At 38.9% G+C, this 61201-nt stretch overlaps 1 protein-coding gene across 6 annotated transcripts; it reads left to right on the top strand.

Moving 5' to 3' along the window:
- The first annotated feature begins 851 nt into the window (after window positions 1–851).
- On the top strand, window positions 852–57412 carry sfxn1 (sideroflexin 1). Of its 6 annotated transcripts, XM_043703832.1 has the most exons (12): window positions 996–1018; window positions 14704–14775; window positions 23967–24140; window positions 28804–28974; window positions 35995–36093; window positions 36385–36460; window positions 38757–38842; window positions 40113–40240; window positions 41989–42038; window positions 44012–44061; window positions 50839–50886; window positions 56427–57412. In XM_043703832.1, exons 3-12 carry the CDS (start codon window positions 23977–23979, stop codon window positions 56521–56523), a joined length of 969 nt encoding a protein of 322 aa, XP_043559767.1. In that variant the 5' UTR covers window positions 996–1018; window positions 14704–14775; window positions 23967–23976; the 3' UTR covers window positions 56524–57412. The 6 variants fall into 6 exon arrangements, with proteins under 6 accessions (XP_043559766.1, XP_043559770.1, XP_043559771.1 ...); XM_043703831.1 differs by lacking the exons at window positions 996–1018; window positions 14704–14775 and adding an exon at window positions 852–939; XM_043703833.1 differs by lacking the exon at window positions 14704–14775 and having other exon boundaries at window positions 948–1018.
- Window positions 57413–61201: the final 3789 nt, after the last annotated feature.

Genomic DNA, 61201 nt, shown 5'->3' with positions numbered 1-61201 from the left:
CTATCACCTTCATCTCCTCCCCCACTGACCTATTGTACTCTATGCTACTCTATCCCCATCCCCACCCTCCTCTAGCTTATCTCTCCATGCTTCAGGCTCTCTGCCTTTATTCCTGATGAAGGGCTTTTGCCCGAAACGTCGATTTGGCCTGTCCTCGGATGCTGCCTGAATTGCTGTGCTCTTCCAGCACCACTGATCCAGAATCTGGTTTCCAGCATCTGCAGTCATTGTTTTTACCATCTGATCAAGATCCTGTTGTACTGTGAGGTAACCTTCTTCGCTGAGGCCCAGGTTCAAGTCCCACCGATTCCAGAGAAATGCTATAACAAGTTCGAACGGATTCACGTTTTTTAACTAAAGCTGGAAAGGAGAGTTGGCGACGGTACTCAACCGAAACATTAGCTGTGTGTGGTTTAACTCACAAGGCATACAACATGGGCTCAACTCCCATCTATTCTAGGGAAGTGTTCTGACATGCTTGAGCTGGTTGGCGCATTTTTTAAAAAAGCTGTACTGGTGGCTCACTCCTTAATCAGCAGTGATTGATCCCACACAAGATATAGTGTACAAGAATATTTCTGATGTGGAAAATCCAACGTGGTCTAAGCCACAGCAAAAACATCCCGACTTTAAAGCTCTATTCCTCTTTGCAGCAGATGACAAAATTGCATCCTCCTTCCCAAACACTGATTCCCTCAGGTTCCCCTACTGCCGTTCGTCAAACCTGGAAAATTATCCTTTGGCCGTGCAGCCCCATCCCCCTCTGACGCCATCAGAGCTTTCATCATCAGGGATGGGGGCCGGGGGGAGGCGGCAGCAGCCGTTGGTGTCACGTGTGTTTGAGGGGGATGGGGCGCCGCGCGCTCGGGATCGCGCGCTGTCAGCTGCAACACTTCCGGGTGAAGCGCGTTCTCGAGCTGGAGCAGGGTGACGGACGGAGTAAGTGAGTGAGTGAGAGTGAGAGAGAGAGAGAGAGAGCGGGGTTTCCCCTGGCCGCGGAGAGAAGGAGTCGGTGAGGGTAGGATGAGCAAATGTTCCCGAGGAGGATTCGGTGAAGGGGAGGTGGTAGAAGAAAAGGGCGGGGGGGTTCGCTCTCGCTTGGTGGATGATTGATTGATTGATGGATGGATGGATTGGGGTGCGGGGGGAGAGATGAAAGCTCAGCGTCTCCTGGTGAACAGGTTCCTTCAGGATGTCTCTTTTTTTTCCCCCTCCCCAACCCCGAGTGTGGACCCGGTCTCTGTCCGGGTCTGAAGGGGATCTGAGTTGGGGATTGATTGTCACTGAAGCCGATCTCTAACGGTGCAGTCAATAAATCAAACAAGCCATTTCCCCTGGGTTTCCCGCTGCTTTGATTTCTCTGGTTGCAGAGTTAATGCAGCTTTCTCTCTGTGTCTGTGCGGTAAAGATTAACTGTATGGCTTCGGGGTTTGATTTGCAAGTTCAAAGCTGGGAAAGGCACCATCTGATAGCCTCGGCATTGGCACTTGTGATAAAACGTGTGACTGACAGAAACCATTCAAGCAATTTAACTTTAACGCGTGTCACCAATATTCGCATGGAGATTGCATACGTGTCGCAGAAATACTTGCTGACTATAGAATTTCCCCGGCGTTCCGGCAAACGGGTAGAGGTGCACACCGTTTATTTTGAGTACCTCTGGTGAGAAGATTCCTTGACTTGCACCAAAGATGGTTGCATTTGAGGGGAACATTAATCCTTGAAGTTTGTAATTATATTGGGAAGGTTTCAATTTTAAAGGCACAATTGGCGTGGGCTTTATGTTTACAGCAGTTGGTGTCATTTTGATATATTTATTTTCAATCTGTATTCCTGGAGGCAGCACTGCGTTTGCGTTTCAAATTAAATTCTCACGCAGTTTCTGTTTAAAAATGAGGGATTTATCCGATAGCTGTGAACACCTCTAGTACTATTACACTACTTATAGTGTACTGACGAACAGATTGTTGACTGTACAAGTTTGGCTCTCCTATAGTCAGTGTTAAATTAAACATTAACCAGGAGCTCGTGAATTACGGTCTGCAGTACTCCTGTATGCCGTATTTAACAGAAATACATTGTAAAATACACTGAAAAAATCCAATACATTAAATCAAGTAAGCAAATCAACAGTGTAAAATTGAAATATGGTGCTTAAACAGTAATTTAAATTAAGTAACTTTAAATTAAGAAAAATGTCTGTAATTATACATTGAATCAAGAATAAAAATGAATGGGGAAAGGCAGTTTCTAGCCAATCGTGTATGTTCTCTCCACAATATATAATTTTCACTTTTTAAATATTCCCCAATTTTAAGATGTAGCTTCTGTATTTCATTGTGACAATGTCCATGTTGAAGGGATTTGCATTAATGTGATTATAATATGTTGCCTCAAATCTGCCTTTTTTATTCACTCGTTGGATGTAGGCATTGCTGGCTGGCCAGCATTTATTGCCCATCTTTAGTTGTCCTTGAGAAAGTGATGGTGAGTTCCCTTCTTTAACTGCTACAGTCCCTGTGTTGTATGTTGCCCCACAATGCCCTTAAGGGGGGTGGGGGTGGGGGAGCTCCAGGATTTTGATCCAACACCAGAGAAGGAACAAGGGTATATTTCCAAGTCAGGATGGTGACTGGCTTGGAGGGCAACTTGCTGATGATGGTGTTCCCATATACCTGCTGCCCTTCTTCTAGATGGAAATTGAGTTTGGAAGGTGCTGTGTAAGGAGTCTTTGTGAATTTCTGCAGTGCATCTTGGAGATGGTAGACACTGCTGCTAGTGAGGGAGTGGATGTTTGTGGATGTGGTACAAATCAAACAGGTTGTTTTGTCCGAATGGTGTCAAGCTTCCTGAGTGCTATTGGCGCTGTACCAATCCAGGCAAGTGAAGAGTATTCCATCATACTCATGATTGTGCCTTGTAAATGGAGGGCAGATTTTGGGGAGTCGAGGTGAGTTACTCGTTGCAGTATTCCTAGTGCCTGACATGTTGTAGCCTATGTTTATGTGGTGAGTCCTGTTGAGTTTCTAGTTAATGGTAACCCCATTGGATGTTGATTCGTTGGGGATTCAGTGATGGTAATACCGTTGGATGTCAAGAGCAGTAGTTAAACTGTCTTTTATTGAAGATGGTCATTGCCTGACATTTGTGAGATGCAAATGTTACTTGCCACTTGCCAACCCAAGCACGGATATTTTCAAATACTGTTGCCTTTGAACGTAAACTGCATCAGTATCTGAGCAGTCATGAATGGTACTGAACATTTGAATGAATATGTAAGTTAGCTCGCTGAGCTTGAAGGTTTGTTTTTAGACATTTCGTCACCATACTAGGTAACATCATCAGTGAGAGTCTCCAGTGAAGTGCTGGTGCTTTGTCTTACTCCTCTATTTATAAGTCTTGATTTCTTCAGGTGGGTGATGTCCTTTCCAGTTCTTTTTTCAAGGGGAGGTAGATAGGATCTAAGTCAATGTGTTTACTGATGGAGTTCTGGTTAGAGTGCTGCGCCTCTAGGAATTCTTGTGCGTGTCTTTGTTTTGTCTGTCCTAGGATGTGTGTGGTATCCTTCTTTGTCTGCATGTATAGAAACTAGTGATAGTGGGTTGTGTCTTTTGGTGACCAATTGGTGTTCATGTATCCTGGTGGCAAGCTTCCTGCTAGCTTGTCCAATGGAGTGTTTTTTACAGTTCTTGCATGTGTCTTGTAAATTACATTAATTTTGCTGGTAGTATCTAATGGATCCTTTAGGTTTTTTAGTCACTGTTTAAGTGTGTTCGTAAGTTTGTGGGCTACTATGATGCCAAGGGGTTTGAGTAGTCTGGAAGTCATTTCTGATATGTCTTTGATGTAAGGTAATGTAGCTATAGTTTTTGGTTGCATTTTGTCTGCTTGTTTGGGTTTGAATAAATCTGTATCATGATCGTGGTTCATATTGTAGCTATAATCCTGAGGTAGTTCTTTACACTGATCAAGAATTTTTCAACACATGAAAGTGAAACTGACCATGAAGCAAGAAAGCCTAAAACTAGTGTTATTAAGTCACAAAGTTTGGTTAACAGTATTTTTACCTGTTGGATAATTATCTTTATCAGTTCACTTTCTATTTGCAGACCAAATTTAAATGATACACCTGGTGTCTTATCAAGATCTGTAATAAAAGTTCAATGTGAACTGCTTGTCTATAATCTTAAATGTATGATACTTTAATGCATTTTTATTGCAAATTTAATATTAGTGGGAGTTGTTTCCAGTCTATACATGTACTAAGTTTGCAGTCTAAATCTACAGCCATCTGATTCTGCATCAAAATAAATGAGTTTCGTTGATGGGTTTACTAATTACAATTATATAAATCTACAACAAAGTATGTAACATTCAGAATATTGGTTCAACTGGTATGAATACCACTATTTCTACGGCCTATAAATATCCTCCCATTCTTATGATCTGTTTCCTACCTCGCTCTTGTGCACCCTCCTCCCTCAATTCTGAATCAACCTGCCACTGAAACACTATCTATTTCAACCAGACCATGTGGCAGCAACTTTCACTTTCTTACTATTTTCCATCTGTGCAAACCACAATTCAGTTTCCAACCTTTTCTTCCTTGTGCTAATTCTGAAAGATGGTGTTGTCTCTCTTTACTTTGACTCAATGCCTGAACTTGTTCCATCCATAACTTAGCACAGAAAGACTAATCAAGAGCATAATTGTGGCACAAAGTAATGCCTCATTTTTCTGATCTCTGAGACAGCCTTTGACAAAGTCAATCACATCATTAAATGCCATTCCTCTGTTATCTAGTACATTGGTCTGCTTTGTTTGGTTCTATTTTTATTAATCAACTTTAATCAGTTAATCTCCTAGCTTCTCTTCCTCCAAAATATTATCTCCAGAATTTTTCAAGGGTTTTTATGGTCCACCTATTTCTAATCTATAAGCTGTTTCTCAGCTGCATTATGTGAAGACACAACATCACATATGCATTGAAGACGCTCAACTCCACCTTACCTCTTGGCTCCTCTGCTATCTTTCATTGTCGACCTGCTTGTCAAAGTTCCAGTCCTGAATGAATTGCAACTATTTCCAATTAATTCCAATTAATTATTGGGAGGACCAAAGCCACTTTCATTGGCCTAATTTCCACCACAAACTTTGTTCCCTGGCCGCTCATTAATCTTTGGATTGGAGATAATAAAACCAGACACAATAGTGCAGATAAAATAAAATTGGTTTTTCCAGAACTATTGCTGATTTCATCTCTTCCCATCAAGCATCCAAACTGATAATCCTTCAACTCTGAGCAGTCTGCTTTAACCTCCCAAGACTGCTTGTGAGACTCATTTTTTTTCAGTGTGCTCCTGCTTTACTTGTGTTCTTCCTATCATGACTATATTTCCTTTCCTTGTCCAGTCTCATTCCCACTTAACTCTGTGACTCTTCTGATGTTCTAGAAGTTCCCTCTTCACCAGGAACATCCAATTTCTCTATGCTCCATCCACCACCAAGATTGCCTGAAGTATTTCCACTTCTTCTTGAATGGAGATCCAATCACTTTTCATTCATTACCACTTTCTTCCACTATGCTGAACTTGTTCTTCCATTGAACAATTTTGCTTAAGTCATCTCACTTGTACCCATGTGAATCCTAGCTATGTCAACCCATTTGGGCAGTATATGGAAAATCCCTTGTTCTGTTCTACTTAGTTGGAGAACTGGACTCAGTTCTCAGCTCCACACTTTAGAAAAGATATAAACATATTAGAGAGGATACAGAAATGATTCATGAGAATAGTTCCGTGAATGAAGAGTTCGGTTATATGGTAAGATTGGAGCCATTAGCATGTTTTCCTTGAAGAATAGGTTAAGAAGAGATTTGATAGAAGTATTCAATATTAAGAGGTTTGGACACAATAAGCAGGAATAAACTGTTGCAATTGAGAGAAGAATCAATACACAGGCACAGAAATAAAGTAATTAATAGAAGAAGCAATGGGATTGAGAGGAAAGACTTGATCATGCTGTAATTGGATTTGGAATGCACTACCTGAGAATAGGATGGAGGCACATTCTGTAGTAGTTTTCAAGAGGGAATTGGATTATCTGAAAAGGAAGAATGTTACAGGGAATAGCTGAGGAAGTGATTCTAAGTGAATTTCCCTTCAAGAAGGCCAGCACGTACAGTAGGCCAAACAATCATCGTCTGTATGGTAACCATTCTGTAGTGTATGATGAAAGGTCATAACCTGAAACATTAATTCAATTTCTTTCTCCACAGGTATTAAGCATTTTCTGTTTTAATTAAGAAAATTAATTCTGGATCCATCACGTAAGGTAGTGGCCAAGTCACTGAATATATTCAGAAAAACATTGACTTTTAGACATTAGAGGCATAAGGATATTTTATTTTTGGTGGAATCTAAATATATTGGCTTTGTTTTTATAATCATTTAATTTGAATAAAAATTGATGTTTTTGGTGGAATCTAAATATATTGGCTTTGTTTTTATAATCATTTAATTTGACTAAAAATTGATATTGAACAAACAAAGATAGCTATTGGGGTGAGCAGAACCAAGGTTACAAGGGGTTGTGGTGTTTTGAAGGACAGCACTTATGAACTTGTAGCTACAAGGTGGGAAAGGAGGAGAGTGTATTGTTCTCCCAGCTTGCATTGAGATTTACTGAAACACTGCAGCAGGTCCTAGTACTGAAATGTTGACATGGGAACAAGATGGTTTGCTAAATGGCAAATGATTCCAACCTTCTATTTGCTTGCCATTTCATTTACCTCCTCCATCTGGTCCACTCGGTGTCCGTTTAAAAAGTGGAAGGTGGAACGCTGGCCAGGACAGCACTGGAATAGTTGACTCTGGAGGCAACATGGGTACAGTTTTAGTAACAGATCGACTATGTCTCAGATGGAGACAGGTATTGGGAGAAATTGAAATACACAGTCTTTGAAATTCAAAACATTTATGGTTAGAATTTAGCTCAGGTAGGATACCTAGATTGTGAGCATCTGTTTCAGCCTGGAACACTGGCCTCATGCAAACATTTCAGTTCAGCTACCTAATCACTTCCCAGATTTTAGGATTTCTATCCTTAGAATCATAGAATCCTTACAATGTGGAAGCAGGCCATTCGGTCTATTGAGTCCACACTGCCTCTCTGAAGAATATTCCACCTCAATCCACCCACTTACCCTATCCCTGGAGCCCTGCATTTCTCATGGCAAATCCACCTAACCGGCACAACCCTGGACACTGTGGGGCAATTTAGTAAGGCAAATCCGTCTAACCTGCACATCTTTGGACTGTGGGAGGAAACGGGAAACCCACGCAGCAACGGGGAGCACTTGCAATCTCCACAGAGACAGTTGCCCAAAGTTAGATTCAATATGGGTCTCTGGCACTGTGAGACAGCAGTGCTAGCAATGATGCAACCCCTGCCCTATTCTGTTATCATCTCTCAAATTACATTTGCAAGCTTCTCTATATCAAGCTATCAGATAGTTGATAACATGATGAAAATGGGAAAACAATCCAATAGGGATCAAAATAAATAAAATAATGAAAATACCTATGACAGAAGTTTAGGGATTTATGGCTTCCTACGTAATAAGCATCCTTCTCTATTAGTTTTATTTAGCTTGTAATGAAGGCTTATGTGAATGAGAACTTTCATTTTGAATGACCTCTGATCCAGATGGTGTCACATGTGATAGTCACAAATGAATTTAGTTTTTATTCATGACATTCTACCACAAGCTTAAGGGATAATGTGTGACATTATAGCTTCATCTTGGATAGTCAAATAGGTCATAAAGCTGCTATATATTTGTATGTTTTGTTGAATACAGAGGAAGGCTGAGTCAACCAATGAACCTGCTGCATTTAGCTTAATATTCTCATGCTGCTGCATTGAATAGCATTATGTAATGTAGATATTCTTTGAGTCAATTCTGTGCAGATCCTGGTCTTTAATATATCACATCAATTTATCAAGTATCAATATATTGTCAACTGTCAGCCTTTACTCAGACTTTTTATTCTGAGTATATAAATTCATTGCTTTTCAAAAATGCATGTTTAGATTTTGCAGCTTGAAGCTGAAGATTAAGTAAAATAACTGCACATCATATAGTGACTAATTACATATCCTGGAAATTTTCCAAAGCACGCACAGGCAACAAAATAATCTGAAGTATAACCAGTGAAATGAAGATATTTAAGATAAGTAAGAACAAACTTGACTCTGTTTATGAGTGCTTTGAAGATATGAATTCTGCTCTGCTAGAATGAAGATTTCATCCAATTTTGTTTTTTTAATAATCAATCTGTTCAGAAATATTGTGACACACTTCTGGAGCAGATGGGATTTGAATCCAAGTCTTAGGGTCCAGAAGTAATAGTACCAAATCAAAGCTACCTTTTGGATTCAAAATCTTTTAAATTCTCCAACTATATTTATTCTACTGAGATTCTTTGGAATCTGATATTTTATAATATGTAAGTTTTTATATTTTTTAAAATGTTGGCTGCTAAATAAGAAGTCTAAATTGAAAATGTTTTTATATTATAATAATAAAGGCTATTTTCTGATGAAGTTAACAACCTTTCTTTGCTGGAGCCACTGTAAATGTAAACTGTGTATTCTAAAATCGGGAAATCGGAGTTTGGCAGGGGTAGAGAAATATCACTGAACGATTTTAAAATTTCATAGCATGTAACAATGCTATGTAGTAGACATTCACTGAGTATTTAAAACAGACAAAGCAAATAATTATTTTTCACAGTAGAAAACTGGAACTCTGTGGTTTAGCAAATAAAGCAGCTCTAATTGAGAGGGGAAAGATATAAAAAAGACCTAAGGGGCAACTTCTTCATGCAGAGGGTGATACATGTATGGAATGAGCTGCCAGAGGAAGTGGTGGAGACTGGTACAATTGCAAGATTTAAAAGGCATCTGAATTGGTATATGAATAGGAAGGATATGGGCTGGATTTGGAGGGATATGGGCCGGATGCTGGCAAGTGGGACTAGATTAGGTTGGGATATCTGGTCGGCATGGATGAATTGGAATGAAGGGTCTGTTTCCGTGTTGTACATCTTTATGACTCTGTGACTCTAATGTTGTGAGATGCACCTAGGGTAAAATGCAATCTCCTTATTCCCTTAAAAGAAGGAACATTAAAACTCAGGAAGGGAAAAATATTTATTTAGCTTGCATTTCAAAGTTATTGGAGCTCTACTACTACTATATATCTACAGTCTTTTGGCATTTCAGCTAAAGATCCAAAGTCATAGCAATTAATGTTTATTAGCTCATAATGTCAGTCTCAAATTTCAAAGTTATTAATCTATATTTCACCTTGGCCCTTTAGGTCTGCCTATGATGGATATTGGGTGATTTGGCAGAGAGGGTGAGGGCAAAGGGCTATGGTTGGAGAGATGTATGTTAACGTAGTTGGTATCAGAGCTAGAAAAGGCCAAGGAGATAAGTGGGGTGTTGTGCATTGGCATAGGGGTTATGAGATGTGGTAGATGCAGGATATAAGGGGCAATGGAGGACAGGTTATTCGAAGGAATGACCTGAGGTGTGTGACAGGTCAAGAAATAGATGACTTTTGTGTTTATTATACCAGCACAAAATCCCAGATCTCTGAGGCAAGCTCTTTAACTAGCCCCCCTCCACACTTGGCAACCTCTGTTTCCTACTATTTCCAAAGACAATTGCCCCAGATCCTTTTAGCCCTCATCCTCCATTTGGGAGACAAAATTCAGTTCTGAATCACTCGTGGAAAGTTATTACTGAAAACAGCACCATGTCTGCAAATGTTTAATGCTGTACCTAATTCTTTAGCTTATTCACTAATGAACATTTACAAGTTAGAATTAGAGATGGACAATAAATGCTGTCCACATTCTACAAACCAATAAAAATTAAGAACTGCAACTTTGAGACAACAATTTGGGTGATAACATTTTCACACCTGTTCAGCTTGTTTGAACACTAGGAATCTGATGGGTGATGTAAGTAAGGCAGACTGCAAGTATGATATCTAGACTTTGCAGTTATTAAAAGTGCAGTCTTCATTAAATTATAAAATCTGCTCCTCTATTCATCTCAGATCCTAGGTGAGTATCACCTTGACTGTTTCCTTTCCTAAGCCTTACTTAGTCTTCCTGCGAGCAAGTATTAAAAAGTCCGTGTTGAAAAGTTCAAAATCCCACTAGAATGTTTGAGTATTTCAGAAATGTTTTGACCGTTAAGCATTTGTTTCGTTTGATTTTATTAGTGTAACTAATTGAATGCTTTAAAGTATTTGCTTGAGGCTCTTGATTTTCTGTTATTTGTTATGAACAGACACTGTAATCTAGTGTTTGTTGATCTGTGCGAAGTACAAATAGTTTGCTGTATACATTATGGGTGGTAGCAATATTGCTTTGGGGAACAAGGAAACAAGAAACCCATATGTAACAAATGTTGAATTTTTAAGTATAATTATTAACACTTGGATTGCTGAAACAGTACAAAGTTAGCTATCTAAATAATCACTTTCTCTTTTGCTTAATTTTAATGTATATTTCGTATCTTTAGTTCTTATCATGCTATTTTTCTATTGTTTTTTTCTTCCAAGTTATTTTTATCTGGAGTGTGATCATTTAAATGCATTTTCTTTTTAGTTTATTATTTGCTACAGGTCACCTTTGGACTGTAACACCAAAACCTCTCCAGGATTTATGGGAAAATTCTAGTCAATAATTTGCAGGAGATCTTGACTAATATTTTTACTTCAAATGCCTAGCTGTCCAACAGTAAAACAACAAAACACTAAGATAAAATTATCTGTGAATTCTATTTTTAAAAAGGTAGACATATGTTTCCAAATGTCCAGTAGACTCTAATCAGGAGTATTAGTATATATTTTGATTTTTCATGTCATTCTCCCACTTATCTTAAAACTGTTAAATATTCAAACTGGTACATATTCTAAATGGTCTTCTGTCCTTGGGTATTCTTCCCATGAGGTACATTCCCAGTTATACAAATAAACTTTACCTTCAAACTGTGACCCTATCTTTAAGCTCCCATTCCTCAAAAAGGTAATTGTACAGTCACCTTTCAAAGTCCATATCCATCTTCCTTCAACAAAATTTTTGAGTTTCGCCAATTAGTTTTCCACTCCTTTGTGGCAGAAGCACATCCCTGAACAAAGTCACAAATGCCATTCTTTTGCTGTGGTGTACTAATGCTTATGTCTCTTGATATTTGATAGTTGACAACATAACCATCTTCCAGTGCCTTTTTATGTTGCTCAACAAATGATGAGGAGGGATCTCATTGAAACTTATAGAGAGGTCTGAACAGAGTGAATGTGAGGATGTTGTTTCCACTAGTTGGAGAGGCTAGGACCCAAGGGGACAGCCTCCAAGTAAAGGGATGACTCTTTAAAATTGAGATAAGAAGGAATTTCTTCACCTAGAGGATGGTGAATCTGTGGAACTCATTGCCACAGAAGCCTATGGAAGCCAAGTCATTGAGCGTATTAAGACAGAAGTAGTTAGGTTCTTGATTAGTAAGGGGTTCAAGAGTTATTGTGAGAAGGCAGGAGAATGGGTTGAGAAACATATCAGCCATGATGGGGTGGTGGAGCAGACTAGAATGGGCTGAAAGACCTAATTTGCTCCTACATTTTATGATCTAAAGTGAGACTGACTTGATTTATTCAATGTTTCCATTTTTGACTGTAGGAACAACATCTTCTCTTCACAGCATCTTACTATGTCAGAGGCTATAGTCAGAAGTGGGAAAGAGATGTTTTAAACCTAAAATTTGTACAATTTACAATATATTGTTTGTAATTTGAAGATAAAATGGGAATAAGAATTGCCATATTCCACAATAAAAATTCAACATGTAAGTTTACAGAGCCAAAATTCCCTCTTACTTTGTGAAGAAAGTAATTAAGAATTGCTCCTAGTAAGTAATTCCTTACATCTTATTAAAAGCTAATTAAGTCAAAACTGCAAACTTTGATACTAGCTTTTTAATTTGCCATAGTTGTCATTGGGCAGATAAAATATTTGTCAACTGCTCCTTCAATGCTTTTTCTGAATGAAGGAAGTATGTTAACCTCTCCAAGTCTATTGTATCGTTTTAAACATTGGTTTAAGTTTCTGGTTCTTCTAGTTTGCCCTTTTTTAACAGATTGACTTGGATTTGTTTTGCCAGTAGTGACCTTTTTATTTATGTAATGGTTTGGTTACAATGTGAGAAATTGCTTGCTGTTTTAAAAATACATTGCAACTTGACAAGAGGCAACTGTTTATTTAATCAATATGTGCACAATTTTAAGTACAACATTTGTGCAGATAACTCTGGAAATATTAAATATATTCTTTAGAAATCAATGAAGGAAAGTTTTAGAATTTAACTCCTATTGATTAAATTATTATTGCAACCTGCAACCATTACGTTTCCTTCAACTATCATGCAGCTATTTTGAGTGAAGCATGTTGACATTATGCGTTTGCTGTGACTAAGCATCAAGAATGCAGTAATGTTTTGTCACTTGAAGTTTGGTTGACAGAAAACTAATATGTTTATAAAGTAATTTGAATTGCTGCTACATAATTATTTTAAAATTCTTTTTTTTGTGGAATCTGTGATTTTAAACTCCAGTGTAAGTGTATCTTTTAGATATTTTTGTTAAACTTCTACGCTCCAAAAAAACTACTGTGGAAATAAGGTGGCAGTACTTTTTGTTTTCAATGGAAGAAGGAACTGAAGTGAGAATCTACCAAGAATATTTGTGCCACTTTCATGGCAGTTGGTTTCCTGTCATGGTTCCTGCCACTGACAAGTTTGATCAGAATGGAGTAAGGCAAACACTGCAATTGCCCAGTTGTGCAATGGGTTAAATTGGGCATTTAAAGGACTCATTGAGAGTTTTTGAGGGACAGCTTGAAAGTATTCATGAAGGCATCTGGATTGCACACTACTTCTGGGGCAGACCAGATCCCTGAACAGACAGTTAGTGCCGTGCCATTACCTTCAGTGGACTCGTAATAGGAAACACTGAATCCGGGCATGTCATGGGGAGAGCATTCTTTGAGTACTCTGGAATGTAGGGTGTCATTCATCCTTCTGAAGAGAAAGGAGAGCCGAAGAGAAAGGAGTAAGATATCCACATGTAATAGAGAGTCCAGCTGAGCAAAATGAAGGCGATAAGCTGGCAATGGGACTGGAACTCTCTGGTATAGTGTCTAGTGGCAGAAAGACAGAACAAATCCTCAGCAGAAATATTAGAGGAGGCCAGTGGAGAAGAGCAAGCATAGGAAGCGAAACATTACTAATGGATATACAGTCAAAGGCAAAATACGTGGACATGCCAAAGCAGCAGTGTTGCAGGGGACTATGCCTGATCATTGAGGTTTTTGACTTTATTGTGGAAAGCTTCATAACTCTCAACATTGCTAGCCATGCCTGCTAGTAGCCATCAATATCAGTCTGACCTTGAACTACTTTAGCTGCTTCCAAGGATTAGGAATGGCCCTTCCTGTATTTCTCAAAAAATACTGCTCATAATTGCATCTCGTAGACATCTGATGCCCTTTTTTGTGAGAGCTGCACAACATATTTAATCCACACAGGTTAGGTTCTCACAGGCAAAAAAGGTGTGCCTCCAACACTGAATTTCCCCCAGACACGAGGCATTAGCAGTTACATCTATTTGGTAATCAAGAAATTGAGTGACTGCCCTGTTAGATTCATCAGTAGGAAGGACTTACACTCCTTCAATATTCAGCAGGTCGACACCCAGAAAACAGGCTTCCTACAAATTTTATTTCATTTTCCTCCCATCTGCAGTGAATCCTTCATTTTTTGGCATTCAAGGCTGCCACAGCTCTTAAATCCAGCTTCCCCCCCCCCCCCCGCCCCCGCCAAATCCAAAACATGATGAGATTTATCACTTGAAAAGTTGACTACTTAGCCCTTTACAACACCCACAGAGAGCACAGTGGCATGACAACCATTTACACATGAAGGCTATGAAGCTGGCGTACAGGCTTCTGAAGATGATATTCTGGTGCCTCTGTCAATCAGATGGAGTCCTGCAATACAATTGTGCAATATTATGTGGTCTCTTGCACTCCTTGTACATGTTCCTCTGGAAAGGAATGGACCTTGAGAGCAAGACTGTACATGACAAATCTTCAGAGCAAGGGAAGCAGAAGGTCAAAGAGGAGAAGCTACCACTCTGCCACTAGACCACTTTGACTTTGAACAATGCAGACAAAATTATCTTAGCTTCAGTGGATACTTTGATTCCCCAAATATTGGTTGAAGGTATTTGCACTCCTGAGGTCTGATAATGTTAAGCCCTATCTCATTTCCCCTACAGGAATTTATCTAAAGGTGGAAAAATAATTCTGTATTCTAATCTGATAGCAAACATTATTCGTTGCTCTTGTAGATAAGTTGAAACTTTCCAGGACTGATTTAACATTTAGCAGTTTATTGAGATATGAGTTTTGGTCATAGCAATACTTCATAATGTGACCTGCTATTATGTAAATCACAGTTTAGTTCCACTTGAGAATGAAAAGCTGGGAAAAATAGGCAGATTTTTCACTCTGTCATATTTACTATAGTTTTTGTTATTGTTAATGTGTAAAACCTTTGCTTTATCTTTAGTAATCCACCTAAAGAGAATGTACATATGTGACATATCGTTTTCCTGGATTGAATATAATCACTGCAAATAGGGTAATTGTTAATCTTTGTTACACAGTTCTAATGATAAATTCCTGAAAAGATGTATTTTTTAATCACAGGACGCAGTCTACTTATAGGTGCCAGTGTGAAATCACGGGAAGATTAGCATTCTGTAGACTACCTTATCAAACTGTTAAGCAATACTGACCTGTTTTTCTGTAATTTTCCACTTTGACATTATATTCAGCTACATTTTCAGACTTTGTCCATTCTTATCCTTTTACAGTTCAAAGTACAAACTGATTAACAGGAATCTTTTGTTACTAAGATGTAGGTACATGCTTCAAATACATTCACCTGTTGACTAGTAAGACAGAATTATTGTTGTGTTTTAATTTGTCTCCTAATAAATCCTAGCATGTTTCTTCTGTCACCCTTTTATAGTCACACCAATTACAAAAATTGACTTAAAACCTGGCCCTCACATCAACTTTTTAAATCTGAACTCTAGCATTCATAATAACTACGTAAGGTTATAAAGGATATACTGCAAACAAACAGGCTGTTGTGCCTGACTACTCTACAAAACTGTTTACACTCCACTCAAGTCTTCTCTTGTCTTCACTTATCTAACTCTGTCAACATACTCTTAATTCCATTTGTCATCTTAAACTTAACTGGTCTCCCATTAAATCATTGGTAATTTCCAGAAAAATAGTGAGGACCATTTGTGATCTTGGAAAAAAATGACTGGGAAGGCGTGAGAGTGAGACGCAATTTTTTTTTCCAAAAACATGGTGGTCTCTGAGGCAGTGCTAAGCTTTTGGAGCTCATTTCCATAGGGTATGCCCTCTGTACCATGGCAAGAAACAAAATATGCATGCATATATCATGGAACCTTTGAGCCAATCTGTCCCACCACTGTCTGTACTTCATATTTGGTATTGCTGCCTCATAGAAGGAGAGAGCTGTAACCTTGATTGCTTGTGAGCTCATGACCCACAGCTTGGGGAACCTTGGCTGAGGCAGTCAATTCATTATAGTGTAATACAAAAAAACGAGAAGTATTAACATGAAGGGCCACAACAGAGTAATACAACATTTGTAGTGAATATCAATGCTTTGGATGCAACCTTGACTGTTTGCATCAGTATCTTCTGAGTTCCTCATTCACTGTCTAAAGGCGTTTCTACTGAATTCTCCTAATACACATACACACACGTTATAGTACATTTGAAATATGAGTAGGAATAGACTGCACCTGGACTGCCATTCAGTGCAGTCTTTGACTTCAATTCTCTTTTCATGTCTACACCTCATATCCCTTGATTCCTTGAATGATTAAAATCTGATTCTCATCCTCAACTATATGCAATGTGCAGCATTTACAATCCTCTGTGGAAGAATTTTCAAAGGTACACAACTCTTTCAGTGAAGAAATTTCTTCCAATCTCTGTCCTAAAAGCTTAGCTCTTATCCTGAGACTGTGCCTCTATGTTTAGATTATTTAATCACGACATAGACTTCATGTTGATCCTGTCCAGCCACAACATTTTGTTGAGATCATCTCTCGTTCCTCTAAGCTTTAAGGAATATGGGCTCCATTTATTCAGGTAATCAGTGTGGGAAAATTATTTCATCCCCCAAAGTCAACAGGTGTGAAAGTATACTGTACCACATCTCCTAGGAAGACCTTTCCTTAAGTTTGAAACTCAAAAGTGTGTACAGATCTCCAGGTGTGATTTCACCAAAGGTCTATTAAATTGTATTAATTCTTCCTTATTCTTGTATTCCAGGCCCCTTACATTGAAGGTCAATATGCCATTTGCCCTCCTAACTGCATGCTAACTTTGGTGCTGCTTGTTTGAGGGCACTCTAATCTCTGAGCATTAACAATTAGAAGCCTTTTCAGAAAAGTTTTTTTTAAATCTTAATATTAAAGTGAATAACCTCACACTTTTGCACATTATGCTGCCATCTTGATACTGATTCAATTTGCCGATCTATATCTCCTTATAACTTTTGTGTCTTTTGACAACTTTCATTTTCAGCAAATGTCTAATGTATAATAATTTCAGGGGCTAATCTATCAAAATAATTAAAGTAGATTGTAAATGGATGATGCTTAAACATGATCCTTGTGGCACTCTGTTTATCTCTTCTCACTTTCATATTCGTTGACAAATTTCTGTTCTTGCCAATATCACTCCCAACTCTGAGTCCTCATTAGTTACATTTGGAAATCTAAGCATACTACATCCACTGGTCCCTTTTTCTCGATCCCTACCAATTACACTCTCATAAAAATGAATACAATGTATTAAACACTCTTTTCTTTTCATAAAATAATGTTGCCTTTGACTGAACATGCTATGATTTACTAAGTGCATTATTAAAGCTTCCTTAATAGTGTCCACTATTTACCTAACTGATTTACTAAGTCTAACTGGTTTACTTCCCTGCTTTCTTCATCCCTCCATTATTGAACAACAGTGTTGCATTTGTTAACTTCAAATCTCTCTGATCATTCAAGATTCGAAGGAGTTTTGGAAAATCGTAACCCAATTATTATATTTGTATTTGCCTCTTTTAGAATGATAGGATGTGGGCCATCACATCCTGTGGATTTGTTAACTTTTAGTCTATTAAGTTTTTTAAATGTTGCCTTTTTTATTGCAAATTGCCTATATCTTCAATAATTTGCTTTTGTGATAATATTGAGCCTTGTGTTTTCTGGTATTCAGTAGCTAACAAATAGCAGTGTGTTTAGGATTTTGAAGACATAAGAAGAAATTAAATGTACCCTTTTAAATTCATTTGATACTTCGCTTGAGTGACTTTCAATAAATTAACTCCATAGTTCTGATTAAAATACATCTGTCTGGTGAATTCTTCATAGTTTTAATGCATGTGTTAAAAGGTTTATTAAACATTATTATAACTGGGGATTTTGAAATAGATGCAGTTGTGTGTTTTTAGTTCTGTAGAAATGGTCATTTTAAAAAAAAAAATTATTTCAAAAATATACTTTATCCATAAAATTATTTTGATATCTATACAATTGGTCATGCCATTCTTATGCACACATTGCATTTTTTTACATTGATCAGAATTAATCATTTGTATACACAAGTCTGTACATTGACCATCCAGATATTTTGCTATGGCATCAGTGGGGCCCAATTTCTGAGTGGGCCTCCTGTTCTTCTTAGGCAGGTAGACCTTACACAGTGGTCTTTCCCCACAGCGCCTTGGCAACAGCTGCCCCAAGCTTCGGCGCGTCCCTCAACACGTAGTCCTGGACCTTGGAATGTGCCAGTCTGCAACACTCAGTCGGGGTCATCTCTTTCGGCTGGAAGATCAACAGGTTTCAGACAGACCAAGGGGCGTCTTTGACCTAGTTGATGATCCTCCAGGCACAGTTGATGTTCATTTCGGTGTGCGTCCCGGGGAACAGACCTAGAGCACGGAGTCCCACGTCACAGAGCTTCTTGGGACGAACCTCAACAAACACCACTGCATTCCTCTCCAGACTTCCTTTGCATAGGCACATTCCAGAAGGAGGTGTGTGACAGTCTTGTCCCCTCCACAGCCGCTTCGGGGGCAGCGTGCGGTGCGGCAGAGAGTCCAGGCGTGCATAAAGAATCTCACAGGCAGAGCCCTTCTCACCACCAGCCAAGCCATGTCTTGGTGCTTGTTGGAAAGTTCTGGCGATGAGGCATTCTGCCAAATGACAGTTTACTCAGGGAACCGCTCAACAGGATCCGCCCTCTCCTTTTCCCGAAGAGTCTCAAGGACACTACGTGCTAACCACTTCCTGATGGGCTTGTGGTCAAAGGTGTTTTTCTTCATAAATTTCTCCACTAAGGACAGGTGATACAGAACGGTCCAACTACTTGGAGCCTTCCGCGGCAGCGAGGTCAGGCCCATCCTTCGCAACACCGGGGACAGGTAGAACTTCAGTATGTAGTGACACTTGGTGTTTGCGTACCGGGGATCCATGCACAGGTTGATGCAGCTACACACGTGGCTGTCAGGGTGAGGGTGGTATTGGTGTGTTTTCTTTCCCCCGTTGCCCAAGTCTTTATACATTGAGTCCCTTTGGACCCTGTCCATCTTTGATATCCTCATAAAGTGGAAGATGGCCCAGGTGACTGCAGTGGCACAGGTTCTGTGAATAGGCCAGACCTGTGCCACATATAACAGCAATGACAGTGCCTCACACCTGATGACCAGGTTTTTACCAGCGTTGGAGAGTGACTGTTGCTTCCATCTGCCCAGTTTTTAGATTAGATTAGATTACTTACAGTGTGGAAACAGGCCGTTCGGCCCAACAAGCCACGCCAACCCGCCGAAGCGCACCCACCCAGGCCCATTCCCCTACATTTACCCCTGCACCTAACACTACGGGCAATTTAGCACGGTCAATTCACCTAACCTGCACATCTTTGGACTGTGGGAGGAAACCGGAGCACCCAGAGGAAACCCACACAGACACGGGGAGAATGTGCAAACTCCACACAGTCAGTCGCCTGAGGCGGGAATTGAACCCAGGTCTCTGGCGCTGTGAGGCAGCAGTGCTTGCCACCGTGCCGCCTCACTTTCCTGATACGCTCCTCCCAAGACTTGGCGCACGCCCCAGCCCCTCTGAAACAAATACCCAGCACCTTCAGGTGGTCGGTCCTGACGGTGAAGGGGATGGAGGATTGATCGGTCCAGTTCCCGAAGAGCATAGCCTCGCTCTTGCATCGGTTTACCTTGGCCCCCGAGGCCTGTTCAAACTGGTCACATATGCACATGGGTCTCTGCACGGACAGCGGATACAAGCAGAAACAGCGATGTCGTCCATGTACAGGGAGGCCTTAACCTGTAGGCCCCCGCTGCCAGGAATAGTCACCCCTCAGGCTCGCAGCCTTTCTGATGGACTCGGCAAATGGCTCTATGCAGCACACAAACAAGGCAGGAGAGAGAGGGCAGCCCTGCCTGACTCCAAGTCTAATCGGGAGGCTGTCTGATTCCCACCCATCGATTGAGACTGCACTGACAATGTTGGTGTAGAGCAGTCTGATCCAATTGCAGATTCCGTCCCCAAAGCCCATTTTGGAGAGAACATCCTTCCTATACGTATGCGATATCCTGTCAAAGGCTTTCTCCTGGTCCAGGCTGATGAGACAGGTGTCCAACTCCCTTTCTGCATGTAGGCGATTGTATCCCTGAGGAGTGCGAGACTCTCAGCGATCTTCCTGCCCGGTACAGCACAGGGTGAATCACCAATCCCAGAGCAGACCTGACCCGGTTGGTGATGACCTTTGACAAGATTTTGTAATCCGCATTCAATAGTGAGATCGGTCTCCAATATCTGATTTCTTCCCTCTCCTCCTTCCACTTGTAGATGAGGGTGATGATGCCTTTCCTCATGGATTCACTCATGGTACCTGCCAGAAGCATATTGACATATCCCTCCAGCAGGTCCTGGCCAATCAAGTCCCAAAGAGCAGAATAGAACTCAACCGGTAAGCCATCACTTCTGGGAGTTTTATTCTTTTCGAAGGACTCGAGGGCTTTGGTCACATCCAGAGATAGCGGCTGGTCCAGCCTCTCCCGTGTTCTGTCATCTAAGACATCGTGATAGAGGACAGGAACGACTCTGAGCCCGTGCTGTCGGTTGGCTTCAAGTCATACAGACTGGCATAGAAGGATTTGCTGATCCTCATGATGTCAGCCTGAGCTGATGTTATCGAGCCATCTTCTTCCTTCAGGCTGCTGAGCATGGAGTTCTCTTTGTGCACCTTCTGGAAGAAGAAATGTGAGCACGTCTCGTCCTGCTCTACGGAACGGACCCTGGACCGGAAGATTATCTTGGAGGCCTTTGAGGCAAAGAGTGAGGCTTGCTGGCCCTTCACCTCCTGGAGGTCCTCCGTGACACCAACCCCCATCGTCTGCAGGAGGAGCAGATTCTGCATACTTTCCTGGAGTCGGGACAGTTTTCCCCGCCTCTCTCTCTCCTCCTGAACACCTTTGAGGATGAAGAACCTCTTGATCCCTTTTACTGTTTCCCACCAGTAGTCTGGAGACTCCAAAGAGGGGCTTCATGGTTCTCCAACCTGCGTAGTCCCTCTTGAGCTCCTCAATGTTTCCTGGGGTCAACAGCTTTGTTCAGCTTCCATGTTCCCTTACTAGCCCGCTGCTTGTCCTGTAGGTGACAGTCAGCTAGCAGGAGGCAGTGGTCAGAGAAGAACACTGATTGACGTTGGTGGATCTGACCGAGAACGTTCGGGACACGAACAGGTAATCTATCCTTGAGCAGATAGACCCGTCTGCCCGTGACCAGGTGTATCTACGCTGCGCTCCGTCTGCAGGGGTGCTGAAGACATCGTGCAGCTTGGCATCTTTGACCATTTCCATCAGGACTCTGGACGTGGCGTCCAGTTTACTGTCCCCCCCGCCAGATCATCCATCCGCATCAATGATACAGTTGAAGTCTCCGGCCAGAATGACCGGCCTGGACGTAGCCAGCAACAGTGGAAGCTGCTGCAGGACGGCCAACTGTTCACTCTTACCCGCTGGGGCGTACACATTAATCAGTCTTAGGGGAGCATTCTAGTACATGATGTCAGTGACAAGGAGATGCCCACCCACCACCACCTTAGTCTCTGAGACGGTGAAGTTGCTTCCTCGTAACAGGATACCCAGGCCGGAGGCACAGTTAGCGTTGCCCCCTGACCAAACTGACGGCCCATGGGCTCACAAGCTCAATCATCTCCTGTAGCTGCTGAGGTGCGGTATCCCACACTCCTGCAGAAGCAGGACATCGGCTTTAACGTTGGTCAGGAAGGACAATGTAGAAACACATCGCGTAACAGATTTAATGCAATACACATTAATACTGGCAATTTTTAATCACCATTTAACAGTTTGAGGTTACCAGTGTCCATTTGCCGCTGGTCCTGCCTCTCTGGGGTAACTGTCTGCATCCCTGTGGTGTAAGCAAATTGCTGGACTTTCGCAGGGCTGAGGTAGCTGTCCGTCTCCACGCTGGGGCCATTTTCCCACTCTGGTGTCATCAGGCCGGGGCGAGGGTTCGCACAGTCCAGTTCTGTGTCTGACAGCGGGGTTGTCAGAGGATCGCTACTCCCAGTTACCTGGAGCTGTGGGCCGGTGGATACCTCCTGGTTCTCACCGGGTGGGGGATGGTCTGTAGAATGGTCATTTGGAACTAAACGCATATATACGGTGGCTCAGTGATTAGCACTGCTGCCACAGAGCACCAGGGACTCAGGTCCACTTCCCCTTGGGGGTGACTGTGTGAAGTTTGCATATTCTCCCCATGCGTCGGTTTCCTATCAGTCCAAAGATGTGCAACTTAGGTGAATTGGCAGTGATAAATTGCTCATGGTATCCAGGAATGTGCAGACTAAGCGGATTAGCCATGGAAAATGTAGGGTTACAGGGATAGGATTGGGGGTTTGAATCTGGGATGGTCTTCAGAGGGTCAGTATGGGCATAATGGGCCAAATAGTTGGCTTTCTACACTGTAGGGCTTCTAAGATAATTTCCAAGAAGGCATGTGTGTCATGAAAACTGTAGTGTTTACTAATGAAATATTGTTACTGCTGAATTCATGACACATCAGAGGCCATTTAGTTTAGCTTAGTTCAGAAGGGAGAACTGTTTCCTCCTGGTAGGACAATCAAGTGTTCAGTTGAAGGGACAGATCACCCCAGCAACAGTAATTTTAGTTCTGAAGCTTACCAGCAGGCATTTTTATATAGAAATGCTCAAGTTGTTAGAACTGAAAACATTTCTGCTATCAGAATTGAAAAACAGTTCACTCCAGCAAATCAAATTTTATGACCAATTTCCACCTCCAGAGTCCAAAGAGGTAAACTGAGAAGTGTCAATTAAGTAAGAGATTAAAGAGTTATCATAGCATTAATATTCTTCCAGGAATGAGTAAATGCAGGAGCTGTGACAAAGGTGAAAACCTTGATTTGCAGTTTGCGATCTTTCCAAACTATGTGTCATGTATATTATGTTAAAGCTTTATTTTTTATCCTTTTCTGGAATAAACTCATTTTCATTTTTCCAAAAACTTTTGCAACCTCTTATGTTCCATTGATGAACCATCAGGGTAAGCAAAGGCATCTATTAAACTTGTGATATTATCAAGGGCGGCACAGTGGCACAGTGGTTAGCACTGCTGCCTCACAGCGCCAGAGACCCGGGTTCAATTCCCGCCTCAGGTGACTGTGTGGGGTTTGCACATTCTCCCCGTGTCTGCGTGGGTTTCCTCCGGGTGCTCCGGTTTCCTCCCATAGTCCAAAAATGGGCAGGTCAGGTGAATTGGCCATGCTAAATTGCCCGTAGTGTTAGGTGCAGGGGTAAATGTAGGGGAATGGGTCTGGGTGGGTTGTGCTTCAGCAGGTCAGTGTGGACTTGTTGGGCCGAAGGGCCTGTTTCCACACTGTAATTAATCTAAGGTCAGGTTTCATTCTAAGAGCATGAGAAGAGAGGAATTTACTCAACCTTGATCATAACTCGACTTGATCATAACTAACAACTGTCCTAATATTGCCACAATTCTCTAGCTAGCAATCTGTTGGTGGAGAGGGATGAGTTTGCAAATTGTGGCACACACCCAATTTGACCACAATGCCTTTAAAGATAATCATTTTAAAATCTGCAGCACGTTCATAGCAATTAGCTGTTAGAAAAGGAAGCTCTTAATTCAACCTGGATATTACAGAGGCTGGATGACCTGACAAAGGAGCTGCACTCCGAAAACTTGTGATTTCAAATAAGCCTTGTTGGACTATAACCTGGTATCGTGACTTCTGACTTTGTCCACCCAGTCCAACACCAGCATCTCCACATCATGTCTAACATTCAAGATTATGAAGAGGCTTGATCGGATAAGTAGTGATAGGTTATTTCCCCTGGCAGGAGAATTGAGAACACATGCAGAGTTTTGGGATAAGGTACTAACCATTTAGGAAAAAGATGAGAAATGTCTTTACTCTAGGAAACTTAGGGGGTTGTGGATACACCATAGTTTAATATATTTAAAGGTAAACTAGACAGAGGATTGATGGGTATGGGGAACATGCATGGAAGTAGAGTTGAAGCCAAAGATCAGTCAAGAATATACTGAATGGCAGAGAGAGCTCGATGGACCGCTTGGTCTTTTACTATTCTGATTTCTTCTATTACATTCTAATGCCCATGTTTTATGTTTGTTATAGAGAGTATAAAATGACTGCAGATGTGTCATTGGACATCAACACCAAAGAACCTCGATGGGACCAGGGTACTTTTATTGGGAGAGCAAAACACTTCTTCACAGTTACTGACCCGAGGAACATTCTTCTATCAAATTCACAGTTGGAGAACGCTAGAAAGATAATACATGACTATAGGTATAGTATGTCAGAGCTTTTATGATATTATAACCAATCTTATTTGATATTTTGTATCTGAAGCCCTTCAATCTTGACACTATCTGATTTCACCTTTTATTTAAATCAAGCAATGTGGGCGAGAAAAGAGAATGCACACATTGAACTCCTTTCTTTTTAAGAAAAAGAGAGGTTTTGTGAATAAGTAGAATAGTAGCAACAAAACACCTTTAGAAAACAAGTATTCAACAGAATGAAAAGTTTATGAAATTAGCAAGTCTAAGCAAGACTAGAGGCTGGAAAGATTATACCAGTCCTACTTAGGCAGTCCTCCACTATAATCCGTTTATAACATATGAATTCACATTGTTTTTTACAAATGGTTAAATAACTTATTAGGAACAAGCTTGAGGAAAAAGATCCCTCAATTGGAAATGTTTGATTGTTGGTTTCTTAACTGTTATACCAGCAAAAACTTGATCGATAACCTGACTTTGAAGTAGTTCTTAAAATCAGATTTTTGAAACAGGATAATTAGTAGATTAACCATGGTTAATGGGGGGCTATGGGGATAGAGTAGGGGGCTGGGTCTGTGTGGAATGCTTTTTTGAGAATCAGTATGGATTTGATGGGCCAAATGACCTTCCTCCACACTCTAGTTATTCTATGATTCTATGAAAAGCTTCTTCTAATTCATGGGATTTAATAATCAGTTGTTTAAAATATATTTAAATCGTAAGTTTTTTAAATCAAATTCAGTTTGAATAAATGCCAGAGCCACCTTTTTTATTCTCCTGGACAGGCTGTAAGTTTATAATTACCCCTTAACTTCGTACTGATTTAAACTTTACTGTCTGGTATCTGGTCACAACATGCCTACAAATTAAGTGTGTATGCCAAGTTCTGTCCTGATCTTGTATATTTCATTCAAAGGTGGAAAATGTCACTAGCTTGATCTCAGTTCAGCTTCAATATAAAATATGAAAGGTGAGTTTGCAGTAAGTCAATCATAGAATAGCAATTTAAATGCTCTGGCTTTTCAAAACTTCAAGCTTGGGAACACTTGTGAACAGCCTCAGGATAAGAGGTCAGTCATTTGGAATTGAGATGAGATTAAACTTTTGTTATGATCATAAGAATTAGGAGTAGAAATAAGTCATTCAATCCCTCGAGTTTGCTCCACCATTCTATAAGATCATGGCTGATTTGATTATAAACTCAAATCCACCTATCCAGATAATGTTGCATTTGTTTGCTTCAGAAAAATTCATTATTTCTGTCCTAAAAATATTCAAGGACTCTGCTTCCACCATCTTATGAGGAATGGACTCCCAAAGGCTCATAATCATTTGAAAGAAAATATTTTGCCGAATTTCTGTTTTGAATGGATAATCTCTGATTTTTAAATGATGACCCCCTAATTCTAGATCCTTCTAGTTTGAAGGAAGCATCCAAATATCCCAAAGATCCGTCAGGATCATTGTATGTTTCAAGCAAGTCCCTCTTACTCTTCTAAACTCCATTGAAACAACCCTGGCTTGCCCAATCTTTCCCCATTAGACAACTCGCTCATTTTGGGATTAGTTTGGTAAACCTTTTCTGAACTGCATGCAACATATTTACGTAGTTCCTTAAATAAGGTGACCAGTAATGTGTGTGCTATTTTAGATATAGTCTCATCATTTAACTGAAACATAACCTCCTTTTGTATTCAATTGCCCTCATGATAAATGCTACAATTCTATTAGTTTTCCTCATTAGTTGCTATGCATGCATACTAACTTTTTGTGATTCATGCACAAGGCCACCCAGATCAAAGTGTCATACAATAGATGCCATGTATTGACTATGACACTTTAATCTTATACTATAAATTCTGTGTCCTCTGATCCTGCCCCACTAGCTACCTGATGAAGGAACTCCAAAAGCTGTACTTTCAAATAAACCTGCTGGACTATAACCTGGTGTTTTGTGATTTTTAAGTTTAAATTTAAGGCTGACTTATACAGATATTTGATCTCCAAGGAGTTAAGGGATATGTGGAGCAGGAAGAATGGAAGTCTAAGATCTGCCCTGACTGTTCAATGGCAAAACAGGTTCAGTAGGCCATTTGGTCTCCTCCTGCTCACTTCCTTTATTCTTATAGTCTTTCCACAGAACTAAAATCCCTCATGTCTGTTATCGTTATAGCAAGTCGATCCCCACCCACGCTCATAGAAATCAAAAGAAGAATTTAATCTTAAATATAGGTAATTAAGACAAATAAATACAAGAAAACTAATTAATTTTAAAACACAGTTTTAAATCTGCATGCATTAGCTTCAGAATGCTGTCAACTCAAGCAACATTCAACGTTTTCATTCCAACAAGCTCATGTCAATTTTAACTTGAGCAAAAAAAGCCCCTCTAAGATTATTAAGCCTTCAAAAAAGTATCAAATATCTACTAACAGGAAAATATAATCTATTTGCTTTTATTATGCTGATTGTTTAGAAGAATTATAATGGACATAATATGTTTGGCATCTGACCAACATGGGCTATGCTTAGATTTGTCGCATAAATGGATGAGATCCAGCAAGGCCCACCTTTACATCAGGAGCACAATGCTTCATCTTTTATGCTTTCCACAAGTGGCATGGTGAGCTTCTCATTCGGCAACAATGATTTTCTAATTCATTGGGATTATTGTTTGTTAAATGCTTTCTTAACAGCACAACTTACCCATTAATATTTAGCTTTCTATCTTACAATTACGAGCTAAAAGTGTTATGGAAGCCAGTGTCATGGGTACCTGGCAAATTCAACTTGTCTCTTGCTCCAAAGGACCTCCATATTGAACTCCAGGCACCAACATTTTGGTATGCCCCATGCACACTGGACACTATGGATGTTGGCATCTAACGTGTGCCAGCCCCTAAGCTTAGAGGACATTTTAAAATTTCAACACTTACCCCACAACTACCATTGTGATGCTGCAGCAAGGACACCTCACTCATGGGCTGGACAGGCTGCACCTCCAGTCTGTACACTTGATGTACACTCACTCTGAACTTTGCCTTGCCATTTAGTACAGACACAAAGTAAGGAAGATTGGCAGGGTTGTCAGCAGGCCTCCAACAAGTCAAAGGGAATAGCCTTTGCTCAGATTCCCTGACACAGTAACTTGGTTTCAATGTCAGGATAATGTCCACATAAGGGGTGAGGAGCTGACTGCCAGGCATCCATCATGTCTCTTTCTGCCTAATGGTGGTTATTTTCCTCCTGGATTGAGAAAGAATAGGTATTAAGGGAAATGAAAATGGGTGGCATAGTAGTTACTTATGGTGCAGGTGGAGAGGTGGCCTGAGCGAGTAATTAGATGGTGTTGAACGCAAGCAAGGATAGTGGTGTCGGAGGCTGGTATTGGTGACAGCAAGTGAAGGAACGTGTTGCAAGCATTAATATGAGTGGTAGAGCAAATGCCTTGTTGGGAGGAGACATTGTGAATGAGGCATTGGGACACTTACCCCACTGGTGAAGTGGTTAAGAAAATTAACCTTCTTCCTATATTTCTGTGCATTTCTCTAAATGGTGAGACTGCTTTAACTAGGTAGCAAGCACTGATCAAACTGCCATTTTCTGGTGATGTTCCTTTACTGCTGGTCCTTTGGTAAGAAGTCATGCTACTTGTGCACCACACTGTTGAGCAGCACTTAGGTCCTTCATGCAGAGAGGAGTGCTGATTTTTCCCCTGTTTACGATGTCCAAAGTAAATGTCAGGAACTATGCAGGACACCTCCAGGCTGACAGCGCTTTTTTCAGTGCACGTCAAGCTTTTAAAGATGAAGCAGATACAAGAGATGCCAGTGAATTTCAAGACATTCAATGAAAGGTAAATTTTTTTGGGAACGATACATGGTTAGATGGGACTGGAATTGGAAGTGATGGATGCCATAGGTAAGTAATGAATGAGGCAAGTTCAGAAACATACAGCAAGAAAATCCACAAGGCCTCAGGTTCAGATCCCTCCAGAAAACTTGGTGCAACTTTGACATAGCCACAAAGACGTAAGATTCAGGCCAATATCTCTCAACTCTGAGCGAGTACCCTAAGTTTTAGTAATTGATTGTAATAGAATATGCAAGATTGGATTTCCAGACTTGAAACAACTCAAGGGCTGAAATGGAAACATAAATTAGAATAGGTGAATTGAAGAAAGATAAAAGGGAAAAGACAATTTGATTTAGAAATAGAAAGGGCAATTTTTTTTTCCTTTGACACTTTAAATCTCCAACAGGAATTAATATCTGAAGAAATGTGGTTCCATGCTTGTAATTGTTAACCTTCATGCAGGAGAGATTTATTAGCAGTATTTAACAATCAATAAATTGTTAACCATGTATTAAAAATTACAATGCTAGCTTTCTGTATTTTTAAAGTAAAAAGTAATCATATTATCAACACCCCATTGCTAGGGGTGGTGATGTACCCTGGCTCTTTTGGAATAAATGATTAGCATTTAACGTATGAAGACTAATATGTAAAATATTTAAGACTAGAGGATACAGAAAAGAACTTGACCAGTTTACCATCTGCATCTTTAATATGATTTTAACCTGTGTATTTCTTTTAATGTGGGAGGTTTCTTAGTTTTTGTTGCTTATCCTATTGGAGGAGAATTACATTAAGTTTTTATATCTTAGGCAAGGTATCGTAGCTCCTGAGCTTACAGAAGATGAACTTTGGAAAGCAAAGTATGTCTATGATTCTGCATTTCACCCAGATACAGGAGAAAAAATGATTCTTATTGGTCGAATGTCAGCTCAGGTGCCAATGAACATGACAATTACTGGATGTATGATGACCTTCTATAAGTGAGTAAATACATTTTAAATGTTGGAGTTTTCCTAATGATTTTTTCTCAACTGTAGAAAGCATATTGAGGTGACAGGACATCAATGTTAATATAAGGTCACCAATTTGTACAGCTGCACGTTCTACCTACTTGCTACATAACTACATTTCTGGAGAAGCATTAAACTCTGCATTATTCATAAATTTATCTGATCAAGAAACACTGGAAGACAGAAGGACTGTCTGAATAAGAAATTCCTTTTCTAATTTTGTATTTCTTCAAAAATAAGTCCTTATTAGGAACATCAATGTAGTGTTTTCATTTTTAAACACCAATGTGTTTAATAGTAATGCAATTAAAACTACTATTCACGTCCCCAAAATCTGGATCCCATTTAAAAACCTTTGTTGCAGTGTTTGGGGAACAATTAGGGGCTACAATGTCCCAGTGAACCAAAAGTATATCTTGTTAAAAATGTGAATCATAGCAAAAAATACTTGCATAGCACAATGTGTAAGGTTGATCTTTGTATATGTATTTAAATTTCTTGAGCATGATATTAATTTTGAAGTGTCAAAGATAAAATGGGCTGCATGTGGTCTTGGGAGTTTTAAAGTAAATCCCTGTTCTTTCTTTCCTGATAAACAGTGGATGCTGAGCTTTCCAGACAGTATAGGGTTTTTTTAAAAAATACTAATGGAGCTCTCAAGTAGTTGCTCAATATAGGTTGTGTGTTATCGGTCAGTTGTTGTGTTTCTCATGGTATAACTATCTTGTTACAACCACATGAACTGGCTCCCTCTGTTCAACCACTGGTTTGGCCACAACCAAGGTTAATGTTCTTTTTGCATCATGCTATACTTTTCTCCAATTAAAATTGTAACTATTTCTGCTGTGAGCCATTCATCAATGTTTTCTTGAGCCAAAAAAAGCACATTTATTTGCAGTTAAACCAGAGGTAAATAATAAGATCTGACACACATACACGAACAGACAAAAGACTATATGATTTAGTTTGTTAGTCATCTTTGGGACATAAGATTTTAATCTAAGGCTGATGTTAATTAGTTGGCTTCTTGAATGCAGTCAGTTATCGAGAAATTTGCAATAATTATCAGTTCCTCAATTTTCCTCCAGTTGTTTCTGTGGGAACTGGGTGCCAGCATCCTTGGGGAAGAAAATGCAGCCAGCAATTTCTTTCCAATTATCCCCAAAGTTATCTTGGAACCTCCTTTTCAAATACAGTTTCTTGTGTGTATTTCCAAGAGGTTCTTGGGGTGGCTGTGCCTGTATTAGCAATTGTGTCCATATCCATTACCTTGTATTTGTTACTGTCTTCCTGAGATCATATTAGCTTTTGATGGCTGAAAACCTAGCTGTTGATTCTCATGGCAACAATCCATTTTTGCAAAGAGTTTCAATAGTCCATTGTCAAGGATCCCTTGTTATTCTTACACTTATCTATAATTAGGGAGAATTTTAGTCCTACTCTTTTTGTAATGAGCTTTTGAGTCAAATCTTTATTGCAGCAATATCTGTACAAAGTTTCACTCCCATACAGATATAGTTCATTATTACATTGTGAGCTATATAGACTGGAAAATGGATTATAACGTCAAGTAATTATCCCCTCAGATAGCCTTTTCTGAATTTGGTAGTCAGTACCAACCATTATATATTCCTGAGATTTTTATTACTTTTAGATCAGGTCTCTTTGGCAGTGATTAAAGAAGTGTCTCATCTTGCTTTTAACTTTTATTCTCAACCACAAAATCTGTGGCTTTTAAGTCAATGAGACTTCTAAAGGTTAATAATCCATGTATATTACAACAATATCTGTATGTGGTTCTTTTATTTAACATTGTTTCTGGATGTCTCTCAGCTTCTCTTCTGTCTCTGTTTGTTATCTTTTTCATTTTCCCTCTTTTGAGTTCCATCAGCGATGAGGAGATCTGATCACGGAGAAAGGTGGAAGCAGCAAGCAACATGAAGGTGTTGGTGTTCTAACTGCCTTCCTTAATGTCTGATATTCCCTAGCTGGTTTTATTATTTTGTTTTTCACCAATTAGCTATATATAGTCAAATACTGTCCTGCACCCCTTGTGTTCTTGTTTCCCCTCTGTCTATTGTGTACTACCTCTTCTAGTCCATTTGTTGTGCTGCTTTGCCAATTATATTCTATCTAGTGACATTTTATTTTACTTTTTTCCTCTATCTTTGCTTTCTTTTTGTTTCTTTGTCCCATTATTTTGCGTCCTTCCCCTAACCAGCTCTTCTACATCTTCTCTTCTATCCCACTTGCCAGCTCAAACATTTTCATTCGTTGTTCTCCATCTTTCCCCATAATGCTTTTCCCATGAATCTTACATCCCTCTTCAGCCTCACAAACCTCACCCTGGATCTTTATTTTCCTCTGCTAACATGACAGAGCAGATCTTGTGCTCGTGGCAGGGAAGATGGGACAATATATATGACATTAAAGGAATCCTACATAATTAAGATAGCAACGCTGGTAATGTATAATTGAGGGAATTCTACAGCAGTAAAGATGGGCAAGGAAGAGGCTGAATAGGACTAGACAGATCAGAGGCCAATGACAACGTAATCTCACCTCAGCAAGCATGGATGAAGAGCTGACAGAATGAAAGTTAAGCCAGAAGGTTGCAAATAATTATTAAGTAAAACATAAATAAATGTAAGGTAAAGCTTACACAAAAGTAAGGGGAACAGGTATAGAATTTTGCACACTGCCTCTACCACTACCTGTAGGAATGCAGCGAGGATATAATTTGGAGGAGCATTAGCGCTACCTAGTGTTATCAATGTCCAAGAACAGATTACATAGAAGGTTGAAAGAAAAGAGAATAAAGGCAAGCAAATGGAATTGGATTAATACTGATTTCGGGGATAAACACCAGCATGAAACGGTTGTTGACTAAACAACTTTTTGCCATGTTGAATTTCTACAAAATTCTATTTCTATTGTGTTGGCCAGGACTGAAAGATAACTGACTGTAAATACCTTTATACATAACTTAACAGTTTAAAACTAATTCACAGGTGTGAAAGAGGTAGCATGACATCCAGGTGCCATGGAGATAGCATGACAAATAGCATGATACAGGTGTGATCTGGACAGAAAATACGTGTTGCACAACAGCAAGTCATACAGGTACAAGATTTTTAAAATATAAAATAGATTCCTCTGAAGGATGTTGAGGCAGTATAATATCTTAAAACAAAATATTAGTTATCTTAATGGCTCAGGTATCTCACTCTTCTTGTCTCAGAAACCTTTATAATGTCTTACTTGTAATGAAATGTCCCGAGATGGTACAAAGCAAGTTTCAAGCAACTGAGCAATGCTTCAGTGGAAGCATTAGTGTGGTGGCTTTGCTTTAAGTAAATTCTGAGGATACATTGAAATCCATAAGAGATATGGCAAGATGTGGCTTTAGAGTGAGAGTTCCTAAGCATAAGATAACTGAATTTCTCTCAGTAGTGGTGAAAATACTCAAAAGTCCAAGGTCAGAGAAGTAAACAAGTGAGTTGTAATATGAGCCTGCAGAATTTAGGGTGGAATGGAACCATGGAGGTAAAAGAATAAAAATTGAAGTCAATACCCTGGGAAAAGAAAGACTAGTGGAAATTGGTGAACATTGATGAAGAATAACTAACTTGGGAGAAAAAAAAGAGGAGAACGGTAAATGGAATCAGTGGATGATGAGGCTATGAATGACTTTATATATTTTGTTGTGTTATACTCTAGATTTATTCTTTTTAATGCCTTGTTTTAGACAACACTTTAGTGAATCCTAACTATCAACATTCTCACTTGCTTTCACTTAAGTAAATTAAAAATTGTAGTTTATATAGGATAATGAACAAAGATATTTTTTAGACTACATTAGACATTTGTTTTTGTCATCTTTAAAGATATCAGGAGAGTACAGCAATAGTTCTTGTTTGAGATTTAACTGACAATATATGAAACAGGAATAAAATTAGGAAATCATCTAGCAATAACAATGTATGTTTTTAATATTAAAAAAATTTGAAAATAGTCAAGTGGCATGTATGGAGAGAGGAACAAAGTTAGCAATTCAAGTCAGTGTTCTTTGTCAGAACATTTTATAATAGTTACTGAATTTTGCTGAGCCTTTGTATATTATAAGTTAATGAATAGTTTCTGAATCTGTGATATAGCTGTATGATTTTAACATAAAATCTTTTCTTCTTCAGTTATGAAAATTATCCATTTCTTAATTTAAAAGCTGAAGAACATCTGAAACTCAGCAGGGCAGAGGCAACTGAGGGAAGGAGAAGGTAGAGTAGATGTCTCAGGTCTTGCGGTACTGTCCAGACTCTTCGGAAGGGTGGCTCTTGCAGAAGTTACACTGTCAGGAGTTACATGTTACAAACCACAGCTGTGGAGGACTTAAGAGAGATTGGTGACTTGCATCAGGAGGATCTCGAGTCTTCTCCACAAGATAGACACCCAAACTTCAATGAGTCATGGTGTATATAGTAATGGTTCTGAAAGAGTTATTGCTGAAGATTGCATTAAGCTTGACCCAATCTGATGATGTCACAGAACTTGATTTGGGAAAGACTAAACAGCTCCGGATCTTGAAGCCCTATTATCTCAAAGTCTGCTCATGGGTTTTGAAGCAAATAGTTTTGAAGCATCTCCATGTAGCCTGTACCTGACTTTTATCATGCAGTAAACTCCACCTTCTTCAAGACAAGAACCTCCTCTTGTTAGATTAATTTTTAGTTTTCTTCTGCCATAATGGACAAGGGAGACTATGTATCTAAAAGCAGAATGATGGCAGCAAATGTAACTTATGGTAAACAAGAATTTAGCCAGCTCCTGCAAAATGTTACCAGTGATATTGTCTGAGGATTTAATATATTCACACCTTTTTAACATAGTAGGCACCAGTGCTGATTGAAATTCAATTTAGCTGTATAGAGCAAATTCTCATGATCCCAGAAGAAATTTCCAATACAGTTGTAAGAGTGACTGAGGCAGACAGTCAAGCAAATTACAGTAGTCAAACTCATGCCAAGATTCAATAAAGAAGAATCTGCAGTCAATGTTAAAAGTAGTTTAAACATGAGAAGCACAGAAGCAAGTGTGACCTAGATGTTATGTGGAACTGACACATTAGTCATGCCTAGCAGTTATAGGTTGCAACAGTTGGAGTAGCCCCAATTAGAGATTCAGTCACAAAGTGAACATATATGGGGGCTCGATGAGTAAAGTTGAAATTCCTGATGAGCAGGTTAAAATGTGGTTTAGGAAACCTGGTTGGCATGGACAAATTGGCCCAAAAGGTCTATTTCTGTGTTGTATGATTCTATGATTCTAAATACTGTATATTTCCAGACAGACCTAACTAGAAGTAAGAAAATACATACAATTCAGAGCAAACATTACTGTTACAGAGTGCAGACACCATTAGGCAATGCTGCAGTAAGGAAAATAGCGCCATAGAAGTAATTTAAACCAAAGCCACAGCACCAGGAATGTTACAAAGCCACAATTAGAAATTATATAGCAATTTAGAAGCCTAAGGTGACATAATCTAGCAGAAGAAGAAAATAAGGAGCTTATCGAGGTCGCAATAAGAGCAGGAGATCCACATTTGACTTTCTGGTTAAGGCAAGAGACATTTATTAAGGACACACAAATTGTTATTCATTTGGAGAAATTGTTAAAGGAAATGGGGTGGTTGTGCTGAAAGCAACTTACAACAGAACAAGGGTGCAAGGTAGGTTAAAAACATGGAAAGATGTAATTAGCTCAAAAGTTATCCAATTCAAATTGAATCCTAGGGGCTATAGGGTTCCCAAGTGAAAGAGGAGATGCTATTCTTCAAGGTGTGTTGAGACTTACTGAAGTACTGCAGCAGGCCTTAGACAGAAATATTGGCATGGGAACAATGCTGTGTTGAAGTGGCAGGCAAATACACTACATCTTCTGGTTCATTTTTATCCTTGTTATCCACCCTGCTCATTACATCCTCCAATAACTTTGTCAACCAGAGAATTTCCTCCCTAAATCTCTTCACCCCACTCCCTATATCTAGAGATTTAAAGTATTCCTTGCTTGCCACCTTTGGTCATCTGCTTATTGGCTCAATATCATTAAAACACTTCTGTGCATTGCATTGGGGCATTTGCATCAAAGCGGCTATATAAATGCTGTTGTTGTGTAGTTTTGAAGGAAAGTAAATGTCAACTTGCCATTGGAGTATTTCAGTATTACCCAAATGTTTGTGCTAACGTACTAATAGAACAAGGCTATATAGGAAAAATAACTTGGTAAATATTTTTCATGACATCAAATAGCCTGTTCCTGTGGTGTTAATGATATTTGACACTAATAATGTGATCAATGTCTCCATGGTTTGTTGGAGATTATTCAATTCTTAATCTTGAATGTGTTTGAAAAAACTTGTTTCTATCATGTTACTACAAACCAAGGCATGGATTATTGATATTACAAAATAACTGACTCTTACCTGGGCCATATTCATTGTGCCAAATTGCTCAGTGTTTCTCTTATATTTACTCTGCTTTTCTTTCCAGATTAGAATTTGAGTATCCTATACTCTAACAAATTCCCATGTCTTTACTATGTGAAAGTCCAAATATATTTCCTAATCCATTGCATTCTTTCCCAACCACCTTAGAACGCGAGAAAGCATTTCTTGCCCAAACAAGCATCCTGCCATCCTCAATCTTTGTTTTTTTTTAAACAGTCTTTTGACTTGAAAATTTCTTAATCACTAGTTCCTGATAGGTTCTATCTTCAGCCTTACTGATTCCCAACTCCATGAGCCTTGACTTTTTCTTTTTTAAAAAAAAAATTCTCTACTTACCTTAATGCAGATAAACTAAAGGGAAAACTCAATGTAGAGACCATTGTGATCCAATGTGGACTTTGAACAATTTTCCTATTAATTTCCCAAAGTGTTGTTTTCATGGCTGTATACAGTAAATGTAATGTGTCCAATTGATTTAATTTTAGAACTACTCCAGCTGTGGTTTTCTGGCAATGGATTAATCAGTCCTTCAATGCTATTGTGAACTATACTAACAGAAGTGGAGATGCTCCAATAACAGGAGGGTAAGTTGTGCTTCTAATATTGATGTAAGGCAGTGTTATAAACTTATTTTGAATTATATTTCATATACTGACAACTAATTGAGTTTTGTTCTTCAAAATAAATGAATGTAAAGAGAACAAAACTTCCATATGTTTATTTTATATGCATTAACTTCTTATTTATTTATCATCATCACTATAACTTTGTAGTGTTCACTTCATAGTTAACACAATGTTTAAATTTTGTTCCAGAAGTCTCAAGTAAATATTCACTATGATGATTTCATATTTCATTTTCTTTTTAAATTACAGCCAGCTTGGTACAGCTTACATTTCTGCCACAACAGGTGCAGTAGCAACAGCTCTTGGCCTTAATTCACTAACCAAGGTATCATTAACTTTTGAAATGTGCATGTTTTGTCCATGGATGAACAATACAAAGGTTATTGTTGATTTGAAGAAGATACCAGGGATGAACAGAAAGTACTTTAGAAAAAGTAGTTCAGTATTCAAGGAGCAGAGAAAGTAGAAAGATTGCATAGAAACATTCAAACTTATAGCAAGGTTTAAAAGGTTAAATCACAAAAAAAATCCACTGGTTTAAGATTCAGAACACCTGTTAGCAGGTGGTTCAGAACTAATTTGATCCTAAACTTGTCAGATTATGTTAGTACAATTTTGGATTGATTGTGAATTGTGAAGGATGAGATTTCTGAATACTAGGAAGTGCACGGTAAAATATGGAAAAGTCAGCATGATTTAATCAAGGGGAGGTCATGCCTGACAAATCTGTTGGAATTCTTTGAGGAAGTAACAAGCAGGCTAGATCAAGGAGACCCATTGGATGCAATCTACCTGGACTTTCAGAAGACTTTTGACAAGGTAATGCACAGGAGGCTGCTGAGTAAAATAACAGCCCATGGTGTTAGAGGCAAGATACTAGCATGGATAGAAGATTGGCTGTCTGGCAGAAAACAGAATGGGAATAAAACAGTCCATCTCAGGGTGGCAGCTAGTGACTAGTGATCCACAAGGGTCAGTGTTGGGACCACAATTTTTCACTACATACATTAATGATCTAGATGAAGGAACTGAGGACATTCTAGCTAAGTTGCAGATGATACAAAGATAGATGGAGAAATAGATAATATTGAAGAGATGGGGAGGCTGCAGAAGGATTTAGACAGGTTAGGAGAGTAGGCAAAGAAATGGTATATGGAATACAATGTGGGAAAGTGTGAGGTCATGCACTTTGATAGGAAGAATAGAGGCATTCAGGTTTTCTAAATGGGGAGAAAATCAAACCTGAAGTACAAAGGGACTTTGGAGTTTTAGTCCAGGATTCTCTTAAGGTAAACTTGCAAGTTGAGTTAGTAGTTAGGAAGGCATTTATTCTGAGAGGACTAGAATATAAAAGTAGGGATGTACTTCTGAGACTCTTCAGGCTCTGGTCAGACACATGTAGAATATTGTGAGCAATTTTGGGACTGATACCTCAGAAAGGATGTACTGGCCCTGGAATGGTTCCAGAGGAGGGTCACGAGTATCCCAGGAATGAAAGGCTTAACATATGAGGAATGTTTGAGGATTCTGGGTCTATACTCGGAGCTTAGAAAGATTGGAGGTGGGGAGGTATCTAATTGAAACCAACAGAATATTGAATGGCCTGGACAGAGTGGATGTTGGAAAGATGTTTCCATTATCAGGAGAGACTAGTACGCAAGGGCACGGTCTTAGAGTAAAGGAAAGACACTCTAGAACAGAGATGAGGTGTAACTTTTTCAGCCACAGAGTGGTGTGCCTATGGAATTCACTTCCGCAGAAAGCTGCAGAGACCAGGTCATTGAGTACCTTTAAGACCAAGATCTTGATTGTCAAGGGGATCAAAGGTTTCATGGAGAAAATGGGAGAATGAGATTGCGAGACTTATCAGCCATAATTGAATTGCTGGGTCAAACGGCCTAATTTCTGCTCCTTTGTGCCAGAACAGAACCCTGGACAACATTACTCATCCCCGGTGCAGGAATACTGAAACTAATTGTTGGACTCCCATATTGTTTCTCGCAGAGGCTATCTGTGATTGAGCATAAAGATTCTACATTCTGTATTTCACACATCAAAACACATGTAGACATTAAGCACAAAATATGTGGTTTAATTATTATATGAATATTCTTCAGTTTTTTCAGATATTAAAATTTTCTTATAACTCTGTTTTTCCTTAATTTGAGTGTTTTCTCTAATCTTGGTTTATTGCAATTTGTAATGCATGACACAAACCTATTGTGGATTTACAATTTGAGATAACCTGGAAAATTCTGAAGTACAATTAGAATTTGCACGCCAGGTAACATTTAGTTAAAAGGAAAATCAAAGTTGAATGAAAGAAATTAAATCAGTCAGTCTTGATTCTTACTCTTTGAGAATAAGACATGGCATGTTCCATCTACGTTTCTAAGGATTCAGGTTTTGAATTATTTATTACTTTGTCTTCTCCATTTGATAAGAGAGAATATAATAAGCTCTATTAGTAACAGCCTGTTAGCAGTATGTCGTTAAGGGATAACATTTGGGAAAAATTAGTACTGTTTAGACATTTATATGAATGTAATAATGAAGTTTGGACTGACTCATTTAGCTATTCTTGTAAAGGAAGTAATTAATGATCTATTTCTTCTTTACAGCGTGTGACACCTCTGATAGGACGTTTTGTTCCATTTGCTGCAGTAGCTGCTGCCAATTGTATAAATATCCCTTTAATGCGACAGAGGTAGGATTTCCTTTACAGTCTCAATTCCAGTAAAACATAGATTTCAAAATGAAATAATGCTAGAGGTGGCATTGCATAATGCATTATAGAGTAAGCTATCCAATTCCAACTTTTCTGCACTGGGAGATTTCAAGTACAGTTCAGTTATTTCACAACATCAAGTGCCAGTCACCATGAACTATCTCTGCAAGACTCATGGTTATAAAATTGAATTATTGTAGGTTAGCTGAATATTGGAAGAAGTACTATTCACCTCTGCTTTCTGTAAGTGATGTGTCGAGATAAACTTAAATTCACAAAACTCTCTCTTACTGTCAATTAAGTAAAGTGCTGCAAAATCCTAGTAAGATTAGCATGTGACCTCATGTTACTCAGTATTTATGGTTAGACACTGAGTTTTACAAAAGGCCACTTGATTGGGAAAATGTTTGAACTGATATTTTCCCTTTCATGTCTCTCATTGTTGACCAAGAAAAGGAGCACCAAAACTTTAAATACTATTTGAAATATTTCTTTTTAAATAACTGTGATGTAGATCTATTTTTAGATTCCATTTACTAAGCATGAATAATTTGTTTCTCAGTGCAACGTATCTGAAATTTCTGAAACCTTGTGATCAACTTAATAGGGCAGCATGGTGGCTCAGTGGTTAGCACTGCTGCTTCACAGCATCAGGATCCCAGGTTCGATCCCAGCCTCTGACGACTGTGTGTGTGGAGTTTGTACATTCTCCCCATGTGTGCATGGGTTTCCTCTCATTGTCCAAAGATGTGCAGGTCAGGTGAATTGGCCATGCTAAATTGCCCATAGTATTAGGTGCATTAGCCAAAGGGAAATGGATCTGGGTTGGTTACTCTTCGGAGGGTCAGTGTGGACTGGTTGGGCCGAAGGGCCTGTTTCCACACTGTAGGAAATCTAATCTAATCCATGGCTGAATTACACAATTTGTATTTCTGAAAAGAGGACATGGTGTTTTTTAGTGTAATTTCAGAAAATAAATCTTTTTGAAACGTTACGCAGTTTAAATTTCCAGAATGGAGCTGTCATTTTCCAATAAGTAAGCAGAGAAGAACTAGTTTAAAGGAGCACAGAAAATTTAGTCATTAATATTTCACATTACTAATGGAAAAAGATGGCAAAAATATAAATTGTAACTCTGTATTTCTTTTTGCCCCAATAAATTAACCTTTCAGCCTGGAAATGAGCCATTTTGGTGTTTGTAACATTGTTTAACCATTCCAGAAATCTGTGGTTTGCTTTTGTTCTTCAGAGAATTGAAACATGGAATACCAGTAACAGATGAGAATGGCAACCGACTAGGAGAATCAACAAAAGCTGCTCAACAGGCCATTGTACAAGTGGTCATCTCTCGGATTCTCATGGCTGCTCCTGGCATGGGTTTGTAGCTCTAAATGTGAATACTTTTAACAGCCTGACTTCCTGAGTTACTCCAGTTAAGCAAACTTCTGTCTCATTATTATTATTTATACAATGCAGTGTTGCCAGGTGGACACTGAATCTGTTTTACTGTTAATAGGGTTCCAATGTGTAGTTTTCTTCGTGTTACCCTTTGTTGTTGGAAACACATCCATTCCAAATTTACTGAAGGTATTTTTTCATAATAAATCATGATATATTTGCATTCCAGTTATGGTTTACAAACGAATTCATTTTCAGTTTGGTTAAAGCAGATATTTTTAACTGGTTATTTTCCTGTCATATTTGTGTGTTTTGTTGAATACAAAGTTCAGATACAATGTGCTGGACTTAGCATTCATTAGCAGAGTTGAGATTTGCTAGTGGATGTAATACTGGAACTTAGGAGGTCCATCTTTTGCCTGTCATTCAAACTGTATTATCTTAGAGTGGATGCAAATATTTCTTGGCCTGATTTGGGAGAAAGTTTGACCTAGAAATATATTACCTTGAATGGAGTAGCAAAATTGTGGTGTCCATCATTGACTGAAAAAACAGATTTTCAAATAATATGGACTAGTTTTAGCAAGGACCACTGAGACACTTATAGCTCCACAGCCAAAAGGAACACTGTCTGGAATTAGAATTGTAAAGAAGTGGAGGGAGATGTTGGAATTATATGCAGATATGTAGATTTATACTTTTGAGAATTAGCAAATAAAGATGAAAATGGGAATGTTCTTCCTAAAACCTGGCAGGTGCAGCATTACTGAGTTTGGGGTGTACTTACAAGATTATATTCAAATTATAGCACGTTTGCCACCAACTGTGCACAAAAGACAAAGGAAACCAGTTTTATAGTTTACTGAAAAATAAAATAGATAAAAATTCAATTCAGTTAAAAATCACGTTAATTACAATTTATTTTTACAAACCAAAGAACTGAATGTTGGAAATCAGCGACAAAAACAGAAACTGCTGGAGCAAGTCTGACAGTATCTGTGCAGAAAAAACAGAGTTATCATTTTGAGCCCAGTGACTTCTATTATCTTTCTTATTCAAGATCATAAAACTTATTGGGGAAATTTGATTTGAACTGTGGAGAAGCAAATGATTTTAGTACAACTTGCTACATTACAGTTGCTCATTGTGAAATGGTTTTATATTTCCCCCAAATAATCTTGAAGTACTCGATCAGTCAAATTTCTATTCAAGTACTCATGATTTGGAGATGCTGGTGTTGGACTGCGGTGTACAAAGTTAAAAATCACACAACACCTGGTTATAGTCCAACAGGTTTAATTGGAAGCATACTAGCTTTCGGAGCGACGCTCCTTCATCAGGTGATTGCCTGGACATCAGGCCTGGTGTTGTGTGATTTTTAACTCTGTTCAAGTACGGTCTTGTTAGATCTCATGGCTCTTAGATGTCCTGTAAGTTTCAGGTATTAATACTGGCAATATCACTTAGTGACAAGTGAAAATTAGAAAACCAGAAATTTTACCTTGATGGAATTTCTAATAATTTTGTCAACTTTTACTTAAAAGATTACAGAATGCTAGAAAATTCAAGTGCTATTTTGATTGGAATTCTAAATATTTAGATAGTCATCACATTGGACTAGAAATCAAAACACTTAAACTGCTATGTTACTAAATATGCTTAATACATTTTTTGTTGTATGTTTCAACTGATTATATTGCCAATTATTAAATGATGTTTATTTTTAGCTATCCCTCCATTTATAATGAATACCTTGGAAAGGAAAGCCTTCTTGAAGGTAATCTTTTGATATTTATCTTTTGAATTTTTAATATTTCTTTTTGTGGAACCAAACTGGTGCTAATATCCAAATATATGCACTTTTCTTCCATATATTAAAAAATTATTAATTCAATACAACTAATGCTTTAATCTTAAAATGTATAAAATGTTCCGAACTAAAGAGAAACAAAAGCTGTGCATGAATACTTCACAATTTATTCAAAATGCTATAGACAAGCAAAGTAAACCAATTCTGGGGGCAAATAAATTGAGATACAGTATTTTAACTGATTCAAAGCCATGTACTTACAAGCAATGTACTGAGACGTTCTTGGGCCTAATGCATGTGAATACATGCTACTCAATTCTCTAACAGAAAAATAGCAAAAATATTTTTGTGGGAGCAGCATGACACTGAAGGGGTTTAAGTACAATGCTATGGACCAGACCAAACCCCCCTTAAACGATATTAAAAAGATAGCCTAGACCCTAACGTTTTCTTGTTTTAAGGGTAAGTTAAGGTGTTGTAATCCAGATGCAATTCAATCAGCCAAACTACTCGACATTTAAACAAAACATGCTTTATTTTTATGCTACAGTTAAAATACAGACAAAATCAAAAGCAAAGAATTCGCAGAACTGTAATTCTATCGAAGTGCTAAACAAGATTTTATATGTGTATATATATATAAATTATATAATACATATATTTTATATATATCAGTTAAGGGCGGCACGGTGGCTCAGTGGTTAGCATTCCTTCCTCACAGCACCAGGGTCCCAGGTACGATTCCAGCTTTGGGCGACTCTCTGTGGAGTTTGCACATTCTCCCCGTGTCTGCGTGGGTTTCCTCCGAGTGTTCCGGTTTCCTCCCACAGTTCAAAGATGTGCAGGTCAGGTGAATTGGCCATGCTAAATTGCCCCATAGTCTTAGGTGCATTAGTCAGAAGGAAATGGGTCTGGTTGGGTTACTCTTCGGAGGGTCTGATTGGACTGGTTAGGCCATAGGGCTTATTTCCACACTGTAGGGAATCTAATCTAACTGTTCCAATATAGTAACATTCCATAAACTCACCCTTGGCAACGGCAAATTCAGTAAAATAGATAGTCTCACATACAATTCCAGTAGCAGGAAGAGAATCCCATCTGTCAGCTATAACAGAGAGGGTAATAAGAGCTTCCACATCCAGCTTCAAGACACTAGCAACTGCTGAAAACTACAACTAAAAGTCCTGGTTCTGTGGGAACTTGACCTCACCCATTCAGGGTGCTTATATTTCCAAATTTTAAAAAAAGCAAAATCTAAAGGCCTTACAAGCCATTTACTTTATTGGTTTGAGCAGACTGCTATTCATCTCTGTCTCAACCTTTTTTCCTTTCAACAAAAAAAGGGCAAATTACAGTTCTTAAAGCCAGAGTATCAGCACAACAGATATTCATTGTCATGACACTGATCGTCACCAAAGCTGTCTGTAATGCCATTCCCTAATGGAATGACGTTAGAGAATGGTGTTACAGACAGTATTGGTCTGTACCAATGAACACCATTCCCTAACTAACAATTCTGTTCCTCACACTGGAAACTGTCCGAGGGTGATCCAGACTGTTTCCACATGGCATCGTATTTGACCCTGAGGTAAGGATCCAATCACATGTCGTGCCATAATGCAAGGAATCCTACTTCAGAAAGTCATGATCTTCAGGAGTGGAGAACATTATCAACGAAAAGGATGACCTTTCCAAAAACAAACTGCTCAGGTTGACTGCACAGAGTGTGTTTGAAAGTATGTTTAACTAACCAACTCTAATAAAACTTTCCAAAATTCCTTAAGATTCAATTTGTTTGATATATAAAACTTATCAATATAACTTGTCAAGATAAAATTTATCAAGCTTGCTGATGACTTGGTGGAGCTAGTGATAGAAATAACAGAATTGCTACAGCATATCAAAATTTATTAAGTTTGATGATTTTTGCATTATTATAGCGATTCCCATGGATGAGTGCACCTATTCAAGTGGGTTTGGTAGGAGTCTGGTAAGTAGGTGTTTTGAAATCTCTCTACTGTCACATCATTGGCTACAGTAATTGTAAATTGGAAGCAGCCCTATTCTAACATTTCTACTTATTAGAAATTCTCTATATTTATCACTCATCCAAAAAGTAAAATACCCTAGACAAATGTTTGGTATTGAAGTCATTTTTCATGAAGAACAACATGAATTTGTAGGATAGAATCTGAGAATGATCCAACACAGAATTATTCTATTTGACTCGGTAAAGCTATCCAATTAATCCTACTCCCCCTCTTCTTTCCCTGTAGCTCAGAAGTTTCTGCTCTTCAAATATTTATCCAATTATATTTTTAAAAATCAGTTATGAATATGCTTCCATCACCTTTTCAGGTTATGCATGCTAGATCACAATAAATTTACACAATGAACATTTTGAAAAAGTGCAATAACTTTGATTAAAACTATTTTCGAACACATTTTAAGAAGTCAGATAAATGAAATTTCACCCTCCCAGGTGATATAAGTAATGTGTGGTGAGAAGAGAGGGACAACATGGTGGGAATGAAAAAAAACAAATGCTTGGCTTGCCATGGAGCAACAATAACCTTATTTCTGTGCATCTTTTTATATGTTTCCTCCACATTTCTTTTCCTCCGCTGAGAAACTGAATGCCCAACATGTAAACCCCAGAGCAGGTACCTGGTAGGCACAACTTGCCGAAAGGTTAATCCAACCATCATGCAAATGCTTCTTTGTAATAACATCACCATCACCAATAACATCACCAAACTAACAACCACAGAACATCATGCTTCATCTCAGATATAACTCCCTCATCACTTGAGCCCTTCAACATTGTGGCTTGCATGGTTCTACCAAGTTGTTTGGATTCAGGGTCACATGGATCTCCTGCATCTGTACAAAATGCACCTAATGAATATTAGCTTGCTTTTTTAATGCTCACTCACTTTGCACTTAGTTAAAGATGCCAGCCTCTGTATACTTCAAGTGTCGAGAGGCTGTGCATGTCTAGAACAGTCTGCTGGATGTGGTTCATCAAAGGATTCACAAAACTGACCTCAGAGTCAGCCAGGTGCATCCATTGCTGGGACTGGCACGGTGATGATGACATTAGTGGACTCCTCCATCCTTTGACTAACTTCTGCCAAAACTGTCTGATGTTCTAGTGTATATTTCTGCAGTTTGACCAAGTCATTGAAGGCCAGAAATGGGCTTGTCTGCCTGGGGCTAAGCAGGTGTCTGACTCCAGCAGCCTTCATGTATTTCAGGCAACAGCTTTTGAGCAGAAGAGACAATGATGGATTTATAGCAGCAGAACTGCGAAGTTATGCACTCCACTTCCACTACCACCCCAATTTTATTTTTTCACTCTACCTCTCTGTTGAAAAGCAAATCAGAATTTTCTATTCACTGAGAACCCAAGGATACCTCCGAACTTTGCTACTGTGGAGAATACAAGTAATTAACTAACCAACCTGAGATTAAATCACACACCTCAAAGATTCTAAGTATATTTTAAACTGCGTATTCTGGGTAATTCTTTTCGTGCTAGACACTCGCCCTATTTAAACTTGATAAGGAGCAGGAGTAGGCCATTGGCCCTTTGAGCCCCCTCCACCATTAAACAAGATCATGGCTGATCTTTTCATGGCCTCATCTCCACTTACCCATCCTCTCACCATAACCCTTAATTCTTTTACTGTTCAAAACATTATCTATCTTAGCCTTAAAAACTTTAAAGAGGAAGATTCAACTACTTCACCAGGCAGGAATTCCACAAATTCACAACCCTCTGGGTGAAGGTGTTCCTCCTCAATTCAGTCCAAAATCTGCTCACCCTAACTTTGAGGCTATGCTCTCTTGTTCTAATTTCCCCCATCAGTGAAAACATTCTCTCTGCTTCTATCTTAACAATCCCTTCATAATTTTGTGTTCCTATAAGATCCCACCCCCCAATTCTTCTAAATTCCAATGAATATAATCCCAGTCTACTCAGTCTCTCCTTATAAGTCAACCCCCTCAACTCCCGAATCAACCTAGTGAACTTTCTCAGCACTCCCTCCAGTGCCACTACATCCATTCTCAAGTAAGGAGACCAAAACTCCACACACTACTCAAGGTATTCATAATGAGAGGAGAGCAGAGATATTTTGCTGCAGCTGTAAAGGGCCTTGGTGAGACCACACCTGGAGTATTGTATGAAGTTTTGGTCTCCTTATCTGAGAAAGGATGTTCTGGCTATGGAAGGATTGTAACAAAGCTTTACCAAACTAATTCCTGAGAATGGCTGGATTAATGCATGAATAGAAATGGGATCAGTTAGGACCTTATTCACTCTGGTTTATAAGAATCTAAGGGTCATCCAGAAACCCGTAAAATTCTAAAACAGAACTAGATAAGATAAATGGAGGAAGGATGTTCCCGATGACCAGAGTTCAGAACCTGGGTCACAGTTTCAGTATACAGAGTAAACCATTTAGGATTATTGAGAAATTTCTTCACCCAGAAAGTGGCCAAAACATTGAATGTTTTCAAGAAGGAATTGATATTGTTCGCAGAGGTAAAGGAATCAAAGGTATGGGGAGAAAGCAGTAACAAGGCACTGAGTTGGAAGATCAGCCATGATCATATTGTATGATGAAACAGACTCAAAGGGCCTATCCCTGCTCTTATTTTCTATGTTTTTATTGTACTATTCCACTGCCCCTCACCAAAGGGTAGTAAACAATAACATTCCTCTTTCTTACACTCAAAATAAGATAACCTTGTAATTGACTCCTTCATTTGTGAACTAGCAAATCGAGTGTTTTAATTGAAATGTGGTATGAGTTTGTTGCTAAAAAGAATTAAAACTCTTCGTTACACCCAGCTGAGGCACTTAGGAAAAGGAGAATTGATTCACTCATTCTCATCAGATCATAACATGTTACAAACAGCTTTACAAAACCAACAGATCAGAAGCTGTTTGATGTCAATAAAATTCTGATTTGTAAATTCACTCTAAGAAAAAAAACTTTACACACACCTCTAAATGATGGAGGCTACAAATGCCTTTCAAAGTGACTGTGGCACACAAATTAAGAACTTCATAGTTTTGATGCTTACCTAGTTATTTTTCAGTAGAATAGTAATAGCACAAGCTGCTTTGTATTGCTTGTTTAGGTGAAAATCTGTAGAATACTTTCTTCACATTCTTAGCCTAAGTCAGAAGTCAGATGACACCAGATTATAGTCCAATAGATTTTTTTTGAAATCACAAGCTTTCGGAGCATTGTCCCTTCACTCTGAAAGCTTGTGATTTCAAATAAACCTGTTGGACTATAACCTGGTGTTTTCTGACTTTGTCCACCCAAATCCAACACTGGCACCTCCACATCACATTCTTAGCCAGTAAGCTTTGATTGAAGTGAATGTTCATAACTAGATATTCTTGCTGTTTGGACTTTTACAAGAGAGTTGTCTCTATTTTTGGAATATAGGCCACAGTGTTTTCGGATGGGGAGGAAATGAAAATGAGGTGAAGAGAACATCAGTATTGACTATCTAAAATGTAAACAGTAACGCTGAAAATACTCAGGTCAGGCAAGCATCTGTGGAGACAGAAACAAAGTTCACATTTGAGAACTGAGAGTATTTAGAAATGTATTTATGCACATATGAAGATAGAAAACAGGGAAAAGAATCTGAAAGTCAAAATTACAAAGCATGATGTTGCAAAGCAAAAAATGGAGAGGAATGGGGCAAGTAAACAAACAGCTCTGGTTGCATGTCATTTGATTATATTAATCCACTTCCACTTTGACCTTTCTGCCCATGCTGTGTGGTCTCACATTCTAGACAAATGTGGAAGAGCTAGTATTGGACTGGGGTGGACAAAGTTAAAATTGCACAACACCAGGTTACAGTCCGAAAGGTTTATTTGGAAGCAGTAGCTTTCGGAGCATTGTTCCTTCATCAGGTAACTGTGGAACAGGATCATGAGACACAGATAGCAAAAGATGACCGTGTCATGCAACTGAAATGATATATTGAACAAACCTAGATTGCTGTTAAGTCTTTCATCTTTTAGAATGGTTTGCAGGTTTTGGTTCATTAATATGTAAATGCCAAAACATCTTTTAACTCACATTCTTGAGATAACTTAAAGTTTTATTTTTAAAACGTGACATCTCGGCTCGGACAATGCATTAAAAGTATGACGTTAGAGTCTAATCTTGAGTCAGACTGGTTCTATTTCTAAAGTAGGAATTTATAAAATATTACATGGATGGATTGACTGCCTGCATATTATGCACTTAAAAACATTACACTAAAATGGAAGTGTTACTATTAAACCACTACTTTACCTTCAAGGAATGTTTGATCCCTTGGATATTGAGAATAAGGTGCTAAAGTGGGAAGGTAATGTATCTCATAGCTTTGCATGGAAAAGGGAGGAGGTTAAAAACATGGACTGCAGATGCTGAAACCAGAGTCTAGATTAGAGTGGTGCTGGAAAAGCACAGCAGTTCAGGCAGCATCCGAGGAGCAGGAAAATTGACGTTTCGGGCAAAACCCTTTCATCAGGAAAAGGGAGGGGTTTTTGAGGGTGATTGAGGAGTGAATCAGGATATCATGGAGAAAAAGATCTCAATGGAATGCTCCAACACCTGTTTCTTCTCTTGAATTGGACATGTGAAGTAATAGCAACAACCTGCCAAGCTCATAAAAAATGTTTTTTTTTTAAATTTAATCCAATTTTGAAGAAATCAATGGGTTGGAAAAAGGCTATTTTTGAAAAATAGGTAGCTCTTACAAATGTTATTAGATTTACCATAAGTGATTCCTCTTATTTGCCTAAATGTCCAACAGAGGAAGTCTGCATGACTCCAGTTTGTCGCTGAAAAGAACTCCCTCAGCATTTATTCATATAACTGCGTTCATAAGCGCATGTCATCATCATTAAAGTTTAATAGCTAATTACCAATTTCACCACACAGTACAGAACAAATCATTTGCTTTGGAAATGTTCCATTTTTAGATTTTTACAATGTATTTACAATTGTTTGAATGTTGAATCTACTTTATTACAAAATATGTCCAATTTTGATTCTATAACTCAAGACTATAAATAGTCAATCTTCAAACAGCTAATCTCCTATGATCTAAAGATGTTACAAACAAAAAATAAAAATTTCTTGGCTCTCAATGTAACTTTCTCTGCTTCCTCGCTTTTTCTCAATATCATCTTGCGTTTACTTTTTCACAATGTATGCTTTTCTGTTTCACTTTTTTTTCCTGGTCCTATATAGCCACATCACTTGGCCTCATTATCATTTTCCTCTGTCTTTCCTCCATCATCCATTCTTCCCTCCATTGTTGTGATATGTAGCAACCTTGCCCTTCAATATTTTGGGAATCCTATAGAAAGATATTTATTGTATGTTTTTAGGTCAACATTGTCACTGTCATTTTCTTTCTTGGCTTCTGTCTAGAAAAGAAGTTTCAAACAGCCCAATTCATAAGAGGAATGCAAAGCTATTTTGAAGAGATTTCTGCATGGGTCGAATTATAGTCTATAGAAAGGCAAGCATTAATCATAAGATAAATAGTCGGTGTTATACACCAAGGTATATCATTTTTGAAAGAAGTATTCCAAAGTGAGCTTTGAGAAGATTTGTAGCTCAGGTTGAGGTTCTGGATGTAGGTTTGCTTGCTGAGCTGAAAGGTTTATTTCCAGACGTTTCGTCAGCCTACTAGGTAACATCATCGGAGGGCCTCTAGGTGAAACACTGCTGATGATTTCTGCTTTCTATTTATATGTTTGGGTTTCTTTGGGTTGGTGATGTCATTTCTTGTGATGTAATTTTGTGGTGATGTCATTTCCTGTTATTTTTCTCAGGAAGTGGTAGATGGGTTCCACTCGATGTGTTTGTTGGTAGAGTTCTGGTTCTCCATCAACCGAAGTTCCCCATCTACCACCCCCTGAGAAAAAGAACAGGAACTGACATCACCAATCCAAAGAAACCCAAACATATAAATAGAAAGCAGAAACCATTAGCAGTGCTTCGCCCAGAGGCCCACTGAAGATGTTACCTAGTAGGGTGACAAAACGTATGTAAATGAACCTTCCAGCTCAGCGAGCAAACCTACATCCAGTATTCCAAAGTGACAGGCTCAATTATGATTTCTGCCAAATTGCCTCCAGGCCCTTAAAAATGTCAGATTGAGGATAAGTTGGTTTATGACATCCTCATAAACGAAAAAGAACTGATAGAAATTTTCTCACAAGACTCAGGAGACTTGATGAGGGGTTATTTCTGCTTTCTTCTGAGAGGCCAAGCCTGTGTTCTTGTAGCCAGTAGAGACTTTATTAAATGGACTCTCTATTGTAGTTGCTCATTACACCATTTCCTATCCCAAAGGCTTTTGTCCTGCTCCACTGCTGACACAGCCTCAATGACATTGCATAGCTATTGGCATACCTTTGTTATCTTGCACCACAGCTAAACTGGCCTCTCATAACATTGCAGAAAGTGTCTCATGCTGAGTCTGCATGAAGCAGTTATAAGGATAATATTAAAAATTTAGACAGTGTTACTTTCAATGTTTTTTTTTAATAAATCAAGCAATATTTGTTCAAAATATAGCTTTAATGTTTGGGACAAATATTGTCAAAAATGCTAATGGAACTTTTATGCCACATGGTTTCATAAATGTTGAACTATTTCAAATATATTTTAAGGGAAGTACATTGCATTTTGAACAGTTTTATTGTTGGTAATCTTTCTTTTTACAGCTTGGTATTTGCTACACCCCTTTGCTGTGCATTGTTTCCACAGAAAAGGTATGAAATCAATTCAAGCATGATTTGACTGTTCATATTTTATATTGTTCCTGCTTAGTAAAACGAAAAGCAATCCGTGTTATCTGGTAGATTTAAGTCAGTTTTCAATCAAGCCAGCAGAGACTTCAGTTCCAATATCCATAACACATGGTGTGAGGCTTGCATCACTCTCTTTTGTGTTGAATTGAAAACTATGCACAAATCTAATATATTCACTTAAATGAAAGATGCCCGGTTTTGTAAGATAATGGCTCTTATTTCCTACGACATATATGCCATGCTTGTCTACTTCGTGAAAAAATAACAGTCTACAGACTGACCTGGTGAATTGTAAAATTAAAATGCGACCATCAGAAAACTCAAACATCAGGTCACGAAATTTAAAGTATATTGTCTTATCACAGAATCTATACCTTTGAAATACCTTAGGGCATTTTTTTTTGCTACATTCCAGTAGATGTCATAAAAATGCCAATGTTGATCTGTTTCGTTTTAGAGAATCATTAATCTCTGACTTGTCAACTGTGATTTAGTTCCTAAAAATATGAAACAAATAAAACAAGGAACTGAACAGCACCGGAACAGGCCCCTCAGCCCACCAAATCTGCACTGACGAATGGCGCCTTTCGGAACTAGAAATCTTTGCCTCTGCACTCTCCACATTCCTCTTTCCCTGCCTATTCATATATCTGTCAAGAAGCCTCTTAAATGTTGCTATTGGATCTGCCTCCATCACCATCCCCTCTGGCAGAACATTCCGGCACTTAGCACATTCTGTGTGTGGAGAAAAAACCTCTCGCTTCTCCTTTAAATTTGCCCAGTTTTACTTTAAATCTGGGAAAAAGACTCTGATTATCCAGTCTAATAATTTGTAAATTATTATTTTGTAAACTTCTATCAGGTCACCCCCTCATCCTTCGACTTCAAGTGAAAGCAAACCACGTTTGTCTAGTCCCTCCTCAGAGCTAATACCTTTGAAACCAGGCAACATCCTGGTAAACTGCTTTTGTATCCTCTCTAAAGCCTCCACATCCGTCTGCTAATATGGCCACCAGAACTGTAAACAATATTACAAATGTGGCCTAACTAAAGTTCTATACAGCTACATGACTTCTAATTTTTATACTCTATGCCCCAACTGATGAAGGCCAGCATGCTATATGCCTTCTTGACCACCTTATCTACTTGTGTTGCTGTGAGGAGAGATTGGAAAATCTTGGTTTGTTTTCACTTGAATGTTAGATGCTGAGGAGTGACCTGGTGAAGTTTACAAAATTATGAGAGGTATGGATAGTTGGAGTCTTTTTCCCATCCTTCCTTGAATAGGGTGCCTAGAACTGAATTCAGTACTCCAAATAGGGTCTGACCAATGAGGTATAGCATGCACTTCCTTGCTTTGTATTCTATGCCACTCCTTATAAACCTAAGGATCCTATAAGCCATCTTACCAACTGTTTTAACTTGCTTGACCACCTTCAGAAAATTATGCAGTTGAACCCCTGAGGTCCCTCAGCTCCTTAAAATTGTACCATTGAGCTTGCATTGTCTGTCTGTGTTTCTTCTACCAAAATACTCACAGACATAGGTTTAAGGTAAAAGAGGAAAAGTTTAAAAGAGATTTGAGAAGCAAGTTTTTTTTACACAGAGTGATAAATGCCTGGAATGTGTGGCCTGAAGAGGTGGTCAAAGCAAATACAATGTTTTAAAGGCATCTTGATAGATATATGAATAGGCAGGGAATAGAGTGATATGGACTGCGAAGAGGCAAAAGGCTTTTAGTTTAGACAGGTGTCATGTGTCGACGCAGGCCTGGTGGGCCAAAGGGTGTGTTCCTGCACTGTACTGTTCCTTGTTCTTTGTTCTTTAACCTACCTGGCAGCTCCCGGGTCAAAATCTTTTGACGAACTGATATTTATGGTTACGGACCATTATGACCCAAAACCATCTGTAAAATTGCGGCACTACAGGTTTAACATGGCAAATAGACTTCCTGGCGAACCAGTTACTGAATTTGTTGAGACTGCAGAAGCTGGTGGAACGTTGTATCGGTTAACACTTCAGGAAATTAGATTAGATTAGATTAGATTACTTACAGTGTGGAAACAGGCCCTTCGGCCCAACAAGTCCACACCGACCCGCCGAAGCGCAACCCACCCATACCCCTACATTTACCCCTTTAACCTAACACTACGGGCAATTTAGCATGGCCAATTCACCTGACCCGCACATTTTTTGGATTGTGGGAGGAAACCGGAGCACCCGGAGGAAACCCACGCAGACACGGGGAGAACGTGCAAACTCCACACAGTCAGTCGCCTGAGTCGGGAATTGAACCCGGGTCTCTGGCGCTGTGAGGCAGCAGTGCTAACCACTGTGCCACCGTGCCGCCCATACGGGATGTTATGGGATTGCTGAGTTTGTGGATTTAATAATATTGCAACCCAAAAGAAGCCACTGACCAAACCAGATCTGGACCTCAAGAAAGTCATAGATCTGGCCCTTTCCTGTGAAAAATCAGGAAAGGGGTCTCAGGAGCTTTAGGGGTCCATAACCCATAATGTCCTCAAACTTGGGCAACTCCCATACCATAGAGCCAAGTCCCTACTGGATACTACTTGCGCTCCTGTTTGTTGCCCAAAGAAAGGCGATTGGAATCAGAGGCCACAACGTTCCACAACTGGACAGGAACTTTCTGCCCAAAACAGTGAGGACCAAGAACTTCCATAGAGTGTTCATGTGGTCAGAGAGTTCGCCACATAGTGTGGCTATCTTGATAAAAGGCTTTGCATATAATTCAGCCAGAGAATGAAGAATTGATACAGCTATGTTGCATCCCTGCCCCTAAAATGACCCCAATAAAACTCCAGATAAATGGCCATTCCCTAGATATGGAGGTAGACACAGGTACTGCTCTATCTGTTAACGGGGAGCAAACCTTTAAGAAACTCCAATGGGTCATCTTGTCTTTAAATCTGCGAGACACCAATGCTCAATCTGGGTATGTGAACTGGGGAACCCTTATGTATGATTGGGACTACTGTAACCCCAGTTAGGGATGGGTAAGAGGCATTCTGACTCCCCTGAATGGTAGTGCAAGGGCCAGATCCCAATCACGTGAAAAGGGACTGGCTATACAAAATCCTCCTGGATTAGCAACAAATCATTAAAACGGGTACTAGCAATTTAGAAGAAGTCATAGAGAAGTATCCTGTTTTGTTAGAGGGCTTTGGGAAGACGAAAGGCACCAGAGCTAAGATCTATGTAGATCCAAAGGCCCGCCCAAAATAGTTCAAAGCACAGGTCTCTTATGCCTTGTGTAGCAAAGTAGAGGCTGAATTGAAACATTGAGAGGAATTCTGCATCATACGCCCACTACAATTTGCTGATTTGGCTGCGCCAGTAGTCCCAGTTGTAAAACCTGACAACTCAGTCCATCTGTGTGGGAATTGAGTGAGTTTAGACCATGCATGGAAAACTTGTATTAAAGGCTGACTGGGTGTCATGTATATTTTCTAAATTGAATATGAGCTACGCCTATCTCCACCTGGAGCTTGAGAGGTCATCCTGAAGGTGTATTGCTATAAATACTCATAAAGTACTCTTGATTACACTCACTCGCTCTTTGGAATATCTTCAGTTTGTGTCATCTTTCTATGGGAAATGGAGAACATCCTCCAAGTGGAGCCCAGAGTGGTAGTCTATCTGGATGACATTTTAATCTCAGGAACCACTGCAAAGAAACATCTGGAGAATTGTGAGGAGGTCTTACATGTTTTTCTGAGGCTAGCATGCAGTTAAAAAGGGAAAAATGTATGTTCCAAGTAACAAGGTAACATGTCTAGGGTACAGAGCCACCAAGGATGGATTACACCTTGTCAAAGAGAAAGTGAAAGTCATAAAACGGGACTCCAACTTTAAGGAACACAATGGAGTTGAAGTTTTATGAGGAGAAAATACAGTCCACTTAAAGAACTTCGGCGATGGCTCTCCAGGAATCCCAAGAGTTATCCATTTAAAAAAAACAAGACCAGTATCATAAATAGTCAAAACCAGGGAGGAGGTCACAAAATAGAAGAAAATACATCGACCACCTCCAGCAGTAACCCTTCACGAAGTAATGGCTTCGGACACGCTACTGAGCATGAGCCCCTCACAGTGGCGCTTCAGCTCTCTTCATTGAAGAGACATTCATCTATATGACCTCAACCAGATTCAGAAAACAATAGGATTGGAATGCAAGAGGCCTTATTATCATGGGAGCAAGGAGGAATCCTCACACTCAGGAAAAGGGATGTGATAACACCTCTGAACAGGTTGATTTAGAAAATTAGTTTACTTTTAAAAAAGAAACCCAGTCCAGCTCTCCCTAAACTACACTGCCCCCTCCCTCCCCCATCAACTCACCTTTGATGGTTTGCATTGCCTGTAATGGGCTTTGCTTATATATATTTAATTGGCTGCACAGATGTTTTATTGATGCTAGTTACTAGTTTTCTTTTCAAAACAAATGATGATTTTGGTGCTGGCAAGGTCACTCAGTTGTGTGTAATAGCACTTCTGGGTAGGAAAGAAAAAATAAAGCAGACCCAGAGAATTTATTGTGACACACAGTGGTAGTACCTGTATCCCTGGGCCCAGAGACTGAGTTCAAGTCCCACCTGCTCCAGAGGTGTGTAATAACATCTCTAAACAGGCTGATTAGGAAAACAAGTTAAATGAAAAAATAAAAAAGCAGAATTGGGGTCTGTTGTAGTACTGTAATAGTATCCCCACCCCAGACCAGGAAGCCAAGGTTCAAGTCCCACACACTCCAGAGGTGTGTAATAATCTCTTTGAACAGGTTGATTAGGAAAATAGGTTAAAATAAAAGAAAACAGACCCAGGTTTTTACAGGTGGTAGATAGTAGGTCTAAAAAAAAACAAAGAAAAAGTCAGTGATTTTGGTAGTGGGAATGTCACTCAGTTGTGGGTGATAACACCTCTGGATGGGGTGGGAGCGGGGAAGGAAGAAATAAAGCAGGCTTATCAGGGGCCCTCAAAAGCAAAACAAAGAAGTCAGTGGTTTTAGTGGTGGGAAGGTCGTCAGGTGTGTGTGATAACCGGTTGAATTGAAAACTGCTTCAAAAAATTAAAGTAGAGAAAAATAAATAAAGCAGGCCCAGTCCTTTCCTGCTCACCTTATCCCTCCCTCACTTAAATGGTTTGCATTGCTTTAAATGAGTTTTGCATGTAAATTTCTGGTTACATGGGTGATTCAATGGTGGCAGTTAATAGTTAAAAACAAAAGTCACAATAATTAAGTGATGGGAAAGGCATTTGGTTGTGTGAGATAACTCTTCCAGATGAAGAAAAAAAATAAAGCAGATCCAGGGATGGTCTCCAGAACTGTCTGTCATAGGCCATGCATAGTGGCTTTATTTTGTGTTCAAAATAAATGATTTTCCTTTCCAGTTGAGCTTCCTGAGTTATTAGTATATATAGACTTCTATCTACACTTGGCTAAGTTATGACTATATGTTTGAATTTTGATTTTTTTACAGTTCAATGTCTGTGAACCGTCTTGAGCATGACATTCAGGCCAAAGTTCGAGAGGCCAGTCCTGGTGTGGAATATGTTTACTTTAACAAAGGATTGTGAAAGCACAAAACAAGTGAAAACAAACACCAAGCAATCTAATTTGTAGTGCGTTCATTGTGCCAAAATTAAAGAACTGTTTTACTTTGTCTTAACTCATTTGTATTTTTGCATAGTTTTTCAAACAGCATATTTAATGATTAAAAAATATTAATCTAAACTAATTCTAAATGATATTAGTTTCACTTGTTGCATAAAAAGGCAACAGTTTATGTTCTGTGTTATATAGTCTGTTTCTAAAATAACTTATACCATGCTAATGTGAACCTTGTCAGTTAACTGACGCAGCACAAACCATTATTATGATTCAAATATGTGTTTACTACATTCCACCTTAATTTTTTTGTACTGTGTTTAGTTATTTGCTGATTAGAATGGAACAGAACAGAAAATAAATTTTGTGACTGTGTTATGTATCATATAAGCATATTTCTATTAGACAGTTAGCTTTGTGTTTAAGTTCAAATTATATGTTGAAGTAATGAGTGAAAACATCAGAAGGTAATTCTGTTAGGTAAATTGTATATCTTGTGCAACTGAATAATGTTTAGACTCCAGATTGAGAGTACAGCTTAACAAATTGAGGATGTGAGCTATGAAATACTTGAAATATTACAGTATTGATAACTGTGATCAGATGTTATGGTTTTAAAATTTAATGTCTCCTTGACAATTGTGCAATAAAACTTCAATGTTGCTCTGTAAGGACATTCTTAAAAATAATTTGCATTCCTAGATATCCAATGCCTTTAGGACTTTTGAAATTGTCATGAATATAGGAATTCAGTTTTAATAGGAAACTATTGATGTATTGTCTTGCAAGTCTTTCAATCAGTGGAAGTGTATTATTTTGAAACTGGAAAATACCATCTAAATAAAGTCAAATTTCAAGAAAGTTTTTTTCATATTTTGGATATTCTAGTAATTACCAAAATATAACCTTACTCAAAGAATAATAGAGCTTTCATCTTATTACAAAGAAGGAAGTATTGAATTGAAGATATGTAAAACAGTGTATGTCATTTATTTTCCATGAAATTAAATTACTGCTGTTGCCTGTTATCAAAAGCTGTTTGTGTTTAGAATTTAATTCATTCCTGTTAAGTAACCAATTTACATTGTTAATTTCCTTTGTATGTATTTGCTTGAGTACTAGAAAGTAAGACAATTTAAGTGATACAAACATGCTCCATTGTAGTCACTGAAGTAGATTTTGCAAAAGAAAGAGAATACTGTGCTGATCTCTATGAAAATCTTTGAGAAAATGTATAGCATACAACATCTTCATTGGTGAGATGGCAAGCACAGAGTTAAAATTCATCTTAAGTAGATGTGTAAGACAGTTCACAACACCAGGTTATAGTCCAACAGTTATTTGAAAGCACAAGCTTTCGGAGCACTGCTCCTTAATCAGGTGGTTGTCACAATCACCTGATGAACCAGCAGCACTCTGAAAGCTAGTGCTTCCAAATAAACCTGTTGGACTATAACCTGGTGTTGTGTGATTTTTAAAAAATTTGTACACCTCATCCATCACCAGCATCTCCAGCCAATAAGCTTCCCATTTTCACTCTGGTTTTCTTTTTAGATTAGATTCCCTACAGTGTGGAAACAGGCCCTTGGGCCCAACCAGTCCACACCGACCCTCCAGAGAGTAACCCACCCAGACCCTTTTCCCTCTGACTAATGCACCTAGCACTATAGGCAATTTAGCATAGCCAATTCACCTGGCCCCCACATCTTTGTGACTGTGGGAGGAAACCCACACAAACACTGGGAGAAAGTCACTCAAGGCTGGAATTGAACCTGGGACCCTGGTGCTGTGAGGCAGCAGTGCTAACCACTGAGTCACCATGCTGTCCCAACATTAAAGATGTTTAAACAAAGGTTAACCATCCACCTATCCATCATGGTAATAAATACTCTAAAGTTAGGAGCATTTAACTTCTTAGCTGATTATATCTTAAATTTGTTAGTGCCAAAGATGTCTAGTAAAGTTAGTAAAATAATAATAGACACTAACAGAAGTTAATTCTCTGGAGTGTAATCAGGAGCTTCAATATTATCCAATGCTGTCTGAGCTGCAAGATAATAAAGGTGTTCTGTGTGACAAGTGACATGGAAATCCCATATTTTCTTCCTGGACTCAATAGAGTCCAAAGACAATTAGAAAACTGCCCGAAAGAATTTACCACTGAAACCCTCATCTGTGGTTTTTGTCAACTCCAGAGTCAATTACTCAATTGCTGTCCTGGCCTGCCTCCAATCATCCATCACTTCAAGTTTATCAAATACCCCATCCTACCTCTCAGCAATTTGCATGCCATCCATTGGTGCTTTCTGGCACGCATTGACCTCCAGCCCCTAAGCCTCATTCACATTTGTTAACATTGCATTTATGTTGTTGCATATTTCCCTTCTCTTAATCTCTGTAACCTCCTCCCACCTGATAATCCTCATACTCTGACATCCTGTATGTTTCACTTCCATCCTTCTCTGCTCCTTTATCCCTGTCCCCATTAACTGAGATGACAATAAAAATGCCCTTTCTATTCTATTTGTTAATATGTATTCCTTTTGATGTCCAAAGACATGAATTGTGGGAAGGCAGCTTGTAATGGCATTTTTAATCATCGTCCTTTAACATAAATTGTTAGATTACAACTGAACTCAGATGAGCTGTAGAAGTGTTCTTTTAAATCTGGGCTACAAGTTCAACATCACCTTGCTCTTGTACTCGGTCCTTTTAATCAAGCTGATAACACTATGCTTTATTCCCTGCTCTTTCTACCTGTCCTGCCACTTTCAATGATCATTGTAATTATATTCCCAGAGCCTTCTGCTCCCGCACCCTCTTTAGAATTCAATCCCCTATTTTACATTGACTGTTCACAAGTACGCCAGAATAAACATTGTAGGATTTCTATTGACGAGAAAATGAACTGGACTAGCCATACAAATATAGTAGCAATAAAGAGTAGATCAGAGGCTTGGAGTCCTACAACAAAGTGACTGACCTGACTCCCCAAAGTCTGCCCACCAATGACACGACACAAATCTGGAGTGTGGTGAAAAAGTCCCCACTTGCCTGGATTAATGCAGCCCCAAAAATATGTACTCTATTTGATTGGAACCACATTCCACAAGCATCTATTCTCTTCACCACCAGTGTCTAGTAGCAGTATTGCATACCATCTACAAGATGTACCATAGGTATTCACCAAACCATCTTTGATTGCACATTCCAAAACTCTCAACCACAACCATCTAGAAGAATAAGGGCAGCAGGTACATCGAAATACTGCCTGGAAGCTCCTCTCCAAGCCACTATTACCATCCTGACTTCGAACTATGTTCCTGTTCTTTCATTACCACTGGCTCAAAATTGTCAAATTCCCTCAAGTGTTGTGGTGTGTCTACGCCAAGTGTACTAAATCAGTTCAAGAAGGCAGCTCACTATCATCTTCTCAAGGGCAACTACAAATGAACCAATAAATGATGGCCCAGCCAACCAAGTCCATATCCTCTGAATGAATAAAATGTTGTAGAACTTCAAAGATCCCTTGTTTTGAATAACTTTCTGATTAAAAGAAGCTTTGGAATATGCAACTTCCTAGTAAGTTAAGAATCACACAACACCAAGTTATAGTCCAACATGTTTAATTGGAAGCACTAGCTTCCAGAGGGCTGCTCCTTTATCAGGTGGTTGTGATAGCAATTTCCTAGTAGATCAGCATCAAAAACGAAGAAAACACCCCATTGAAATTACTTGCATGGATGATTTTTAATCTGAAATAGGGTAACACAAGTTCCAGATTGATCCAAATTCATATTGAAAACAATCTTCCAAGATGTGATGATTTCTCCAATTTTCTTACACAGTGTCTTGAATTTCAGCTTTGTTTCCCATTCAAAGTGATAACATAATTCTCTTGAGAATTAATGAATCAAAGAAGGACAAATTAATTATGTGAATTGTGTGTGTGATGGGGAGGGTGGGAGGTGGGAGTGTGGGGTGGTGGGATGGGTGCTGGCACCCATATAAGCCAGATGGGTTGCACTGAGTTGGGACTAATTTCCATGCATGGTGTATTATTTTGTGCTATTTGTTAAGTTTAGTTTTGGCAGGGTGTTGGAACCAAGAGAGAATATTGAATGAGAATACTAGACTTCACAAAATACTTGAAGATACAGATAGCACAAGCATAGAGAATAGTAAGTTATTGGGTGAACTTGGAGGAAGGGAGAAAGTGATAAAGTCAAAATCAATGTTTCTGCCCATATGTGTGAATGCACAAAGTAGTGTAAAAAATATTGTGAAGTAATGGGTGCAGATTGCAATGTGTAAATGTGATGTGGCAATAACAGACCTGACTCAGGGAAGGGCAGAATGTGTTAAATGGCGTTAATAATTCTGGATGCAAAGTGTTCGTAATAAATAGAAGAGACAGGAAAGGATAAGGGGTGGGACTATTGAATAAGGAGAGCATTGCAGTTCTGGAGAAAGAGGATATCTCAGAAGATTCAAGGGCAGAATAAATTTGGCTAGAGCTAAGGAATAAAAGAGAGCACTTGCAATGTTCAAATGTAGTATATAGTTTTCCAGCTGTGAGGAGATTGGAACAAATCTGCAGAGAGGTTACAGTCAGGTGCCAACATTATAGAGTTATAATGGGGGATG

Source organism: Chiloscyllium plagiosum, chromosome 14, assembly GCF_004010195.1.
Source record: "Chiloscyllium plagiosum isolate BGI_BamShark_2017 chromosome 14, ASM401019v2, whole genome shotgun sequence".
NCBI classification, from domain to species: Eukaryota; Metazoa; Chordata; class Chondrichthyes; order Orectolobiformes; family Hemiscylliidae; genus Chiloscyllium; species Chiloscyllium plagiosum.
The sequence above is the reverse complement of the archived record's forward strand: the minus strand, read 5'-3'. Positions and strand labels throughout refer to the sequence as shown.

What these genes read in the sequence shown, in the direction of transcription:
- sfxn1 (XM_043703831.1), top strand. Translation starts at nt 23,977, where the DNA reads ATGACTGCAGATGTGTCATTGGACATCAACACCAAAGAACCTCGATGG. An exon ending in GATGCTCCAATAACAGGAGG is followed by an intron (nt 36,094 to 36,384) that starts GTAAGTTGTGCT and finishes TTTAAATTACAG; the next exon opens with CCAGCTTGGTACAGCTTACA. An exon ending in GCATTGTTTCCACAGAAAAG is followed by an intron (nt 50,887 to 56,426) that starts GTATGAAATCAA and finishes ATTTTTTTACAG; the next exon opens with TTCAATGTCTGTGAACCGTC.